General features: G+C 38.6%; 1 protein-coding gene and 1 long non-coding RNA gene across 2 annotated transcripts; both read left to right on the top strand.

Annotated features, from left to right (window-relative positions):
- The first annotated feature begins 32,614 nt into the window (after positions 1-32,614).
- LOC103190369 lies at positions 32,615-49,647 on the top strand. The gene is made up of 4 exons (XR_489150.2): positions 32,615-32,665; positions 45,638-45,778; positions 49,148-49,328; positions 49,624-49,647. It is a non-coding gene; the product is annotated as an uncharacterized LOC103190369 (long non-coding RNA).
- An 18,728-nt stretch (positions 49,648-68,375) lies between these two features.
- On the top strand, positions 68,376-69,194 carry bhlhe23 (basic helix-loop-helix family, member e23). Its single transcript, XM_042341953.1, has one exon. It carries the CDS (start codon positions 68,376-68,378, stop codon positions 69,192-69,194), a length of 819 nt encoding a protein of 272 aa, XP_042197887.1.
- Positions 69,195-72,089: the final 2,895 nt, after the last annotated feature.

Genomic DNA, 72,089 nt, shown 5'->3' with positions numbered 1-72,089 from the left:
TCACAGGATTTACCGACTGTGTATCTTGCAGGCGAAAGCACCAGCCAATATGCACCCAGCAACGTCCTGCAAACAGCTATGAAGCGAATGACCATTTTTATCGTAGTGTGGAAATAAACTACATATTGTTCTTATTGCTTTTGTACCACTCCAAGTCACAGCGTGGACATGAATAAGCATTCTGTTGCTCATTGCTCTCCTTACCACAACAATAACAAAATTACATTTGTAAAGGGCCTTTCACGTCGGGAGGACGTCCCTTAAAATTCAAACAACTTACCAGTTGCTGAATGTTGGATAGAATACGCGAGGTGATTTTTCTTATTGTACAACAATTGTGTAAAATACTGAACAAGTAAATATTGGAGGGTGTGAGATAGGCACAATCATTCTGTTTAACAGTCAGCTGATTCTCAAAAATAAAATCTGTTTTAACCACTCTTTGGCACATCAGAAACCCCATGGTTTTTAGCTGAGGTATAGAAAATGTGTATTACGAATGTAATCAGCTGTTCAGGACATCTTTGTGTTATGTGTCATAAGATTTTCTACGTTGTCCCATGAAACCAGACTTTATGTGCTTATTTATTTATGTTACGGGCACATCTGTACAGAACATAACGGTTATTACATGTTGTAAATCCCAACAGAGTCCTAGTTCCTGCAGTGTGCTTAATCGTTTACTATCCATTTCAATAGCCAGGAATCAAGTGAATTCACCAATGACTGTGAATAAACTGCACCCAGATCGTGTTCTGATGAATGCAAACGAATAATGAGGCAACGTACTAGCTATTGCTTTAATGGGGTTGGGGAGATACAATTTAGTAGAAAAGTCTGTTTAAGTTGTTACACTACACACAAGTCATTTTATTTCGATGCGCTGATTTCTAATCTTTTGTATGTTTCTCCTCACTTTCCTTTGGTTTCAAGGGCATAGTGTACATGAAACCAAAGAGTTTGCAACCCTTGGTTTGTTAGGGAGAGGGTAGGAATGGGTCCAATTCATGTGAATGGGAAGATGTGCTGCAATGTGTTTACTTGATGGTATGAAATGAAAGCTGAAAATGGGTGAAAAATGTATAATGTATAATTTATCACACCATTAAGGCATCTCAAAGCGCTTCACACAATATACTGTAAAGTGAATTGGCTGTATATTTTGTGGGCGAAACACGGCAGTCAATTGTACACAGCAGTTTTAAACGATGAACAAATCCTGCTTGTGATTGCTCATGCTGGGGTGTGTTATCTATGAGTGTTTGCTGTGTATGTCCTATAAGCCACTCAATCACTGACTACCATTTCGTTAACATGAATCTTGAATAGCGAGTCCAACACATCTTTGTTTCCATCTGTTCCTGTTACAGCATCCGATGAATTGTGTAAATCTTGTACTCACGTAAACCAGAATACAGTATCTTACCTCTCTAAAATATAGTACATAATTCCTCATTGAAGCCCTTTTTCTTGTTGACAGACTCCGATTACATACCAGTTCTACCAGCGATCAGAATATTGCAAACCAACCTTTTCCTACCACACGATCTGAGGCTGGACGGAATATCTCAGCAGCCATATTGCCACCGCTCAGTGCAAATTGTGGCAGAGACAGGTCTCAAACAGCGAGTTTTCACTGACTCCAAAAAAAGGTAAAATGAATGAAAACCCTGTGCGGATTATTGAAGAAAAATAAACGAAATTGGGTTCAAAGGTTTAACAAACTCGCAGGGTTTCGAAGACAATAACACTCTCATCCTGCGCTCTCATGTCATGTCAAGTAACTTAAACCCCATCGATTGCTTTTGCCTTTTAACATCAATGCAGCCCTAATTTATTCTCTGTCTAGTTAATCATACATATTCTATTTGACATTGCCTATGCAGACAACTGCGGGATATGAAAGTTGCTCTTTAAAGTGGGCCACATTTGTCTCTTTTTTTTCCTGGATATGAAACAAAAAGCTAGTGAGTCTGCTTCTGCACGTTTAAACCATGTGAACTCGTTTCAAATTTATAGCTGTTGTTTCTTTGTGAAGGATGAGGAGTGTGAATGCTGGGTGATGGAGTGCGTTTTACCCAGCTTCAGCAGTACACTTGCACATCAGCTGGTGTACAGTCACGTGCGGTCTTATGACCCAGTTATTTTGTGTCACTTTGATGGCTTTCAATGCTGAATTGACAATGCGTAGTGTAACTCCAGCTTCAGGAGCTAGGATCCTGATTCAAGGAAACAGTGTCGGTCAAACCACATTGGTGCATGTGTGTGTGTGTGTCTGTGTGTGTGGGGGTGGGTGGGGTTGAGGGGGGGGGGTAGTCTCTAATCTATTTGGGTAGAACTGAGTGTAATTTTACTCCAGTCTGAGTGTAACTACCATGACAACAACTTTTAAACTTAATGAAGTCTAAGATCGAAAGCTACTGCCAAATGGTCAGGCTTTTAATGTGTTAACGTCATTAAAGAGCCGGACACACTAAATGAAAACGCTAACTTAGCTGGGAATCAGCACTGGCTAACCAGGCATTGTGCTTGTGCCTAATTGTACATTTGCAAGACATTCCTTTCCTTGGATGATCAGAGCGATGTGGAGTAAGCTACTGCTTAGGTAAATACAGGAGTGTGGAGTAAGGAAACCTGCCCAAGGTTTAAGCAATGACACACTGAAACCTTGGGAATAATTTGCCAATCTTCATCTCCCAATCTTGTGAATTCAATATGTCATTTAACAAACCGTCTGTGGTCAAAACAAATAAGAATATCTTTTTCTTTTCGTTTGACATCATTAAGGGTTAAAGCACTACACTGTCAACACTCCCATCGAAGTGCTCCACATCTCTGTTTTGACAAAAACTAGTTTGCCTCCTGCAAGCGTTGATTGTTCTGTGGTCTGCACGATGTTTCGTGCTTTACACTTAGTCTGCATTTCCATGACTTGAAAAGTCACAACATTTCAAATGGTGTCGGCATCCCATACAGAATAAAACTTGCTAGTCTCAGAATATCAAAGCCAAACCCTGGAGAAAATACATTTAAAATCTAGCGTAGGTGACACAAATAATCACTGAATTGCAGATGTATGCAGTTCTGCAGTTTTAGTCCAGAGTGTGCTTTTAGCCGTTCCCCGACTGTTCATTTCGGTGTTTGATACACCGGGACTCATGCAGTACAGATTCTCTGTGTCCTTGTCAGCCTTCACAAAAATGGCTAGTGTTAAACCTGGGTAAGCTAACTCCACAGGCAAGGAGAGGACGGGTAATAACACCCCTTCGACAGCAAAATGCAATGACATAATGGACATCTGGCTTACGAGATGTAAAATTACAAGCAAGTAATCTGCATTCAAAAGCAGCAAATTACAATTATATCATTCTAAGGACACGGGGTGATAAAGAAACATGCATACATTATCTTGTTTCAGAACTGCATCACTCTCGTTAAAGATAGCAACGGACCAGTCTATTTACTCAAATTTAGGCTGAGTTGGGAGCCACTATAACTTCAATTAACGTACTGCAGCCTAATTAAATTTATTGCAATTTTCAGTACATGTTTAATGGTATGATGTTATTTCAAGGCATGTCACCATCATATGGTATCAGACTTCACACTGGTTTTATTTCATGCTTGTTTCAGCATTTTAAGTTTTGGGTCTTTGTAAACAGTAGGACACACAAAGAATGTTCCCGGGTGCTAGGACAATATTTGACCAGTCTGAAAGTGAGTGGATTCACATGCACAGACCTGGATTTTATTTAAACTCAGTTATTTCAATCAGTGAAAATAACCTTGTATTTTCTTTTAGCAATTGTTACCCTATTTTTGTGATAATGTATTGCGAGTGCCGGCATTTAAGTCTAAGAATTTTTCAGTGCATTGACATAATTTTCTGCTGTGTTCCACGCTGAACAGCACACAGCCAACATCAGACAGAAGATACACTGCCATGTTTGAAAAGTTAGAAGCACGTTTTATGATATTCGCTGCTAAAGTAGAACGTTGCAGTTACAACATTTACAACAGAACACATGGACTACCGTTTATTGAGGTAATTGCTTTTTAATAATTCTGGCTGATCAAAAAAATCATTGTGCCTGCCAGTAAAATCAAATTTACTGTAAACACGTTGCTCTCCTCATTGATCTTAACTTCTCACTGATATAGATTCGAGCTATTTTTTTCCCGGTGGTTTGAATAGGCTAACATGGTGCAGTCAAGCACTGATTGTTGCATTCAGCGTGATGGCTATGTAATTATAACTACGGCTCTCCAACCCACACTGTAAAGTAGGCCCACCACAGCTTGCCATTGTGTCTAATTATCCTCTATGATACTTGAGATGAATTGTGATGGCCTTTTTTTTTCTTTTTTTCTCCCTCGCCCTCTGTTTAAAATGAAAATGCTCCACTTACAAGTGAATATGTGTGAGCTGCAGGTTGAGACTCAGCTGGATAGCCTGGCCAGTAGCAACACACGTATTTTGATTGCATTTAAACTTATGCATGTCCTTTCCTTCAACCATTCAAAGACCATTTAAAATGGGTTGATTTTAAAGGGCTGCTGTCCTGTTTTGCACACTGATGCCATGCTGATTATTACCTTTTTTAAGAAGGCAATTTTTTAAAAATAAAATTGCTTTGAAATCATTGTTCATTTTAAATTTGTGAAACGGATGTTTTAAAAAGGCAACTATCTTCCTCTTTTCCTTTTCTGACTTGCAAGGAGCAATGTGACATTATGTTGCTTAGAGCATTTGGAGCGTGAATTTTCAGGGTGAACAATAATAATAGTAGTAATAATCCTTGCATTTGATATCAACTCTTCAAGACGTCTCAAAGCGCTTCACAAAATTTCCTTTTGGAAATGCATTTCAGAAAGTATATTCTTATTTGTGAAAGAAAATCTTCAAAAGGTTTGTTGTAACGTTGTGCGATGGCAAGACAAACAGATTCAGAGTGAATGTGTTTGTATACAAATATGTATCTTATCTTACTGTTCCTGGTTAGATTTTTCTTTTATCTTTCTTAACAACTCCCGATTTCAACCGGCAATGAAAATATTTTTTTTTGCCGAAAGGTTTCAGGTTTTACGTGCGTGAAAGCTTACATTCGTCACCATAAAACATCTCAGTTGGAAGAAATGCATGCCTTTAAAAGCCTTCAGATCAGCAAGCCGCCAAGCCCAAATGCACAAATAAGCAAACGACAGCACTTCTGTGCTTGTAGTGTTGCAATGCAGGGAGCTTAAGTCATTGCTGAAAGTGCTGCAGTAGCCTTGATATAGTGCAGTCTGTTTAAACTTGGGATGTGTCCAGTATTGACATTTTAGTTCCCAGTTACAAGCCCACATTCTTTGGAGAGTAATGCAATGTGATTGTAGCTGCTGCAGCAGGAAACAAGAAGAGGCTCCATCAGCAGAGACTTAATAATTTATTTGGAGCTTGGCTTTCTGCTGTTTTCACTCGAACATTTCTCTACTGAAATATTAAAATAGAAATGTTTTTGCACTGTGAAAACATGAGGCAGCGTAGCCGAAGAACGAGAAGGGGAAAAGAAAGTTCAAAACATTGCTATTTTGAAGCAGGGAGGTTTTATAAATTAAAAAGGACAGTATACAATGTTGTCAATTCTGTACATAAATTGGGATGGACCAATTTATGTTAAATGATGGACCTTTATTTTCTCTCATTAGGTCTATATGCTTAATAATAATCTTTGCATTCAATATAGCACCTTATTGTGCTGAAAGTGCTTCGCCAGTAGTTTCTGTAAAGTGCAGTGACTGTTTTTGTATGCGAACCACTGTTTATCGGCAAACAGCCTAATAAGCAGCGCATCTCTGATTTGGGGATTATCATACCATCAAAATGCTTTCCAGATAGACTGAATATTAGTCCTGTGTCCAGTTAGACTGCGTCAGACACAGAGCAATGACATAGCTCTAACCCCATCACTGGGGAGGACTGTTAATGCTCTCCCGCTGGAAGAAAACAGCTGGATTGGATTGTAAAATATAAAGCAATCCAATGCTGAAACTACCTGCAGAAGTGCTGTATAAATGGGATATACAACAGAGAGGCAATGAGCTTTGAAAAGCATGTTCCACTGTTGTCCACTAACACAACCTTGCTTTTTGCTTTTTGTGACTGAGTCAGTTATTGAATCCTTTTGCCATTTATTGTTATTATTTTTAATAATGCCAATAACCCTTGCATTTGATATAGCGCCTTATCATGTCTTCGAAACACGATAATTGATTTAAAAATTTTAATAAAAAATATATTTTTGAATGAAAACACCTTAGAAACTGCTTAGCAGTGAAAATGAGCATATAATGTTGACTGGTTCATTGAGAGGTGCAGCTGAGATCAGCAAAATGTAACATGAAAATACTGTTGCACTATTCTAAGTTATCGTATTTTCTCTTTTGCTCTAGTGCTGTGCCCTATTTTTGATGTTACTATGGTTCTTGGAAAAGATTGCTGGCTAAAATATTATTTATCTGGTTTCCTTCCCTAGGGCTACCAAATAATCTGTGCGCCATGAATGATATTTACTTAAAGAGGCAGAATCCCTTTGCTAGCTGATGTGACTGTATTAGTTCATGCCTATCTCCTTTAATCTACCTCAGCATTAGTTCACAAATTATTATTCTTTTAAAAAAAAATTATTTATACGGGCACAAGAACAGCAAACTGTTTAATCACACCTCCCCAAAACTTGTTCCGACAGTACAATCATTTTATCCAGTAGTAAAGCCACATCGGAAACGTGTAAAGCAGATTTTAAGAAGAACTGTATCTTTATTTGAACTAACAAACGTAAATTTCAAATGGGAGAATGCCATACTTTTTTTTAAATTGCATGTTTCATTACTTTTACTTAGAAATGTTAGATATATTTGTGGCGTTTCTTAAGTGAATTTGTTGAGAATTCTGTTAGAATGTGCAGCAAGTTCAACAGGGTTATATTGTATAACCTGCCCTTATCCTTTTCATTGGCTTTAAGGTAAGGTACCCATAGGTCCAGTTCGCCTCTTGACAATCATCCTAAAATTGTGAAGGATGCAGATCTGATAGCATTGATGAATCCATGTTTCTATTCCAGTTTCAATATTCTGCACATAAAGTGCTTGTGTAGCAGACATGGTTGGACATGTAAACACTTATTAATCACCAGTAGCAGCAAAAATCAAAGGCTACCACAACTTAGTGTCACCACGACAGATTCAGTGTATCACAATGAGCAGAGAATTAATTGTTAATGAAAGAGGATATCTTACAAACATTTAAATATTTGTGAATCGCTGGCATGCCAGTCTTTTCTGCTCATCGCTGAATAGAGCTGTGATGGCCGATATGCACACTGCAGTTTCGAGTAGATCTGAGCTGACAAAAAAAGGTCAAAGCAATCAATGTGAAGCATTTAAAGCAACATAAGTGATGTACAATGCTCATTTCCTTATGATTATACTGCCACCAAAAAAATATCAATTTTTCATAATCCCATTTACAAGTTATAGGCAGAAAATGAGAAGATTTATAATTTATCAGTCTGCATCAAAATAGTGAGGTCCCAGTAAAACACCCCACCCTTCATCCCTGGTGCTCTGGTGAAGAAATAAATCTTATCAATTGATATCAGAAAATAAGAGGTATGTGTTTGCAGAGCCCGTTTTGTGTTGAAACTTTCTCGCAGTTTAAAAAAAACGAAACTCCCATGTGTCAATAATTTGATCCTGAGCAGCAGGAATGAGCAACTATGAGATAGACCCTATTTGGAACATACTTCCTCTATTTATATTTCTACCAGTGGTGCAGTGATTTACTGCAGCAGCACATTCACAAAGAAAAACTACGATATAATGGGATTGAAAACATGAGGTTTGTAAATCATCTTCTCTTTAGTTCTGATACTGAATGATCGATGGTTGGGCAGTTTGTTGTGATCTGAGACGGCTAGGCAATGAACAACAACTGGAGCTTAATATGCTCCCCATTAAAATAATATATTCAATGATTTTCTAAATAAATGCAAAGAGTGACACTGCTATTGGATAGTAAACTGTACTCATTGATTGAGAAGGTGCCAATTGGCAATGTTCAAAGATTGAATGTATGAAGCAGCCATGGGTCCTATGGAAGAGAAAAATAAACCTAATTGTTCGTTAATTCTATAGACCTCCAAGCATAATCACAGGGCCCATTGACTGGTTTTGTTGTTTGGCACTTTCAAATGACTAATGCTAGTGATATTTCTCAGTATAAATGGCTGTAATTGACCTACACTTTCAAATCTTTTGAAGAAAAAAAATTACAGAGGCAGTTGAAAAGCATGCTGAAATCTAAAGACGGAAATTACCTTGTGATTGAAATATAATATATGCTTGGCTTTCACAGCTACAAAGCAATGCTTTGTGTCGGGGTATATTTTTAAATAAAGAGTGGTTTCAGTTCTTTTCCCTTTTTTCCGAATGTGAATGGGTATTATGCTGCACTTGACAAAATTTGGAGATCCTGTTTTATGAGCCAATCTGGTTCATCTGCTGAGAAGACAATAATCTATTATCTACTCTTGAATTGCTATCAGGGTAACAAACTCCTTTCATTTAGAGGAAAAAGGAACATCGGAAATGTTTGTGTCTCCGCAATATATTTAAAAGAATTGAAGTGTGTTTATGAGTGATGTTAATGAACTCCTTTGTGCTGCTGTCCAACTCTTTGGTTTCACAGGTTCACCAATGAAGAAGAAGTGGACCTTTAGCTTCCTTCCCTTTGTTGTCTTCCTTTGTTGTCTCTGTTAACATGCTATCTATCGATCAATCAATAAGCCCTCTAAGACGTCCTCCCAACGTGAAAGGCTCTCTATGAATGTAAATGGTATTGTTTCGCTTATTGCCTACTCCCTAAGTTTTATTTGAGTTAAAAAGTCAGCTCCCAGCTAATAGGCAATTAAAACTGTGATCTGCGAGGCAGAAGTCCAAGGTAAAGGAACAGGACCAAACAAAAAGTTGCTCCTACAGCTTGCTATTATATATATATATATATATGATTTCATGGCTGAAATTTCATCTCTGGGTTCATATGATAGTTATAAACTGCTTCTGTTGCTCTTTCACGCTTTATGATGAAACATTTGGTATGACTTCTGGCTTCCAATCTCTCCTGGGGATCTGTTGTTATGTATAAAACTGATTGAATGTAAACTCTATATAAGATTGGAAGTGACTTGAGATGCAACCAGCAGATATAGCTGAGGAGCTGCTTCCTCCAGGCACCTCTAACAGCCTTTGGTGCATTGTATTCTCACATGAAGGAAAGAATTCCTCGCTGTATTTCTAAGCTGAGATTCTATTATTATTACCGCCTGCCCTCCTATGGGTCAAAATCTAAACTTTGTGCATCTGTGTGTAAAGAATGATTCAGCTCTACCATGTCCACTTACATATTTCAACCTTATCCTAATTGAAATTCTTTTTCACATCAATGCTCAAACCTTAACTCTGCCATGTAAAATGATGTACTATTATACTAGTACAGTCTTTCTGGTCCACTAGTTGCAGGTTGCCTAGGGCACCTAGATGCTGTAGCTTTCAGCGAAAGCAAGTGAGAGTACATTAGGTGCTATATTTATCGCAGAGGCCTCAAATGGTTGATTCACAACAAAGACCAGATTTTCAACAATTCCGGTTCATTGTGGCTTTATTTATATCAGAAGATAAATGTGATTTCTTTTGCTTATATTGTGTACATCTTCATCTTTTACTTAAAACGTTTAGGTCAGGCCGGATACAAAAAAAAGTGATTGGCAATTCATTCTAACTATCGAAGAGTATATAAAAAAATTGTGTACCTTCTCCTCGCGTGTCCTCACCAATAATCCCACAGATAAAATTGGGCATTCACTCCATGACTGCTTTGCTGTGTATAAACTGGCTGCTGCATTTGCTTACAAAATACACAGTCAACTACACTTTGTAGTAAAATCCTGTGAAGTGCTTTGAAGTGACCTGTTTTATCAGTTCCATGGTTTCAATAATTTTCAAAAACTACAGTAAAATACAATACATGCAATACATCACTTAAAGGTTAAAGAAACATGAGTTCCATTAGAATCTTTTCATAAATGCAACATCCCCCAATGTCTGTTATTACTCCGGATATTTCACATAGAAATGTTAAATGTTTAGTGTAAACATGCAATGCAACTTGATGTAAATTTCTGATACATTCCAGTGAGAACTGAAAGAAAATTACTGTCTTGCAATATTTTCAATGTTTTGCCACTAAAGGTCAAAAAATCGACAATGTTCTAAAAAGAAACATTTACTCTGTAATTGAACTGCACAATTTTTCATTGATCGTACCATTAATTTCAGAGAGATAAATGCTTCCAAAACAGACGCAAACAATTTTTTTTCCAGGAAAAGATTGCCCAGTGGTGTCAGCACATTTCCCTTCAACTATTTGGCTGTCAATTTGTTCTGCTTTGGTCAAATGTGAGTGAGTGCCATTCCTTGGCATTCAAAAAGTGCATTTGATTTATTGAACTGGGTCATGGGGGAAAATAAAAAGCGTCTGGTGAACCAACATTTTACAAGCTTAAAGTGAGATGAACAAACCAAGCAGAATGCTGTTATTGTTCTCGGATTAATGAACGAGTTTGTTATACCCATTGCATTTTATTGTGTTCACTTGGCCCATCACCAAAATCTTCAGTCTCCTTTAACAGCACTCGTTCCAATCAAACAATGAACAATACGTTGGTGGAGCTTTTAATAGACAGTCCCCATTGTTTTCTTTAGGACATGATACACGTTATAAAGAGAGAATATTCTGAACTCGAAAGTGTCCCCTTTCCCAACTGAATCAACACAACTCCATGTGGGGTGGGGAGGTGCTGTAGATGGAGATTTAACCGTTTAATTGGGGGAGAAATTCCACCTCGTTTATGTAGCGTTTTAGAGCATCCAGAAATTGGCAAATTGTTGAATTCTGTCTTAATTGTGAAGTTAGCTTTCCATAGTTCTTAAAAGAAACTGACTTCAAATTTAAGGTGGTAGATAAGAATTTGTCGATTCTTTAAGTGCCGTACATTTTATGAGCAAGTGGTTTAAAACGGATAATCCAATAATTCTCTCGTTGTGTATATTCAATGCTTTGCTGATTCAGTGGGATTCAAATTGGGCTTGTGTGTTATCTGTTACTGATTGAAATTTACAAAGAGTTGAATGAAATCTTTTCCTGTCAAGAAAATGTTTACGACTGGCACGCAGCACTTGTATCAAGTGCGTCGAGCGAGTTACAAGCCAATAATTTAATCAAGTGGTTTCTGCCTCTGCCCCCGACTACACGAGCAAAGCTTTCACAGTTTATGTACAATAGGGGAAGGCTGAGATTAAATTACTGCAATAAATGTATTGCTGCCCATTGGTTATTCATTATTAAATGTAATCTACAAGCTTTATATCAAGATTAGACTTTAACTTTGTTTATTAATATGTAGTAGGTGGTAGAAGGGATGCAACGGTGATAAAAGGATGTATCCGTTCAGTAAAGTAGGTGCTGAAGGTATTTGATGTCACAGAATCAATGTGCACCTTCAATTCCTATTTCGCAATACACTATATGAAGTGAGATTGTCAGCATAATAACAAGAACTGGACCATTTCCTATACTTCAGTGAAAGGATACAGTAGACAGGGCATATAAAGCGCTATCAAATGATTTCTTTTCGGGATCAAAATGGTCACAAAGCATTTCAGATTTGGGACGTAAAGGAATAAACAAATAGTTTTTTAATCAGAGTCAACAATTTGTTAATAACAGATGAGAATAAACAGAAATCAGGTCCGGGAGGAATCCAATTAAGTCCACCTTGATTTCCAGTAATCAAACTCAGACACAGTGTGGGATTTCACAGGACTTTACAGCGTGGAACATTTTGATTAAAAAATAAATTGTGAGAGCGTCACCCGGGTTTTAGGCAAGTGGTGAAAGTCTCTGCAGGTTTGCTGCTGAGTTCGGAACAGTCTATATGGAATAGATTTTTTTTAAATGGTCTAGAAATAAAAAATGTCTGATCATTTCAACTTCGATTTTCTGACACAATAGGTTTTGAGTAGAGAAAAAGCCTGAGCTTTAAGTACTAAGAGTGATCAATTCATTTCATAATTCAGTAAAACTTAGAACAAAATGCAAGGTACTTTAAGTTGCTATTTTTTTGCAACAGGAATGTTAGTTTCATTGTTCCTTCCTTATTTGCTATGTTTTGTTTTATTTTATTTGCAGGGCACCGTCAAGAAGGGCGTATGCTTCTGTGTGTGTGTGTGTGAGGATGAGGCGTAGGTTGTATATTCTTCCCCATTATATTGAAGTTAGTGGTCATTGAGCTTCAGATGTTGTATTAGTGCAGTGCCTGAGACACTGCGATTGGGAAAGAAAACTACAAATATCTGCAACCAGCATGATGAAAACACTTCTGAGTGAAGCAAATTGTGGCTGGTGAGTAGCCTTAAATAGGCATGTTTCCAAAATAAATTCCCAGCTTGCCTGCATCTGATAGGCCCAATCTCCAAAATGACCTTGGTTTTTTTTTGCAGTGTATTTAGCCTAAAACCTATTCCTCCACCGTGGACGGTTATTGATGTAGCTGTGAGGTCATTTCCACCCTGATGTCCCTCCATACTTCAAATGCATCAGCACAAAAGCACAAGCACAGCTGATTGTTATGCGTACACTAAGATTTATTGGCAGCGGGAAACAGTGCTGTGCCTTGCTGAATCAAACAGGGTCATGTGTGTCACTAGGCCTGGAAAACTTAAAACATCAGGATAGATGCAAAACATTAATGTTTTTTTGTGTACCATATATGTGTCTCGCAAGCAATTCAGACAAAAGTTTTTTATTTATAGCTAAGGGCTAAAATTCCTATATTCTCTAGTCTTAGTGCAAAGCTAGCTGTTCATACGGAAGTGGGTATGTCAGGGGATTGTATTCTTGTCTAGAATGTAAAAATGGAGTTAATGATTTGGAGTCTAGTCAGCACGTTATCAGTTTTAAAAAGTTGTAACTTTTTGCAATTCATTTATTCAGTGATAAGCCGTGTTAGAGACTTCTTCTGTGATGAATCAGAATGGAATGAATTTAAAGCTGTTGACTCCATCATTTGCTTTCTCAGTAGAAACAAACCTTTGCCAAATAGCACTTCAGCTAATAACACATCCTAAGGTACGAAAATGTTTAATAATTTAAAACTTATTGATAACAAAGGTGAGAGTCATGACCAACAAGGGCACGTCAAAACCCAAATGAGATCATAATTGTGGACTACTTTCAGTTGACCTTGTAATTTGAGAGACTGAACAGCAATTAATTGAGAAATTATCGTTGAGTGAGAATCCTGAAAGAATGGGTAACTAAAGCAATATGTCATCCGAGTACAGATTAATTTTGCAGGCGCACTTCAGGGTATGAATACCGTTGATTTGAGAGCTTAATAACATTTGTACAGGGAGGAATATGGCAGAAATCAAAATTCATTGATGTCATGTCAGATGAATAATGGGAATGATATTGCTCGAAATGACAAAAGTGGTAAGGTTAAAATCCAATGCTACATCTTTAATGATTTGGAAAAAAAGACCAACCCATTCCAAGAAATGTATTGAATCAGAAGATTGAAGTTACTGGCTACCCTTTACCTTTTGCACCCTGAGGCATTCGAAAGGAAAATGCCGTTCAAGTGACCCAGAACTATTCAGTCAGGAAACTTTAAAAGTATTTTTTCATGGAAGTCAGCAGTTTAAGCAATTGCGGTTTTGTGTTGCAGGTATCATAGCTGTTTGCTCCTAAGATGTGTCTCCGTTGGGTGGGTTTTGTGGTCTTGATTGTTAGAATTCGAATATGCAAAGCCTCTGTGTAGAAAAATAGACATCCTCTGCTTTATACTGGCATTTCCTCTTCTCTACCACAACTTACACTCAACACGTGTTTATCTGGTTTTCCAGCAAATGTAGAAAACACAATAGAAAATCATGACATGGAATTTGTTTTAACAGTCTCCTACATTTAAGTCGCTACCCATTTAATCATGTTCAAAATGCCCAATTGATCTCCTTTTAATTTCTGTGTGTAGATTGTTCTATTCAATATATAATAATCAGGGCAATTGTCATTCTCCAGCGTGATAGAATACAGTTAAGCAGCAGGTCAATAACCCCTAGTTTCACCTTTTTAAATATGGATCTGTTAAACTGACCTGTACCACCTCATTATTCATTAACTACTGCAGCTAACAGTGAAACTGTCTTTAAGGTGTTGTAATTGATTCTATTAATAAAATTCTAACATTTATAACAAATCACCTTGTGCACTAAAGCATCCCCATGTTTTATGTGTGCAGTACTTCTGTTATGTCTGAGCCATGTACAAGTGAATAACAAGTCAGTTATATATTTAATCACTTTTACCACATTCAGCAAGCGCTATAATCACCTTTACCACATTCAGCAAGTTACATCAGTATCATTTCCAAAGATCTCTAAAGACCCAAGTCCCTATTTAGAGTCCAATCAGCAGTAGAGTTCTAAACCAATTCCTCTCAAAAGTAGTACATTCCTGTCATTTTATCAGAATAAAAGCCAATGACAAAATGTCTAGCAGCAAGCAATTGTAAAATAATAATAATTTGGTCACTCAATCCACGACTGTTTGTGGGACGCTGCTGTGTGCAATTGACTGCCCTGTTTCGCCCACAAAATATACAGTCAATTCACTTTACAATATATTCTGTGAAGCGCTTTGAGACATCTCGAAGACTTGATAAGGAGTTATATCAAATGCAAGGATTATTATGATTATAATGAAGTCAGAATTGTGCCATTGCAAAATGCAGATTAAAATGCTAATGGGTTATGGTATCTCGCCTGCGTTATAAAGAAGTGTCTTAAAAATGGCTACTGAATATACTGTAAAGTCCTAATCCCTGGCCGTTCTGCGCCTTAGAATGTTCTCCCGACGTGAAAGGCCCTTTACAAATGTAATTTTGTATTGTAAAGTGAATTGACTGTATATTTTGTGGGCAAAATGTGCACTGAATGGTGTTTTCAGTTCAAAACCTATACCGTCAAAGATATCGTACATAGTAGAGAGATAGATTTCACCCACATTGTTCCCTTTCTTTAAATTGTTCAAGCTGGGTTGAAGGTTCCACAACAGCGTCCCACAACACCTTTTAAAAATGGAGCCAAAATCATTGATCTAAAAGCGCAGGGAATAGGGATACAGTGAATATAAAGCAATGAGAAAAAAAATTTCATGTGTGCTACCATTCGAGTTGACACTTTTATGGAAATGCTAGTCCTCTTAAAATGAGAGTTTGTTTTGGTCCCCACGCTAATCTCTTGACTATGTCAATAAATGTTGAATAATGTGAACTGAAGCCAAATTGCTGAGAGCTAATTAAGTTTTTATTCCACAGCTTGAATTTACAAGTGTTCTGCAGAGAAAAGGGGGGATAAATCCCAGTGTTTAGAAAGCCTTTGGATGGTTGTGAATTAATTAAAAGAATGTTTGAAGAAGTAAGTGTACATCATGTTTACTTCTATTAAATGCACTCAATCAAGCTTTGCACTTGAACCATTTAGAATTTAGCTGGGAGCTGTCCGAAAGGTGGGTGTTGAATATATCAGTGGAGTTGTCCTAGATTTCTTTTTTTCAACTAGGACTAAAATGTGTTCCAGTAATTCTTCACAGAAGCTGTCTGGGCAGATGTGACCTGGAAAAATATGAAGCCTCTGCATCAGTCATTCACACGACAAGAGAGGAAGGAAGCACAGTGCTAACTTCCTCCCCATCTATGCTTCAGCTTTCTGGGGCATCTATCAAGGACAGAGAGCTGTGAGCCTAGCTAACAGCTGACCTGTTCTATGTAGGTCACTATTATGTTTTCAGCTAGTCTTCTATTGTGGCTCATTGCCAGTCAGTGAATTGCCATTTATGCCTGAAAATCGCTGGAATTAAAAAAATATACAATTCCCCCCCTTTCACACCTTATAATAATACGTGACATAAGCAAATCAGTGTTAAAGAGATTGATATGAGTGATTAACAAGTTATCGGTATTAAAGGAATCGGTGTACTATTCCTTTAATTCATTGATACATTTCAGTAACACTTGAGTGTTGAAATATAGGGTTATATATTTTTTAAAAGAATACTTGTGACAAAATGACCTAACAATGTGTCTGCACTTCCAGCTTGTTGTATGGTTTGAATGCTGCCAGCAAGGGTTTTATCTTTGAACAGTAGCTGATGGTAAATGATAGATGATAGAAACAAGCTGATCATGCTAACTCTTTACTTGGTGCAGAATTATGTATTTACCATTGAGCTGTTCCTGTCAACCATACATTTCTCCGATGTTTAAAAATTTGTTCAAGATTGCAGTCAGAAAACTGGGGCCTAAAGTAATTCAGTTCAGATTGACTAAATAGGGAATGTGAGAATAAAAAAACCCTATTTAAAATATCCCCATTACAATTAATGAAAAAGAACTGAATTAATAAGTAATATTTAAAACTATTTAAAAATATTCAAGCCTGTTTTGTCTTCACTTGCACATTATAAACTATAATGAATGATAAATCAAGGAGATTGTTGCATGAGTTGCCTTTTTTAACAGTGAACTAACTGATCTACCTTTTTAAGGACAGCAAAAAGGGCTTGCAAATGTATCCTGAATTTAAGATTTTTTTCCACAATTCTGAGTGATATTAAATTTCAAGGTGAAATGATCTTCCGGGCACAAGACTAGGTGGAATTTTTGGCTTTGCATTGTGAACAATCTGTTTGCTGTACTATATGACTTAGTGGTTCTGATTCTACTAGTAGCTGAAAGTCTTTCAGATGTGGATATGGAGTGTTCCTGTGGGGTGGGTTGGGGGGGGGGTGGGGTGGGCAATGCGAAATGTGGTGTACAAAGCAATTAAGAGCCCACATCCATATGAGAACAATCAGAGTGGGGATGGACGGAGGTGTGATGTCTGCAATTTTGGAAGTGTCCTGCTTGGATCTAACATGATTCTTTTTCCAGGCTGCTGCTCGGAACTGGCTGACTATGCTTTAGCTGTCCGAGCAGCAGAGATTGGCTGCCAGAGCCTGGAGAAGGTCTTGTGGGAGATCTGTGACCACAAGGTAATCAGCAGACAGAGTTATTATCATTATGCTGCTAATTAATTCCCAATTCATTACATTTCCTATGGCTAATTTGTACTGAGCACTGATTTGATTAAACTCATCTCTATGCTAATAAACACATTTTGCCTTTGTTTTATAGATTTGGGACAAAGTGTTTATATTTTTAGATGTTAATCAAAAGTAGCAACAATTGAAGAAACCGTGTTCTGCAAGAGTAGAGGTAAAGTACCTGAACTCAGAACGTAAAGTATTTGCATTTGAGGCAAGACTGCAGCAAGGATGCATTAAAGGGTTGTAGATTCTGGCTTCCTGCTTTAACTTTGCAACCTCTTTACATTGCCTGGGGCCTTTACTTTGTCAGAAGCTAATGAAAGATGACAGGAGGATCCCTAAAGGGACAGTACAAGCATTTTTAGTTCTAGCTTTTTAATTTATATTTCACCAACATTTTTCTAAGGGTACCGCAATAGATTTGGCTTTAACTTTGGAAGTACAATGATCAGCCATGACAGAGCATCAACAGACCAGAATCAAAAGGGTTGCAATTCTGGGGACTGTACTTCCTTCATGCATTTCGCCTCTTGCTACATTTATCTTCAGGGTTCCCTCTTGGGATTCTGGCGCTGCTCAACACTTTAAACCAGATGTTTTGGTGATTCTGTGGTGCAAAGGTACAGGTCCTGTGAGGTTCTTCAATATTCAGTGAGTTAGTCAAGTCACAGCTGAACCAATGCTCGAACACTGATGGGCAGGAATAGAAAACTACAGCCATCTGTGGAAATCAAACGCAAAATTGCAAATGTTTGGAGTGACACGTTTGTACAAAATTAGACTGTTCCCTCAAAACTCTACAGCCTCTTGTTTTCAGCCGCGTGAATCTTTGAAAGGCTCCTGACATCATCTTATAATTAAATCTATTTCTGTGCACGAACAGCTTGTGAGTTTAGATAAACAACAAAAAAAAACTGATGTCACCGGGTTTTTGTTTGTACGTTAGTCTGAAGAAAATTGGGCACATTGATTGCTCCACATTGTTATTACCAAAAAAAAAGAGCTGACACATGTATAGAAGCTGTAATTGTTGTGAGATTCAATCAGCTTTTAATAATTATGAAGGAAGAAGAAATAATTGTTTCAATAGCCTAGCTGGAATGGTTTAGTAAATGCTGCGTGAAGAAAGCATGTTTAATGCTATTGTTCGAGTTGTCCAAACTGTAGCATTAGTTAGAATCTATCCATCATGGTTGTTCAAAGGATGAGAGAGAGCCATTGTTATCACATTTGGACTCAAATATAGCCCAATTGAACAATGGCTAAAACTTAAAAGCAATTAATTTTATTGAAATGAAATAGTAAGCTCTGTACGGTATGATAATTCGTATTCTCTATTTTTCACTGTGTTACGTCGTGGCAAATAACCTTGACAATGTTATTTTGTAACTTGCTTTCCAGATATTTCCCGTTCTTCAAAATCTGAGCAAAACATATTTGCAATTAAACCTATAAGGAAATTCTGCACAGATAGATCTGTTTTGCACATCAAGGCCCATATAATTGTAACCATTATCCTGAAAGAATAATGTAGAACCCAGCTACACCAGAAGTGGTATTTATTTCAGACATGACATGCTACCGAAGATGCTGGTGAAATATATTTATTTCCACGGTTAACAATGATATAAACTTAATCTTTAAAACTGGATAAGTAGAATTTATACCCATTTTGCAACAGTGAATAAGTAAAATTCAAGTTCACTTAACTAGAAGTGAAGAGTTTAACGATGAAAATGACCATCTTCAGATTAAATATTAAATTCAACGAGACCATCAGCTTGTTATTAATCAGCTATTATTGATGATAGGTTGTATCATTCTGAAAAGGGTGTGCTTTCTGCTCTGTGTATAATCTCGTGCTTAAAAAGTGTTCATTTTGTCCTAACTCAGTAACTGCGCTGTGTCCTGGCCTAATTTCAAGACCCCCTTCATGTAGAGATGATGTACATCAAACAATATTCCTTGTACGCTTAGGCTGTTCTGCTCAATCGATGTATGCTGCACAAAGAATTAATGCATTGGGGAAGAATTAAAGTGATGGACGCTGCCTCGCATTATTGCGCTGCATCAACAGACATGGCGTCTGGATGAAAGAAAGGATTCTCTTAAGTCCACAAGTATCAGTACTTGGCGAATATTAATGACTTTTTCTGAGGTGAACCTTATCTATTAGACGTAAATAATGGCAGAAAGTATGCGGTAAAATTATACTTCAAGCTATTTTTTTCCGACACAATTAGAAAGGTCATTGGATGACGTGTTAAAAGTTTATTCGCAAAATGAACATTCAAACTGATGTGACCTTTTAAGGCCACAGCTGCCTTATTGCCAACAGTTCATTTTTATATTTCCAATTGAAATTATCAATCATTTTCTGAAAATGGTTCTTTGTTATACTTTGGAACATACCAGGATTTAGCTAATATTTGTGAATTGATTATTAAATACATGTTTTGTGTTTTTTTTAAATAAAACCACAAGTTCAATTTTGATGTCTTAAAAAAAATTCAATACAACTATGGCAAAAAATTCTTGTCCAAAGAGGATATGGTAGTTTTACATTTCTTAATGCTAATGTAGCAGTAATTAATTCAGGAGCACATCATGACAGCTTTTTGTGTGCCTGGTTGAAATGAGTATAAACAGTATTCCTTGGGAGCCAAGATCCCAGAAGACATCATTTCAGTTTATTGTGCACTGCTATAGGACTGGAAACATATGGGTGCACAGCCTGTATGTTCCCTGTAGGATTTTGTGTTGAAAAATACTTAATTTTAATCAGAACTGTGCGGAATCAGATCAAAAGAGTTGTAAGTATTCTTGTAAGGAAAGGGGTTCTTTGATGCTTGACTTCTCGAGAGGAAAGCCTAATGAATTTAAACTGCGGCACCCCTGACATCTTTACAACAGGGAACATGCTTGATAAAACTAGCAGCAATGTTAGTCTCCAGAAGTACCTTTTTGAGGATAATTAATAATATTCCTTACATTTGATATAGCGCCCTATCAACAACAACAACTTGCACTTATATAGTGTCCTCCACGCAGGGTAACGTCTCAGAGCACTATCACCTCTTCGAGACGTCTCCAAGCGCTTCACAGAATATACTGTAAAGTGAATTGACTGTGTATCTTGTGGGTGAAACGCAGCAGCCAATTGTGCACAGTGTATCTTGCAGATAACATTGATAGTATTTTCAAACAAGGATTTCTGCAAGGAACAATGAGATACGTTCTGCGAGGCTTGCTTTTATTCTGTGTACAATAGCGGATTGAACCTGTCATTTCCCTATTCCGAAGATCTAATAATATTCTATTATTGCTTATTCATTACAATAATAATAATCATCCTTACATTTGATATAGAGCCTAATCACGTCTTCAAGCCATCTCAAAGCGCTTCACAGAATAAACTGTAAAGTGGGTGAGATGCGGCAGCCAATTGCGCACAGTCAGTATTATTATTATTATCACCTGAGATTGCGTGCTTCTCTCCGCATACACAGCTGCCTCCCATACACTGTGGTATTTTGTGTCTCTGTTTTCTGCTGGTGGTTCAAGAATCCTCCATGACACAGTAGCTCGCCCCCTTCATTGGTTAACCATCTAGGTTGCTTTCCTTCAACCTTCCCACAAATCCTTTTCATCGAGTGCCACTATGCAGACATCCATTTTAGGCACCTGTAGCAGTTGGCGGTGTTTACTGGAAAACAAAATGAATGCTTTTGAAATCAAAAGCTGAGTTGCTTGCGCAAGTGGTTGAAGCAGCTTTGGTATGATTGAGGTAAAATCTAATCTTTTTAAAAGGGGGAAATAAACAATTCATGAATTTACAGTACACAGGGCGTCCAGTGAAATCCGTTCAGCTGTTACTCCTTACACTGTATTGTATAAGCAAATCAGTTCCGTTTGGATCTCAACATAATTCTCTTCTCCGAACCTTTGCAGCTCTGTTAAAATCATGTCTGTTAAAACCTTCTTCCACTGCGTTATTCTCGGATAAAAATGAAAGTATGCAACCGGTTTGTTTCACTGAGAAAAATTGGTGTGGTGCGTGTATGTATGTATTTGAGAGAATCGGAGAATCCTGTTGATAAGGTTAAATAACAATTTTAATTTTACCAGAAAATGACAGCTGATTGGGGTGAATGATGTCGTGTTTGGGATTGATCAATTATCCGCTTTTTACATCCTTGGGTAGAATCAAACACTCAGTTTATAGAGTCACTCATCAAGAGGGGGCAACTAGTTCTTGCATTTGATATTTTGACGTGGCATACCTTAATAAATGTGGTTGTAAGCTGTGATCATCATATATCAATTCCACAATACCTTACATATCCAGTTTGCTGTGCTCTTTTGAGAATTTGGGGGGATTGTTGACCAGGGCAACAGATACTAAAAGCAACAATAAATTGAGACGCTCTCATTTTTCACTTTTGGGAATTTTGCTAATTTTGCTAATTTGACCCAGATCTGTGGTCGATTTAGTTTGCGGAGGGCTAACAGACTCTGCCTGCATCATTCCTAGTGTTAGAATGTTTGAATTCTGAGGCTGCAAACTCATTTATCCGGAGCTGTGTTTGCTTGCGTCAAATCAGCTGGAGTTTCTCCCATTGGAATGAATCAAACACGACTGTGAAAAATGATAAATTTCCTGACGTTTGCTGCTCTCCCATTTCCCAACTACACATGTTATTTATGATGACATTTTTGATTGCGTTCTCTCTGTAGGGTGCTTTTGTAAGGTGTCCCCTAACGTGTTTTTTTTTCAGTGTAGGAATCTTTGGTGATGTTTTGCACAAGATATCCTAAACGTAAATTGTAATTTTCCTCAGCGTGTTAACTGACTTTTCACACCAAATATGGCCAATTGCATATCCTATTATTCTTGATTAACTGCAGTTGTATTTCCTTTGCAAGCCTTAATATCCGATGTGTAATAAAAGCAGACAGAGATGACCTTCTGTTTTTCACACAAAATAGAAACAAAAGAAAAAGCAGGTGTCATTACACATAGAGCAGATTTAGCCAGAAAAAAACACTAATTTTGAAATTGTTTTTGGAAAATGTTAACAAGGTTTAAAATCAATGTTAGTTATGTATTTTATATGAGGATTATGTCATTACATGACAGGTCTTCAAAATGTCTTGCATAATCTTTTAAAAATCATTACTAGGATATATTTTTCTATAGTTGTACTTAAACTTTATTACAGCTTTATGAAATTTGCTTTATACTTCTGCCCCAAGCCTCGTGAACAGAACCCATGGCTTAACCCACAAAACACACAGTCAATTCACATTACAGTGTATTCTGTGAAGCGTCTCGAAGATGTGATCAGGCGCTCTATCAAATGCAAGGATTATTAATATTATTATATCAAATATAAGGATTATTATTACAGGTGTTGATCTCTGGCAAGTCAAAATCTTGGCAGTTTTTAAAAGAACTTTAAATTGAAATAATTTTAATTGAATGGCAGAGTCATTGTAATAAATAAATCTAATGTTTTTTTATTAATCATAATAATAACTATCCTTGCATTTAATACACCTCAAAGTGCTTTACAGTGGTTTCTTCTTTAAAAATGATTAGCTTCAAGTTTGCTGTCTCGTATGTTTGTCAAACACTTACCAATTCCATGTTGCTTCTTGCTGATATAATTTATACCAAAATAAGAAAGGCATTTACTTTGCTCAGGAGTGGGAAATCAGAGGTGCAGAACATTGTCTCTCCAGTTCTTGTGCGTATCTGATGTTACAGGCCACGCAGAGAAGAAAATATGTTCTTTTACTTCAATATCTTGACCATCAGGCTGTCAGTTTTGTCACATCATGTTTAATGCTGCTAGTGCAATGGAACCAATTTGCTCTGTTGGTCCAGTGGACTACATTTGCATTAATGACCAGTAAAGTATTTATTCTGCAAATCTGCAGTAGATTTTTTAAATACCATTCATGATAAAAGCTCAAATAAGCATTTAAAGTATGACCTAAAATGCTATAAATTATACCTCGCTGTGTTTTTATGCGTGAAAAACCAAATGTCTTAATAATTCCAGCAAGACAGAAATAGTATGATTTAATTGTAAAAAAAAATTCAAGAGCACTGATGTTTTCTGCAGCAATAATTTTGCAGTGACCCACACAAGCCTGGGAAAAGCAATCTGTTTCTGTGTCCGAAAGTAAAATTGACTATTTGGATGCTGATTCGTTTAGTGAAAGATAATCCATTTGAAATCTAGTGGAAGCAGTTACAATATTTGCGTGTTTTTTAAAAAAATAAACTGTGGCCCACGTGGTTTGTGTCTGATGACTAGGCCAAGACTTGTAGGCGTTGAACATTTTAGTTTTCTTGAGTGTTAAAATGATGTGATAAATTTACCTTAAAGGCTCAGAACTCCAATTATGTTTCTGTATGGATTTGGTGGCAATCGCTCCGGTCACATCTGAGGCATTATTCTTACCTCTGTCTGTTTGTCAGCCATGCAGCAAGCAAAGACACAGGCATACATTATCGATCCGTCATTGTCACCTGCTCAGCAGCAAATGGGGCCTGAAGAGAAATTAGAAACCCTGCTACTTAAAGATAGGATTTTATTCAGTTTAAAGAATAAGCCCTAAGCCTTATGAACTGGACATTTTCCTTTCCATTTCTTTGGCTAGAACAGATTTCTGAACCCACTTTGCCGAAGCGTAGAAACTGTTTATTTCAGAAGAGCTGAAAAATATGAATTGATCTTTTTTAGGTGAAAGCTGCACTATTTTAGATTCATATCTAGCATGGTGGCAAGGGGGGGAGGATGGTGTTTGGGGGACACAAAAGAGGGTTGGGGAAGTGGGGGGTAATAAAACAACCAGATTTTCACTCTGCCCCACCAGGAGTCTTAGGACTCGGGATCCTGAAAGGCTGTTAAAAGGCACAGCTAGGGGCATTATACCTTTCTGAAATCAGTTGGAAAGGTCACTGGAAGGAGAGTAATGGAAATGTGGAAACCACTGACTGAGTCTTTGAGTTTTGTTCAGATTCAAGCACTGTCCACACACTCCTGAGTTCAAATGTACTTTTAAACAAAGACATTGAGGGGGGTGGATTTGGACGATGCCAAAATCTTCAATGGGGGCAGAATCAATGAACTGAACCTAGAGTACTTTGTCTTGAGGAAGCCTTGTGCTGTGGTGGGGTATGGAGCAATCAGGTTCAGGGTCAGTGCATGGAGTGATGATATGCACAGTCAATACATACATTGGCGATGTACAGGGTCAGTGCAGGGAATCCCAGGTACAAACCTCTAAAACCAATACAATTGAGTCTACTTTTTTGCCCACAAAATACACAGTCAATTCACTTTACAGTATATTCTGTGAAGTGCTTTGAAACGTCTCGAAGATGGGATAAGGCTCTATATCAAATGCAAGGATTATTATCATTATTATTAGGTAACATGGTTTTCAAAATCTTTAGATGAGGAATTGCCCAGTGAATCCAACTTAAGATGCATTTCTTGGCAGATCCCAAAGATTAGTTTTAAAAAGATGCTCTTAGATGACTGAACCAATCTTTCAGCCTAATCAGCACTGTTTTCATTGACTTGTTTTATACAATCAATTTAAAGTTCACCTTAGTCTTACCTTAAAAGTGCACGAAACAACCTTAAAATATACCCCTGATAAAATAACTCAAACTGTTATACACATCAGCCCAGATTGCCCCTTGGTAATACATTCCTGCTTTATTACTGACAGTAACTGATCTGAATAACTAATTGAAATATTTAAATAGACACCAGGCTGTGTTATGTCCCATGATGCAGATTTTCTAAATGTATGTTGGGGAAGCCATGTTTTACAGTAGCAAAATGTGACTTGCTTTAATTCTGAATGCTGCTCTGTACTTCCTTATGCTTCAGTACCAAAAATAACCAACTATGGTTCGTGCCTGAGGTCTTGCTACCCATCTGCCCTGATCTCCTGCAGTTGCCCACCAACATAGCCTCCCTAGACAGAGGTTCTGAATGTCAATGTCAGGCGCTGACACCATCAGCATCCAAGGCTGCACTCTCCACCTCTCAAAGCCAGTCAGGAACCTCGGCGTTTTGTTCGACCCTGAGCTGTCCTTTCTCCCTCACATCCGCACCACAACTGGCACCGCCTTCCATCACCTTCGGAACATCGCCAGACTACGGCATTACCTCACCCCTCACGCTGCTGAAACCCTGGTCCACGCCTTTGTCACCTCAAGGCTGGACTAAGGGAACTCTCTCCTCGCCGGCCTTCCCGCCACCTCCCTCCACAAGCTGCAGGTCATTCAGAACTCTGCAGCTCGTGTACTGTCCCGCACCAGGCTTCGGGACCACATCACTCCCACCCTCGCTCGCCTCCACTGGCTCCCCATCCCCCAGAGGATTGATTTCAAGATCCTCATCCTCACCTACAAGGCCATTCACGGCCTTGCTCCCTCCTACCTCTCCAACCTACTATCCCCCTACCTACCTGCCCGTACCCTCCGTTCCTCTGGCTCTGGTCTGCTCCACGTCCCCCGCCCCAACCGCCCTACCATCGGTGGTCGGGCCTTCAGCCTCTCAGCCCCCAGGCTCTGGAACTCCATCCCCCAGTGCCTTCGCCTTGCTTCCTCCCTTTCCTCCTTCAAGGCCGGTCTCAAAACCTTTCTCTTTGACCGTGCCTTCAGCTCCCCTCTCGACTCTCTTCCCCCTCCTCGCTCCCTCCCTTCCCTTCCCTCCCCTCACCCTGACCATTTCCCCCCTCCTCTCTCCCTCCCTTCCCTCCCCTCACCCTGACCATTTCCCCCCTGCTCGGGACATGACCCAACTGTGCAGCGCCTTGGGACGTCCTCCTGACGTGAAAGGCGCTTTATAAATGGAATCTTGTTGTTGTTGTTGTTGTTGTCAATATGGACAAGGTTCCTCCATCTGCTTTCTGGTCAAGCTCTAGACCCTGGGCAAGTGATCTATCGAGACAGCATGTTTTTGAGTTAAGATTTCATCACCTTTCGTAATATCTACACCAGCAATGTGATCCAGATGAGATTAAGACTAAATGCATTAAATTACATTGTTGGAGGTTTGGATGAGACATTAAAATTAGGTATCATCTGCCTTTGCAGGTGAATGTTAAAGATCTCATGGTGCTATTCAAAAAGAGAAGGGAGTTTCTCCTGGTGTCCTGGTCAATAAATTCCCCAAATAAAATTGCTTGTGGAACATTGCACTGTGCAATCTGGCTGCTGTATTTCGCCCACAAAATACACAGCTAATCCACTTTACAGTATATCTTGTGAAGTACTTTGAGATGTCTTGTTGATGTGATAAGATGCTATTTCAAATTCAAGGATTATTATTATATTATTAAAGGTGCTGTTTCCAAATGGAAGGATTATTATTATTATTAAAAATAGGGCATCGCTGTCTATAAATGTCTATAAATCCTGTGGTGACCAATGACACTGCAGATAAGGCTACAGTTTTCCATTTGAGTCAGGATGCTTTCCAGGAAAGAAAAGAATATCTGTGAGCAGTTATAAAGAGTGAACACATGTTTCTGATAAGTGGCCCACTTTCCTCTGCAGCAAGAAGCAGTGCGTTTGTGAAAGAGCCTAAAATAGGGGGAGAACGAATTAACTGGAAAATCAGAACTAATTTACAAAAGGACAAGCAATCAGTTTGACCTTTAATGTTAATGTTTACATGAATTAGGCGATGATTTCTTCACACCATTGAAAATTCACATTTTTGTCAGGAAAAAACAAAATTAATTTTTAAAAAGCAATTTTAAAAGGGTGGCCTAGAGAGTGCTGCCTGTGGGCATGCACTGAATTCACACACGTGAATTGGTCATCTGGGCTTAAATCTAGTGGGGCAGTGGGAAGATTCTGCATGAAGAGAAAGGGTTAATTTGTTATGTATAAATGCATTCAATGCAGTGCACGATTCAGCCTCCATCTTTCTAAGGCCTAAGAAGCAATTATATTATTAATATGGTGTTTCAAGGGAACATATTTTTCTACAGTAAGCTGGACAGTTAATGAAAGGTAAAGTGGAGGGGGGATTTAATTTTCAGCAGTTTCAGCTGCAAAGCATCCCGGCAAAAAAGGTAGCAGCACTGTTTTCTTACGCTGCATTGCTGTACCAGTGTGTGACAAAGTGAAGCTAGGACATAGATATGCGCAGGGCAGTTTTGCACTTGGCCTATCCCCTCATTGTATTCAAATGGAGTCATAATACCAATCTGCTGATGTGTGGATTCATGTTCCTCGATCTGGGAAATCGAATGCTTGTAAATGATGATAAATAACCGAATGGCCTCGTTCTACTCTGTAATACTCTATGATTCTTTGATTCCGTAACTTCAGGGATCCTGTCTCGCTAATGCAGAAGCTTCCATTTTCCCAAGTAAGCACGGAATTGTTGTGCGCTATTCAGTATTCATTTCAAACAATTTGCTTGTGAGATTAGCATTTGGGAGGCATGGGGGAGGAGAGAGGATGCCTCCTCTGCAGATGAATCATGAGCAAGCCTGGAATGATTAGCATCATACTAAACAATTTCTGGTGTATTTTTTTTTNGCTTTTGCCTGAAAGGCACACGCCTTCAATCTGATAAACTGCTTTTCAAAATACCGCAATTTACTATACAGTAATAATAAATAATAATGAGCAATGCATTCGATATAGGCCTGATCACGTTGTCAAGACGTTACAAAGTGCTTGACAGGATTTACTGTAAAGAGTTGTATCCGCGTATTCGAAGGCAAACAGTTTACACCCCACAATATCCTACAAACAGGCATGAAGTAAGTGATCGATTTGATCTGGAGGATTGTTTGCCTGGACACCCTTCGAGAAACTCCCTTCTCTTTTCAACTAATGTCATGAGATCTAGGTTAATATATAGAACAGGGTTATTATGATCCAGTCTGCCAAGAAAATGTTTAAGGGATATTTCTTTAAAAAAAAGAAACTATCGTGAAAGGTGAATTTATGTAAAATGTATCGAGAAGTTTCCCAGTTGCAACATGGGCTATTGAACTGAGATTTCACAAGATCACCACGAGATTGGTTTGGATGAAGAAATCCTTTTGGCCCATTTGATCATCCATACAGAACACCCACCCTATTGTCTTCCCATCACAGCATCAAGCTGTTTTCTTTATATAAAATGAGTCCAGCGTCTTAGCCTCAACCATCCTTCCTGGCAACGTATTCCAGTCGTTATTTACTCTTTGGGTAAAGAAAAACTTACTGGTGTCCGTCTGTCTGTCTTCTCCCCCCTCGACCTCCAACACAATCATTTTGACTGCAATCAGGACATCAGTGGGAGGATTGGGGTCAGCAGCTGTTCCTCAGCTTCCCTGGTTATAGATTGTTCCCTCCTGTGGGTGAACTTACCCCAGAGTATGAGTTAGGTCAGGAGGAGAATAGAATTACAACTCAATAGATCTGCTAAAACAAAGAAAGAAGCTTGCTGACACAGAGGCACCGATAATAATAATAATTAATAATAATAATCATTGCATTTGATATAGGCGCCTTATCAGGTCTTCGAGACGTCTCAACGGACTTCACGAAATATACCGTAAAGCGGAGTGAACGGTGTCACTTTTTTTTAGTGGGTGGAAGGACTGGGAAAGGACCTGCGTTAAATGATGGAAAAGGAAGGATCGAGGCCGTTCGTTCCCAATATTTTCGGACGCCCCCATTCTTTCTCTCGAAGACGTTTCGAGCGCGAGCTTCAAGTAAACCCGCTTCGATAAAGCTCTGCGCTTGGCCGGGCTGCGCGGAATGATGATGTCCGGGGAACTCACAGTGGGGCTCGATCCCTTCACCGCCATTGTTGATATTATCGAACGAGCTCGCACTGACAACAGCTTTAACACCTGGGGCGGTTTGTCATTAGGAATTCCTTCCTTGCAAGCCAAAAAAAAATGGGTCTTATTCCTGCCGGTCGGCCGGTTGGTGCTTGCGAGTCTTGCTGCCCTCTGCTGCCAAGAGTAATTCAGCGCAACCCAGCATGTGCTCCCAACACTTTGGGACAGTGTCAGCTTCACTGAACATCATTCTTTTTGGTTTCCCTGGCAACGCTAAGTTGGTAGTGCTGCTGCCTTTTGGGTGTGATATGACTGCAGTGGCTCAGATGGAGGTTATACTGCATCACTCGAAATGGCTGTAGGTTTTTCCAAGCCTTTTTAGCGTTTTACCGACCCGTCCATGCATGAACGAACCTCCCTTTGAGAACTTTTTTTTTCTCTCCCTTCCTTTTTTTTCTTTTTTAAAAAAAGACAAAGGGTACACAAAACATTGCTCTCGAGGCATGATCTCTCCTCTGAGTTTCACACTGACCGTCCTCTGTTCTGTGCTAGTCTCTGCAGTCTCATGCTGGGGCAATGCGACTAATGACTGAATTTCTGCCCTGCTGGCTCATTAGTATTCTGCTCATGCTTGGCATTGGGAGGGAGGTGCATATCCGAATATGTACTGGCAAAGATCTGCAGACCTCTGCTGCTACATTGGCCATCTGCTTTGAAAATGAAAGAAGACTCGACAAGTACACGATGCTCACAGCCATTCAGGGCTCACGTTATTACATGGTAAAAAGGAAAAGGGAGAGGACAACAGGGCCCTAACCTGATCAGGAAAGCCTAGAGGGGCTGGAGGAAAAAATAGCTCAATGATACAGTGAATGAATTCTGTTAAAGACGTTGCTTTCTTTGAGCATCTGAAGGTGGCTTTTCAAATCGAACCCATCTCCAAATAGCCCCCACAAAGCACTTTACAAACTGAGCAACACCCCTGTTTATGTTTTTAATTTGAAGAGGGCAACTACTGTATGCTTAGCAATGTCACCTCGGAGAGATAGCACCTAATAGTGCTGTCTTATTGGACAGGGTGCAATGGTGTTCTGAGGTGCTGAATGAATGTGCATGATTGTATCACGATGTATTGCTGAGTGTTCCCAGCGTCTTCTGTTTTTACATCCTCTAGATAAATTGGTCATTCACTTTATGACCGTACGTTGGAAGATTACTGTGTGTAAACTGGTTGCTACATACACGTACAAATGCACAGTCACGACACTTCACAACAACTAATGTGAAGAGCTTTCAGACACTTCAACAAAATGCTATACCAAAGGCAACGATTGCTATCATTTTAGATATTCACAGATTGGTAGCTTGCTTCTATCTCTCTTCATATATAAACAATATTGCACTGTTTTTTAGTGTCTACCTCTGGCTTAAGCTATTCCTTAAGCTATCAATATGTACATTTGACACTGTCAAAATCACTGTGAGCTCCCAATAAGAACTGATTTTAAAAAAATATTAAACTCTGATGGCCAAACTGGCTCTTTAACAAGACTGCCAAAAGCTATGGATTTGCAGAGCATCAAAATGTGCTGCGTTGGTTTACTTTGGTTGTGCTTTGATGCTATGCAGAATGGGAAGTAGAATTGAGTCTTCCTGCTCTGGATCCTCCACACATAACATTAATGAGCATCATATCTTGAGTCAGGACGAGACAAAGAGGCCCTGAAAGTCTGGATTAAAGGCAAGTTTCTTTCAGTGAGTCTATTTACGTTCCTATTTTGAAAGCTCAAAGGAATCTCTACAAACCCAGCAATTCTAATGGCAGAAGTGTTTTGTTTTATGGCTAGATTGATCCCTTACTGTACAAAGATGTGGAGTCTTGCACATCAATTAGTCAAATTGCCATCTGGCCAGCAACACAACTCCCCCAATGTGACAACTAACTACCTCAACCCAGTAAAAGCAAATAATCTTTCTACGTGCAACAAATTTCTATACAGGCCTAAAGATGGCTTGGATTTACATAGGAGTGCTTTTGCAATTATGCTTCTTGAATGCAAATGCTTTATCAGCCTATACATACAGAGTTGATAGAAATCCAATTAGTCAGACAATCTGCTATCAAATGTCTGTTATGTCCTAATTTCTCAATCCACGTGGGATGTGATGGTTCCGTTTTTAGTGAGGCTTTAAATTTCAATAACCTTCTTTCCAACCTTCCGCAGTACCTTGTACACCTGGGGCTTACTGCAAGCGAATGTATAACAGAACAGCATTGTCCTGAAAATATTTTAATTGTCGGAATTGGAAACATTCTTTTTTTAAGAAATCTTAAATAGTAATATGTTTTAAGCAACATCAGAAGTGTGTACATAAAGCTCCCTTGTTTGCATGGTTTTGAGGGGGGGAAGGAAGAACCTAGTACAATGGAAGTACTTTTATTCTGATACCCTTTTTGGAAAAAAGTTTATAATTCTGTCTCATGAGATAACATGATCAGTATGATGACCCTGTTAAGTTTCCTTCTGAATGTACCTGTTAAGTTTCATCTTAAAACCCAGTGCATACAAAACCTGATCTAATAATAATACTAAGAATCCTCGCATATGATGTTGCGGATTATCACTTCTTCAAAGCGCTTCACAGAATATGTCGTAAAGTGAATTCACTGTATAGTTTGTGGGTGAAACCCGGCAGTCAATTAGGCAACAGTGATCTAATCACAGGACAGTAACGAACAGACGCTGTTGCCTCATGCGTTTGGTTCAGTCTTGCATTCACTGAGACAGACTTCAGGATACTGACCAATGTTGGGGTGATTTGCTGGTTCAAATGCTGATGGGTCACATGGATCATGTTGGTTAATGTTCTTCCCACTGCACGTTCCACCAAGGAGCAATTTAAGATGGATTTTTTTCCTGAAATCTGCTCTGTCTGTTTTTATAACATCCCTGAGAATTTTTTTTCCCTATTAAGATAAGCTGCAACTAAGTGGGAGTTGATTAGGCTCTGACTGCAAATCACAAGGAATGGGAGGGGAAGAGTGTAAAGGAATTGACAAGACCTTGAAGGATGTCAGCTCAATCACATGATATGAAATTGTCCCTAAGAGATCTGGATTGCTTTAATATAAAACAGGGCTTCCAACCATTCTTCAACTTGTCTCTATTTTTTTGAAAAGGACAATGGACATTTATCATTGTAGGTTGGATCTCGACAATGAGAGATTATAATAATCTTGCATCCATTATAGGGCCTTGTCACATAGTTGAAACATCTCAAGATGCTTTTTTTCGGTAAAGTGTAGTAACTGTGGTGAATTTGATCCTGTTCTGTAGGGACTCGATTACCTAATGATATGTTTGATTCATGTTCCTTTTCATTGAGGAAGCATCTATGAATTTCTTCTTCTTAAAAGTGTTTCTCCTTCTCTCCTGCAGAAGAGAATGTGATCAATTACATTTTGGTCACCACAACAAGCCTGAAAATGGACCCTGGAGTCACTCAACCATCAGCTGAATTGCTGAACCTGAACACAGACTCTGACATCTATAATACAATGAGTGACCTCAGTTACAGGCCATTCAAAATGTGAGTCTTATTCTCTGATGGTGGCAATTTGTTCGAAGCTATGAATGAAATAAATCCATAGGCAACATTGTCTGAACATGCAGTCATCATCAGCAAACAAGTGAAACATTCTCATCCTTATAATTGAAGCATTTGAGAAGCGTTAGCAATTTTCATCAGATCAATAGAAACTGCATATGCTGTTAAAAAAACTCTACCTCTTTATTGAGAAGAGTCAGACTGATTTTCTTTCACACAGCTCCATCTGTCTAGAATTGTCACTTAACTCCTCTGTACGTATCAGACTATTGTTTCCAGATTTGCAGCTAACGTGATATATTTCTGTGGCTGTAATCGTGTCTGAGCCTATCAACATATCAATCACAAGGTAAAAGCTGGAAGGAGTGGTGAATGATAACTGCCCGTCTCTAACACTCAGGTTGATAAGTCTCTCCATTCATAAAAAATGCAGTGAGATCCTTCTGGGATGTGAATGAGTTGTTTACCATTGAGTTTCATTGAATAAGCTGCTCTAAAATGTACCTTGGGGATTTTATTTGTGGAACACAACGAAGGCTATAGTTGCAGTTTTATTGAGCTGTTCAATAATAATAGTAAAATATCAAGGAATTATATTTATCCGAATGTTTCAGAACTGATTTGTTTCTTCGCTGACTACAGTGCATGTACTTTTGGTTGAAGGCATACAAACTTCATTTGGGGCTCACCAACAAGCAGACACGGTCCATTAATGTCCACTTTATTGAATCCTTTCATAATTTTAAAGCCCTCTATCTGGTACCTCTCAATAGTCCGTTTTCAATTGTCTTACTTCACGTGACCATTCAATATGTTAATAAGAATTTAGTGCATAAAAAAAGGCAAACTATCCACTTATAAACAAATGGGTGATTCTAATACTATTTAGCAAAGTTAAACATATTTAATGGAAGGAACCAATGTCTGATTTAAAGAAATATATTACAGATAATTTCCCCCACCCAAATCAGATTGTTTTTTAAAGCAATATAGAGAGAATGGCAAGGGCGCACTATTTAAGCTGTCAGAGGTATTTACTTGTAGCTTAGGATTCAGAGAAAATTGGTTTGAACGTTCATAGAAGATATTTGCTTCATGACATCTATGTTTAAGACTCAGTAGTTATAATATAATGATCCATTCAGTGCTTTTTCTACTAATCTTTCAGCTGACCTCAAGTCCATTGACTTTATAAACTGTGGTGGAAGTGTTTTGATTTCCCTAGAATTATTTTTACTCCACTTCAGGTCATTTGAACTGAGCCACTAATGGATTTCCATATCACACTCCAGTGCCCACGTTCAGGTTTTCTATTTGGATCACAGCACTTACACTGCCACATGCCAAAAGGGATCTTTGCTGCCTTGGTTGCCACAGACTACAAAATAGAATATTCCTATTTCTGCCTGAAAGAACATTGTCAGGGACACAATAGGGGAAGTCATGTTCGAAAGTGAATCAGCATCGCGAATATTGGATGGTGCAAAAATTGAATAGGTTTGTCGCTGGCCTTTACAGCACAGAGAATCAAATTGCAATTTATATACATACAAACAAGTGGCTAAAGATTGTTTGAGCCAATGCTTCGCAAAACAAATCTCGGGCCTACAATGATTTCTGGATGAAGTTGCTGTTGAGATTTTTGGAAATTTCTTATCCTTGATAAGTCTGAGTGTGAAAATAATATGTAGGCAGTTTTTCTTACTGGATTGTCTTCATTCAGTTAGTCATTCATCATGCACCAATAGCGAAAGCAATTTGACAGACAAGCATAGCTTTCAGGTAGCCTTCTGCAGTTGTCTTATTACTATTTTTGTGCTCAAAACGTTAACAACTTGCAAAACTGTGTTTTGACTGTGTAGCTTCACTGCATAATTATTTATTTTAATATTACAGAAGTTTAAAAATCACCAATATCAAATAGTGTTGACTGATGTAATGAGAATAATTGGGCTTTAAGACCATTATATTTTGGCACATTGATTACCAATTTGTAATTTTTTAAATTTTTTAAGTTTGTGGGATACAAGTGTAAAGGTCTAACTCTGATTTACCTGTTGAATTATTCCAACATCCCATGTGCTGACGTACAGATGATTGCCCCATTCCCCATGTTGTTTTGCTTTGACAATAATTAACATGTTGCATATCGCAATTAGTAAGCAGATAGTGTTAGAAGCAACCCGGGCTTGTATTCATGCAACTTTTTATACTTTTAAAAAAAATTAAGAGTCGGCAAAAAATATAATTGTTTTTCCACAGTGGATGTTCTATGGCTCAAGGATATTTATTCCTAAGGTAACACAATCAAATCTATAGACCTTAGTACCCACCCTCAATGTTTCCGCTCACGTAATTGTGCTTGATTGAGAACAAAGTTATACAGTATTAATTTAGCTGGTATCAACTCCCATTATTCTTCACAGATTTATAACGTATTGTTTAATGGAGCCTTTGGATTTTATTTGTGGTTCCCGCTTTGTAAGTGTTGTTATGTTGTTTTGCTTTTGTATGCAAAACATACTTAAATACCTGGATAGGAAGCAATTAGATCCAGACACTTTAAATACTCCTGATAGGCGTTTCATAATTTAAAATAACAGTAATAATAGTACAAAGGCTTGAGAGTGCAAGATATTATAATATTGTCCCTTTGAGCCGACAACCAACTCGGACAGAACATTTCACTGTTTTATAGCGAGTTAGGATTAGGCAGTTCACTCATTTTCATTCATAGAGGGGGATTAAGTACAAAAAGCAATCTTATATCTGTCATAACACAATTCTTTTTAAGACATGTGTAAACTGTTTAATTTGTTATGCAATTTGATTTACAGGGAATTATGGGAAGTGCATTAGTATATAGAAAGCAACCAGAAGACTGAAATTCTACGTAATTTTGGACTGTTGGATCCATTTTGAGTTAAAATTTAAAGTTATAGAAAATTCTGAATTCACACTTGATTTACAATTTGATTTTCCAGAGTTCTTACAACGAACTGGTGTCCAAATTAAGGCTGAGACTTGATCGAGTTTGGGGCCTCAGCATATTTTACTTTTTGACACTCCAAAACAGTGCTGGGGGTGTACTGCATTGTCAGAGGCACTGTCCTCTGGGTGAGACATTAAACCGAGGCTTATGTTAACCTTTTCTACAACCCAGAGCAGCAGCATTGCCGAGAGGGATCAGAAAGTATTTGAAACAGATTTGTTTCTCAGTATTTGTTGATTTAGCTGCAACTTCACAGTCCGTTGAAAAGAGATTGCATTGAAATTGAGAAGTATTCCAAATTACATGTGATGATATTTAAAAGGCACATCGGTTTCCATCCAGGTTCTTGTGGGTCTAACCTGGCCTCAGATTTGTTACCACTGTCACCGAGTCTACCTCTGAGAAGCCATTATGATGGACAGTGTAAGCAATATAAGAGTGAGCACCTCTTATTAAGTTGTGATTTAAGTACATTATGTGAGTTATATAGCGCAATCTCTACAATGCACCCTGGCCCTGTTAACTCTAACCTAAGAGTACTTTATGCTGTCAACTCGTGCAAAGTGGAAAAATGCACCATTTGTGAACATTGCCATCCATTATTACCATGATGAGGACAACACACAACCGGATTACAATGTAGCCATTCAACGCTTTATTGCTGACATTCTGTCAAGGCATTTTGGAAGGGAAATACAGTTTAATCTTGCCACCTTGGTGTATAAATGTTTTAACAATGCTGCTTGCTCCATTGTACTCGGTTACCTTGGTTATCTTGAGCAGCACAAATGATTTAAAGCTGTCTCAAAGGAGGTGACTCTGCCTAAAGTCATTGCACTTAAAGGTACTAAAGTGGACACCAATACACAACCAGCAGTAAAAAATAATGTGAGATGGGAAAGCTTACGCCTCCCATTATTTCAGATATAACTTGTATTTCCCCCTAGTTGACTTTGGGGGTGGATTTTCTGAATCAGACATGGTTCTGTGTACCTTTCCCTCAGATATATTAATTAATGAGCTGCGTCATGTGCAGTTCTGACTGGAAACACACAAACACAAGAAATATTATAATTCATATTACATAAGTAACTCGATATAAAATGTGCTGCCAAATCTATACCGTCGTCAGTCTGTAATAACACTGTTAGGAGGGATACTGTCTCAGAAATGTTTGTACTAATTGCCTAAAATAATAGCCCTTTAACTGTTTAAATCAAAGAAACTTTGAAGAAAAATTGTCTCCTGATAGACCAGATTGGAAATAGAAGCAATATGTTTGGATGCATGTTTTGCCCTTCAATAGACACCTCATACTGTGCTATCCAGTAGTGCAAACACATCAAGCACTTTTCTTTGCTTGTAAGTTTTTTTTAAAAAAAATGTTGGAGCACATGTGATTAATAATAATAATACTTACATTTGATATCGTGCTTTTCACATCAAGAGGATAGCTCAAAGCACTTCCCTGTGAAGTGTATTGACTGTATTTTGTAAGCAAATATGGCAGCCACAATGTCAATAATACTATTGTATAACAATTGGATCTAAAATGCAGAACTTCTACCGAGAATCCTTCATAATAACTTACTCAAATGAGACACTCCTTAAAGTAACTGGAAATATGTCACCCTGACCTGCAGGAGCTCCACTTCGCTTGCAAACTATCTCTAGGCTGGAGTTAGACCTTACAGATCACATACACTTTTGTTCAAAAACTGACTAAAGTGTCAGGAAGGACATTTGTATAATTTTGAGTGGCCTTTGAAGAAGGATGATCATTTCTTCTGTAAGAACAGAACGCCATTAATCATTTTTGTGACCTTCACCGTCTTATTTGTTTCTCCTATAATCCAATGACGAATGACTTTTAATTTAGGATTTTGTGTGTTGCTCTTTGAAAGCGATAATTATGTCATCCCAAAACATGAGCTGAACTTCAAAATCTTACATAGCAAATATAACAGGCAAGGCGGTTATTTCGTATTGCTTTATTTTGCATAACCAGCATATCTGCCAAGCAAGTTCTGTTCACAGTTCAGAATTGTCATTAAAATCATGTAATTGTAGCTAAACTGTGAGTTATCTCAAATCCCTTTTGCAGGACATCCAGTTGAAAAGTTATGGCTTCTCTTCAGGAAGGTAGCATTTGCCGAACCAGTGAGAACAATAATCCTGCCATTTGATATGAAGCCTTATCAGAACGTCTCAAATCCTTTTACAAGATTTATTACGAATATTATTAACAATAATAATCCTTGTATTTGGGGGATACAAGCAAAGAAACTCCCTTCTCTTTTCAAATAGTGCCATTGGATCTTTAATGCCCAAATTTAAGAGCTGTTCTTCTAACATGAAAGGTACTATCTAAATGTAAAATTGTTGATTCTTGTTGAATATTTTGGATATATTTTTCCAATCCGGGTACTCAATATGTTTTGCTTGATTTCAGAAATATTTGATATAAGTTATAAATTCATCCATACTCTTTGTGCACACGTGATCTAGTTGCACGCAAATTCCAGATTCCGTTAGCCTGAACTTCATACATATTAAAAGAAATTCACATGCAGTTTTGATGCCTTTCCATGTTTAATGTCTTCAAGCCATTCCGATTCTACTGACAATTTAATGCTCAGCTGTTCTGTTTTTTTGTCTTTGTCCACACTCCACTACATAAGATATTAATGATTCTGACTCAAGCTGATTCTCCACTAAGCAGGCACTGGGTGAGAACCTTGTGCATTAACTGGGATGTTTGCCCAGGGACATAGGTCATTTTTCAACACTGTGTGAATCCTTGAGTTACCCCCCTCCCGAGTCCATCATATAACAGCTGATGGAATGCCAGTTTCAAATGCTGAAACCTGTCACCTGTAAATGCAATTAAAAAGGTTATTTGGGAGGGAAATTCTCAGCTTGGTGGAAACATAACATATATTCGAGGTCAGAGTCAACTTGGTATAATTATGAGTGGAGAATGGGGATTTTTTTTTAAACATGTGATTTAGTCACAATTTTAAGATGATAATTATGCACATCGCCACATCAGTTCATTTTCTACCAAGCGTAGAATTAAAAAAAATTTTTTTATAGTTGGCAGTATTGTTACTGCTGGAATACACTTTGTATTTAGAGTTTTTATACAGGGTTTAGTGAAGTTCCATTTTACCTACTTTACCTAGTCCTCTCTTCTGCACTATTGTCATTTATAATAATAATATAATAATAATCCTTGCATTTGATATAACGCTTTTCACGTCGGGAGGACGTCCCAAAGCGCTTCACAGAATATACTGTAAAGTGAATTGACTGTATATTTGTGGGCGAACGCGGCAGCCAATTGCGCACAGCAATGTCCCACAAACAGTCGTGGATTGAAAATGACCAATTTATTATTGTTTTGGGTTTTGGAGGGATTATTATTAGGCGTGTGGAGTAAGGAAACTTGCCCAAGGTTTCGCCCTGACCTGCCTGGAATTGAACTCAGGTCTCTCGCTTGCAAAGCGAGTGCTCTAACCACTGAGCTACAGGACTCCACATTTAGGAAACAATGTGTTTTTTCTTAGGTATAGTAAAAATAATATGTTGGGTCGTAGTATCAATGTTTTCTGTGCAGACATGTTTGATGGAACTGCTAAGATTCTCCATTGCCCCTGTTTGATAAAGGTGCTAATTTTACCTAAACTGTCAAGTAGGTGCGCTCTACTCAAGTAATTTGAATTTTTCACTGAACCATCTTTTACATGTGTTACATGTTGCCTAATATAATAATTACCAAGCTTGGAATGTTGATGAATCCTATAACACTTTATTCAGTGCTTATGTGAGACTAGAGACCTAGATTTCACCTAACCATCGTCTGTTGGACTATTTTATGTTAATATTTAACACAAAACTGTGGTCCAAGACTATATTATTATTATTGTTATTATTAAATTCACGTATTCGGTTTTAGATTGGAAGCTGGTATCCTTAAAATGAAAAGTTCCCAAATTAAAACTGAATTGAACAATTTTCCAGAATTTTTTCGGCCACAAAACACAGTCAGTTCACTTGACTGTATATCCTGTGAAGCGCTTGGAGAATTCTCAATGACGTGATTGAAAGACTGAGTGCAATAGAGACAATAATGCAGTGCGATCTGATTGAAATTTTCATTAATATTTTCACTTTGTCCTGTGCTAGGGACAACAGAAGAAATCATTTTTTGCAAGTGAAAATATGTTGTTTATCTGTCAGTATTGGACATGTATCTAATGTAAAATTCTGCAGTTTTCATATTGTTTAGTGTGCGCGAAGGTTTTTGGCAACTGATATATTTTTTCTGTCTGCACAGTCTTTATTCTTCAAAAAATTACTGTGTAAAAAGCATCTTTACTTGCAGGCTGCCTTCATAAGTGTCTCTTTAATAAAGATATTCTTCCAGTTTTTATCTTTAGCTGCCTGTATAAAATACATTTTTCTTTCGTGATGGAAAAGATTATCCTGTGGCTGAACTATTTAATCCTTAGAAACACAAACGTCTTTTCTATTCTGGGGGAATCAGCATGCGACACAGAAAAGACATGTGCATTTTTGATCAATACAAAAAGCTTAATAAGGTATAATTTTATATCAAGAAAATAGTCTAATTGCCTGTACCCTGGCTCTGACAGTGATAATTGATCTGCTGTGCTTCAGTCATTTGCTGTAAATACATTGCTTTAACTACAGCGTAATAGAATCAGATCAACTAATAATTCCTCCCAAAATTATTTTGCTGTTAACTTTCAATATGCATAAATATGCTCAGTTTTTCTCATAGAAATTTCGTGTTAGGGAAAGGGTAGGGGCTGAGCATAAACTAATCTTGGTCATAGGCATATTGAGATTGTTGTGTGGTGTCCAGTTATATAACATCACATAACGATTTAGAGACTGGAAATAATATTCAGAAGTAGTGGACTACATGACATAATTTCGAGATGTTAAAGAATAACATAGATGTGTGTCGTAAAAGTTACAAAGGGAATCCAGTCGATTGAAAGTTACAAATTAGCTTTTTTATTAAGGAAACTAGGCAAAGAGCCAAGGTTAAAAAAGAAAAGGAGGCAAAATGAGATGTGTCAGAGGGAGCAATTTGTTCTTGCTTTTTCAAAACCCCGTAGGAGGAAAGAAAGACTGACATAGTCATTTGCGTAAAATGACATAGAATGTTACAGCACAGAAACAGGCCATTCAGCCCAACTAGTCCGTGCCAGCGTTGATACTCCACATAATCCTCTACTCCTCCTAATTCCCCCATCCTATACCCCTCTATTCCCTTCTCTCTCGTGTGTGCATCAAGTTTCCTCTTAAATACATTGCTGCTTTTTGTTTGACCCACAGCAATGAGTTCAACTTGTCAATAAGTGGAATAGCCTATTAATGCCTACATTAATATCCACCTTGTTTGGTTAATGAGAGATACTTTGGGAAAGAATGAGTCAATTTCAACCCAATGAGGAAGCAAGAGAGGACAAAGGTGCTTCTAGACCATATATTTGGAGGATAATTAATTTTACCAATATCACTGAAATAGATAATATTGTGACAAAGACCTTCCGCTGACCTTTTGTGACTTGAGTTACAACTGTTCAACTGCACACACTCACTCACTGGAGAGAGACCAAATTGTGAGGCATGATCTAGTACAAAGAAACAACACATTTGACGGATCGGATACTGATTCAGGATATGCCATTGAGGAGGCTGATAACATACTAGAATCACAATTGTCACACTAACAGCAGTTGGTATTAACACTAAAATAAAAATAGTAACCAAAGGAACATATAAGAGAGGCCTATTCCCTAATGAGCGTTGTCGGAAGCCCCTGAGTTGTAAATTAGGGTCATGATTATGGTAGTTTATTTTATACTGTAATGCCCAAGCCCAGCTAACGGAAAGGACTGTGGGCAGCAAGCAGCCTTCCGATCAAGCTAATTTAGGATAATGAGCACATTAGCTCAGACTGTTCTAATTAGGCTATGTAAAGAACTGCAGTGAAATGTGTAATGATCGGGGAACTCAAAGTTCCAGGAGGGAGTTGGATTGAGGTGAAAAACTACCAAGAGATCAACAGTGCAGAGGAAAGAACAGTTTGTGCACACAGAGAAAATGGAATGTGTTTGATTCAGCCTCGGATAGCAATAGTTTATTTAATTAACTGCGCCGTTCTAGAACACCAATATATATACGCACACAAACACACACGCGCGGGCCTTATGCTTTTACATGCCTTCACCAAACCTTTCTAACTGAAATCCATTTAGAATAGCACCGATGGGGTATCCGATTTGGAAAGCAATCAGATGTGTAGTGGGACCACAGACTGGGCTTTTTATGTAATGAGGTTTTCCGTTTGATTTCTCAATGGGCGTGTGATCAGATATTTTGATTCCCTGCTGGGTATGTGATCAGGGCTTCCTATTAGACTCCCCATTGGCCTTTGCCATCTGAAATTTCCCGAAAACTTCCCACTGGAAAATCAAACTGGATTTATATGCAAATGAGACTATCCATTCGATTTCACACTATGCTTTTGATCAGAAATTCCTATAAGATTCCCCACTGGACTTCTGACAGAAAACAAAACTTAATATGAAACAACTCTTGCTTTCCACAGCTTGTAGTAATGCTCTTTTTAGTTGAATTTAAAAAAAAGGGCTAGTTATGTAACTCTCTACTTGTACTTTAAATGGTGAGACATTCTACTTGGAATTCAAGTATTGAGAACTTTAGCAAAAGTTTCCATAGTTTTCTCAGGAATGTTGTTTTCTCACAAAGCAAGCGATGGATGATTTTACAGTATTAATAATGGTAATAATAATCTTTGCATTTGATATAGCGCCTTATCACGTCTTCGAGACCTCTCAAAGCGCTTCAGAGAATATACTGTAAAGTGTAGGGACTGTATATTTTGTGGGCGAAAGTAGTCAAGAGGAAAAGAGGTAAGGTTAAATAGACTGATCAGTTGAATAGTACTGTAATTTAATAAATAACCTGCTACATAATGAATTACATATTAATAATTGTATTTAGCAATAAAATTGGTTTCTATGTGTTAATTAGACAAGGTGCCTCTGTTTGTGTTAGGATTCTGTGCACAGTAGCTGTTTACAGCAGTAAATAAGTTTACATCAGCCTGTGCTAGGATAACACTGAGTCAAATCAGTTTACTGGCCTCTGCTCATGCACTGAAGAACTCCAACATCCCTCCGTGAATATCGTAGATTTTAGATGTAAATGGGGCAGAATAAATTTATAACATGGCATCATGCAGTAGGAAGGTTCACGTGAGCCCACGGTTCCAGTGCACACATCTTCACAATGTTACATATCAAAGAACAGCTGAATTTACTTCTCTTCACCATTCAAAACAAAATTACTTCTGCTTTTTGCTGTGGGTAATGGAGCGAAGTATCATGCAGTAGTAGGTAGGGAGAATAGTTGGGGCAACATTTTCAGATTGCAGCTCAAAAAATCCTGACACTTATCTCCACAGTACTTGGTGAATGTACTTATTGTCGCACAAATGATAACATATGTCTCAAATAACCTTAATATTGCTTGGAAAATCATGTGGTTCAACTGGGTGAATTTTCAAATTAATTTGCCCTTGACCAAAAAAAAAGGTAAGGAACATGCTGTGTTTACCAGTGCTAAATAAAAACATGATTTAATTTTGCAAAGGACTTAAATAAACGAGTCTGGTATAAAATGTAATAAGAACAATAATACAGTACATATTTATGTTAATTTCCCCAATAACTCAAAAAACGTAAAGCCCCATACCTCAAGCTATGTATTATATTATTACTGCTCTAAACATATTATCAATATTGTGAATTGACAACATGGGCCACTCCGCTTAAAACAATCCAAACCATAGATAAGACCCAAGCGAGAATACAGTATGCATTCTTTGACCAAATGCTTATTATTATGTTCAAATCAAGCGTAACCATGTTATTATCATACATTGCAATCAGAAATGTTAGAATAATTGATCAATAAATAAATTGGCAGATATGCCAAACATTTGAAAGACTGAAAAACTGTAACATGGGCCCAGATCAAATCTCACTCATCCACCAATTAAATGATTTGAGTCCTTTATTTAATACTTGTGCTTGTTATTTTGTTGATTATCTGGGAAAGTACTAGTCTTTAATGGGCTGATTGTTTTTTCTTCCTTTTGTGCTTTATTGTTTTATTATCTGATGCAAGAAATAACTACATAAATAAATTATGCTTGCATTTGATACAGCGTCTTTCACGTCAAGGGGACATTTCAAAGCACTTCACATGATTAACTGTAAAGTGTAGTGACTGTATAATCATGTAGGCGAACAGCCAATCTCATTTTGCATTAATCACAGTTTTGAAACTAGGCAGTATTCAATGTACCGCTGTTTAAATTAACCGCCCAATTTCCTCTCTGTGGCCCAGACACAAATTTAGAGCACAAATTCACATCTCACACTGCTAATGAAACTATTTAAACACGCAGATTAATTCTGGGTGCAGTTTGGCCACAATTATTACCAATAATATGGATTGCAGATTTTAGCAGCAATTAGAATTCTTTTTAATCTTTCGACCGAATAATAATATTAATCCTTAAATAATAATCCTTGTGTTTGGTACAGTGCCTTTGACGTCGGGAGGATGCCTCAAAAGCTTAACAAGATTTACTGTGAAGTGGAGCGACTGTGTATTTGCGGGAGAAAAATTACATATTTTTGTTAAAGTCTGTAAAATGACCTCTATCTTTGTCAGTTTAGAACTGCACCCATTCAGGGTCAACTGTTGAAAACTGCGGACGGAGTGAAACTGCCTCAGGTGTTTGTAATGTGTGATTAGTGTATGAATACAGCATACACCATTCCAATTACTTAACCCATAATTCAGTGCCATTCTAGACTCGAGATTTGAGTATCCAAAGGCACGTTGAAGGTGTTCTGTGCGTACCTTGCTCTCAAGAGAGGAAAAAGAATTCTCGAAGACCTCTCTACAACATGTCTGATTAATTCTGCAAAAGCGCAAATCTAAGTACGAGAATGCAAGGTGCTTGATTGGACATTCCTGCAATCTTTTCCCACAAAGTATACAGTAATGTCACTTTGCAGCATACACTATAAGGTCGTGACGATGTGATAAGGCACTTTATTAAATGCGAGTATTGTTATGTTATTATCTTTCTATCTATTAAGCTTTCGTAAGTGTGGTGTAGCAGATTTCTTTCTGTAGTTTAACTAATTGCAGGCCGATTCAATTTGTAGATTGGATGCAAGTTAAAAGCAGCGTCTTTTCACACCTTGCAGAGTGACACTTCATTCACCTAATGCTGCTATTTCACAATTCTTCTCAAATCCCAGCTAATTAACATGTGCAGTATTTTAAGTGGTTTTTTTTTTGCTTTTCTTGTGGAGTCATTGTTCTTTAATTTGGATTTTAATTGCACTGTAAGTAAAAAATATAAATTAATAGTATTAAATATGTGTGGACACGTATAGATGCTCATGGATTCATATTCAATAGCGAAGTTAACTAAACTCAAATCACATGAATATAAAATATCATAACCACATTTTTAAAAAATGCAAGATTTCAACCAAAATATAATTGTTTCATGGTATTATGGATATTGTTTGTTCTATTCTTAATGATGTTGTATATATTTTTCTTGCCATGTTGCATGTTTGGTGTTCCCATTTGTATTTCAATGAAATACATCTCAAAGATTTTAAGGAATTAAATTTATGTAGATTAAAGAAAGAAAAGATTAATCTGGAAGAGCAAATAAATACATTCTTATCTGCTGCATTTAGGGTTTATCATCTGCTGCACAGTGATTAATTCATCATTTTGAATATTAAATTGACATTTTCATGTTTTTTCATCCGACTTACCAATAATTTCTCTTCATCTTTCAGATCAGGCACAGATGTACATAGCAGAAGTCATAATATGTAGCTGACCCTGTGCTTCCCTGGGGAACAGTGGAGAGCCTATCACTCTGCACATTTACTTATTCAACACACAGTGAATCGACTCCATTGGAGTAGAATACACTGGTACAGTACATTTTGTTTTACTTGTTTTACATTTCCTTATAGCGAATAAGCCTCTGTTTACCTAACAGTAAGCAGGAAGCAGGAATCCGGGTGTTAGTCGATTGGTGGATTGCTTTTCCGGAATTTAAAGTGATAATAATTTGGTCACTTCAATCCTCGACTGTTTATGGGACACTGCTGTGTGCAACTGGCTGCCGCGATTCACCCACAAAATAATAATAATAATAATAATAATCCTTGCATTTGATATAGCACTTTTCACGTCTTCTAGATGTCTCAAAGCGCTTAAAAATATACAGTCAATTCACTTATATTCTGTGAAGCGCTTTGAGAGATCACGAAGACGTGATTAGGCGCGATATCAAATGCAAGGATTATTATTATTATATATCCCATTTGTCTTGTATGGACACCAAACCCCTGCATTTACGGATAGCCCACCCTGCATTTGTGGTATGTCCCACTGTTGGAGAAAATGAAATCATTCGTTGTATCTAAATAGGTCCAATGTAAATGAGTTTTGCTGAAGGCTAATTTTGTAGTCGTGCAACATTAACAGTGGCACATCCTGTGAAAGATAGAATGAGAGAGCATTATGCATGGCAGGAGCTTAAAATGTTACTGATCAAAGTTGGGCAATATAATAATTTTCCTGAGATACATCTTTTAATGTTCAAGGTACCTTCAATCTGCATTTACTTGAAAGGTTTGTGATATTCCCCCCCTTCTCCCCCCCCTCCCGTTCTTTGTACATCAATGTCAGACAGAGAAAAACAAATTGAAAATGCTTGAAATTATATCGGTAGAATTCAAATTGGTTTGTATGCTGTCCTGATCGATTCAGCCTGTTATCACCACATGTCAATCACTGAGTGAACTTCCACTTCAAGTTCAGTTTTTTTGAGGAAGCACTGAAGTGTCCCCAACATTGAAATACAAAATTTCGATATTTTCTGCTGTCACGCTTATTTTGTTTTATCTTTTTCGTATTCCCACTTTTCTGCTTGCCACATCAGAGAAAGTACTTTTAACGAGGATAATGGATACGATAATGGTATTGTCACAGATGTTGAGCCCAGATGTAAAAATGCACACACTGGGCTGTGCGAACAGGCAATTTGCTCGTTATCCAGGACAAGTTTCTGCATCGGATGAAAGAAACTTTTTAAGTTGCGGGCAGCACAATGGTAGATTATCCTATCGTTGCTGTAAGTGGTTATGTTGCTCATTTTTGATTACTGTGTATAACTTTCATGTTGAATACCATGCCTTACAGCAGAAAACTTCAAAACCACCAAAAATAATACCATGAGCCAAATGCATCTACGAGAGCCAACTCATCATATCTTATATGTCTACTGACTCGCTTTGTACAGCTCGAGATTGATTTTAATATTCAAACTTGTATCATGATAAATTATTGTGTTAAATCCCATATATTGATTGGTTTTTGGGTTCATATGAACTGTAGTAACTTTTGTTTTGACCCAGAGGTGATTTTAAGGCCGTTTCTTACTGTCCCCACAAGACAAGTTACTTCCTTTAAGTGACTTATTATACTCAGATCTTCAGCGAAAGATACTGAGCGGAGGCTTGAATCTTCCCCACAGGAAAAAACCCAGGTAAACAGATCCTCCCCTGCTGCTCTTGTGCACTTCTTAGTAGCTCATGTTACAGCAGTAACAACAGAGACATGGGCAGGGGGTCACCTTACACAACAGTGGGACATGGTGAAAGGAGGGAGATTAACCTAAAGATTAACTTGAACAAAGTGTTCCGCTTTCAGACACCTCTATCACCTTTTTATGTGTTGGGTTTCATGTCTTTTCAAGCAAGTAAAGCAATTCCATTTGAACAATCTTGGGGCCGCTGTGATGTGATGTGTGCTCCTGTGATGTGTGCTGCTGTTGTTAATTAGCTCAGCATCCGTCTTTGGAGATAGTTGAATTGTAATTCCTTTACTCACCCAGAAATAGTGCCACAACACCTTGAAACTGTTACTTTCTGTTCATCACAGCCAGTGTCACCTAGGGAAGAACACATTATTATATATATATATATAAAAGAGAGACTGTGTTATTTTCAGAAAGCTGAAAATAAGAATTCCATTCTGATCTTTGCATTTTGTTTGTGTTTTGCCACAATTCATGCAATAAATGTTTCAGCATTTAATGGGAATTCAGATTGTAGGTTGACTTTGAAGGCACTGCTGCTTTCGATCAATTAAGCTCTTTAATGTAATGTATATTACAGTATTTTTAATAATGTTGTACATAGACAGTATGCAAAATTGGCAACAAATACTATAGGTTTCATGTTATTTCTTAGTTTTAATGGAATGCCTCATTATTATCCAAACCTAAAATCCTTTAGCTAATACCATTTTATATTATTTCTTGGGTTATGTATCAGTGGTAACCTCACTAATTATCGTGCAAAGTTTAGCTGCATTAACAAACAGCAATATATTTATAATCTTTCTAGGGTCATGGGAGCTTTATAGCTGATTACTATGCAAAATTTCAGCTGTTTGAAACCTTGAGTCTCTCCTGCTGTGTTTGCACCGGCTTCAACTACATTGCACTGAGTTTCCTAACACATTAACTCTTCTTAGTTCAATAATAATAATAATAATAATCCTTGCATTTGATATAGCGCTTTTCACGTTGGGAGGACGTCCCAAAGCGCTTCACAGAACACACTGTAAAGTGAATTGACTGTATATTTGTGGGCGAACGCGGCAGCCAATTGCGCACAGCAATGTCCCACAAACAGTCATATGGATTGAAAATGACCAATTTATTATTGTTTTTGTTTTTTTGGAGGGATTATTATTAGGCTCTGTGTGGAGTAAGGAAACTTGCCCAAGGTTTCGCCCTCTGCCTGGAATTGAACTCAGGTCTCTCACTTGCAAAGCGAGTGCTCTAACCACTGAGCCACAGGACTTCAAAAGGGAGAGGCAGATCTGTCTGTCCTATTATCCATTTGACAAAGCAGGTTGTGTATCAAAACCAACTCTCTGCAGTCTATTGGTTAGTTGGCGCCTAGGCTGGTCCTGGACAAGTTGTGTTGCAACGCTTTGGTGTAAAGCAGGCTGCACAATAATATCTCCATTTTCAGGATCTTGATTGTTTGTGGGACGCTGCTGTGCACAATTGGCTGTTGCGTTTTGCCCACAGAATACACACTCAATCCACTTTAAAGTATATTCTGTGAAGTGCTTTGGGATGTCTCAACGACCTGATTAGGCACTATATCGAATGCGAGGATTATTATTATCGATTGGTTGTGCTGCCCCTTACGTTCTTCGATCTCTGTGTGGGATGAGTGAGGTATGAAATACTGATTTGCCCCCTTCCTCTTTTTCAGCTTGCTTCTCACACATGCTCTGAATTTTCTGAGCGAGCCCTGTGGAGGTTCCTAGCACGGAGATGTCTGCCTTTTTTTATCTTGTTTGGATTCTGTTGTAGCTCAGATGTCAGCTCTTCAGAACTTTCTATTTCCATTCCCTTTCACTGGGGATATCTTAGTCACAAGATCACAAGAAAAGGTATGGATTGAAAAGGCCCTTTGGCTTATCTGATCTCATCTTTCTATTCCTTTACTTGTTGAAGTTACCATGAGGGAATCTATTCCCAAAGAGATAGATGTTGCCTGAGATGCAGATACAGTAATTCATCTGTGAAGGTTTAAACAAACTGCAACTTCGAAAGACATTTAAAAAAGTTTACATGTAATAAATGAGTATGGACATCATAAACATAAACTGATATATCTGTAGTATATCTGCAATATTGTATTAATGCCATTATTATTATTATATTTCAAACTCTACAACATGGAAGCATGAATTCAAGCTCAGAAGAAGGAAGTTAATAAATATATGGAACAGGCTGCCCAGAAAGAGAATGGAGATGGACATCATTGCCAAATTCAAGTGAAAGTTGGATGTTTTTTTGCTAAAAGAAGCAATTGAGAGACGAGTATCAAATGGCTTACTTCAAAGTTTGGAAAAAGCCAGAAGGACCACAGTTGTATTTTCCAATCCTTTATATTCCAATGTTCCTCTGTGCAATACATGATTTTGATGTCTCTATATATTGAATGTCATTCGAACGAGTTTATTAGAAATGCAAGCAGTTACAATAGGATTTCATCCAGTCTATTTTCCCTCTTAATAAAGGGGGTGTTAATATATTGTACAAGCAGATTGTTGATGTTGATATTGTTGCATTTACTATCAGCAGAAACTAAGCTAGAATTGTTCGAAAGAAATGAGTCATCTATTTATTTGTACAATTTCACCCTGGTGTTGGAGTCGATACTGGCATTATGGATCAATAATGAGTATCTGCTCTTCATGAATATTTACTGCCCAAAGTGTCTTTTCCTGTGCAGGATGATTCTCCCATTACAGTTAACAGTAATGTGTAGGAATTTGCCACTTAGATTTACTAGGCCAGTTGTATTCAACAGTTTGGTTTGATTCTATCTTGGCATCAGAGTAAACTGCAGCGTAACTTCATCATTAATTAGACAAGTGTTGCTTGGGGGAGGTTGCTTCCCTTTGAACTGACTGCGCATGGTGAGAGCAATACAGGGCTCACAGACAGTACATCTCCAGGCTGCTGGATCACATCACTTTATGCATTGAAGACGCACGTATCTGTGGTATATCCACCCCATGAGCAGCAATGGTTAAAAGGGACATTCTGTGAAGTTATTTGAAGTCCAAATTGATCTGAGAGTTCAGCAGTCACCACCAAACTGATCCAATTGATGATATTTAGGCTTATCTACATTGGCTGTTTTAGATTGATCTTGACTTCAGATGAGCACTTTGCAAAGTGTAGCTTTTAGGTTTCTGGACATAAATGATAATAGTAATAATAATAATAATGATTGCAATTGTAGGAACATAATTGACGCATCAAGATTGCATTACCACTTTATTTGATTATGGCAGATCTTTTAATCCCATTTTCCTGCTTTTTCTCCAGTCTCTTGAATTTGTACGACATGTTGACATTGTAATCTAGATTTGTTTAGATTTGGGATCTGAAAAATGGGGCTCCACATGCTAATTGGAATTTGAATATAATCATTTGAACCTGCTTACCGACCGGCATTTAATTTGCCTTCATTTTGTACTTCATCGAAGAAGAATAAAGGGTTTGACATCAATTTTACCATTAAAATAATTAGAATTGATTATGAAATTATGAGTGTGTGTTAGCTCATAAAAAGCATAGCCATGCAAAGCAATCACACATATCTATGGAGAAGAAAGGAAATATCTCAATCCCATTTAAATTGTTGATTGGTGAAATTAAACCGATTAAAAATGTTGTGGATCTGACTTTGTCCTGTTTAGTAGTTTTGGTGTAGGTACATAGCGAGACTATCAAGTGTTTTAAAAACTTCTGTTGTCGAGTAACATCATGCTGATAATTTTATGCCGCATTATAGGAATCTGGTTTGCAAAGTACTCCCAGCATGTGATTGCAGAGCCACTATATTACAGGCTATCTGGCATGTCTGATAGGCTTCAGGGATGTGCACTCCTCAGATAATTGTAACCAGATTAAATAACAGTGTGAAAATGTTTGATTAATGCAATCTATCTATATGCATCAAGATGAGCAATGAGGCAGTGGAACCTTGCATTGGTGAACTATCCATAGCCTTTGTAGTTCAACATAACATCAGAAGAAAAATACCCATCTGCTCCTGATAAGGAAAACCATTTCACTTTTTAGTAAAATGTTAACGTTCCCCCTTTTAACAGTGGTTCAGGTTTGGCAGGATGAAATGATAATTTCAATTACTCCCTTTATTCCCTCTCTAAGATAAATTTCCATTTTAATAAACTTCTAATAAACTTTCATCTAATGCTTAACCAAGGGCTGGTTCCCAGTCCATCTAAATTCATGGTCCTTGAACAGGATTATTGTACTTTATTAATTTTGTTGTTTCAATTTTGACTGAATTGTTGCAATTTATAATCGGTACAGTATTATGCTGAAAAAAATGTATAAGTAATACCCTTATCCTTTTCATCCCCGATAGTCTGAGATAGTGAAAGGCACTTTAATAAATGTGTGCAAGGTTAGGGTGTAGCTTATGCTCTCTATCGTACTGAATTCAAGCTGATTTTCAAAATATTTTGCTCATTCGAAATAATGAATGTTGTTGAGGGTTGACTTTATATTTTGCTGAAAGTGGTGATGTCATCCAATTTTCGAACAAACCAGACAAGGACCGTTTTCTGTAAACAGGAGATATTACACAAAGCTAACCTAGTTTTCACGTTGCATAAATTCATATGTAATCGTGCTTTCTACTTTTCAGTGCTACGACAACGACTGTGGCGATGACGGTTTATGGAGCGGGCAGCTAGCTGCACTCTGGAGTCGTATCCTTGGAATGGCATTCCATATTATCTGTGCACATTGGCTCAGAGTACTGAACATAAACGCCACACAGAACATATGCAGAACATACTTGTACAGTGCCCTTGTGTGCTGTGCTCTACATGGGCAGGAATGTGGGTATCTTCACATGTACATGTAAGTCGAGCAACTCCACTGGACAACAGTTGCTACAAGAGTTCAAACAAGAGGTTCAGATCACAAGACAGATGTGGATGAAGCTGTGCTCTTCACCAAGATCAGTTAATTTACCGACTTTGCAGAGCTTGTTTTAAGATGAGCATAACAACACACACATCACTAAAGTCTGTCTACAAGAAACAGTCACTACATTTGAAAGTTATTGCTTTTGGAGAGCTTCAAGATGTTTCGACATGATAAGACACTACATATATGCGGATGATGTTTCTTTCTTTATGTGAAAGATAGATTGACATGAAACTCCCAGTGCACAAACACAATGGAAAAACATCATACACAATTGCTGGTCTTCAAAGGTTATTATGTATATTTATGTCCTTATTGTTTTGCATAGCACAGAATAAACCATGGCGTGATGTGCATGGGAAGCTAGCCAAATATTCCATTATAGTAAGTGTACAGTGTAAATATGGGCCCATTCTTCTTATTTGTCATCAGTTGGCACAGTTTGGATCCACGGTTTATAAACTATTTTCGTTTTATTATTAAAATATATCAGTTGCCTCAACCTTATTTCATATTTATTTCATTTTTATCTGAGGTGTTTCTTGATAAATATATATATATTTTAAACTAATAATAATACTTGCATTTGATATAGCGCCTTTCAAGCCAAGAGGACATCACAAAGTGCTTCACAGGATTCAATGTAAGGTGTAGTTACTCTGTATTTTGTAGGTTAGCAACAACAACAACTTGCACTTATTTAGAGCCCTCCATGCAGGGTAGTGTCTCAGAGCTCTTGTAGCCAACATAGTAGTCAATTTCTGCACAGCAATGTCCCACAAGCGGCCATGAAGTGAATGACCAATTTTACAAGTACTGAGAATAGAGGCCAAATTTTCTTCTCTTCATCACTTTCAATAGCAGTCAACGATTACATGAAAACTGCAGTACTAGGAGCGAGGACATACTTGGGACAAAACCTCCAGTAGAAAAAAAACTACAGTCCAAAGTCTTCAGTGGCTGAGAAACTTATTTCAGCTCACAACAGCCTATCCCGATTCTCAAGGGCAACCAGTTCGTTCGTAACTTTTTCAAGCAGTGTATGCACTTTTACTATCGGTATTATCGAGATATTAAAGGTAGCTTTAAATGCCTTTTCTTGATGCAGTTTAATCACTCTTTTACCCACATCTGAGGAAGAAAGTTTTCAAATGCCTCATTAGCAGGTCTTCAAGTATACCCAACAGCAACTTATGAATGATGAATGCCACTTTACAATCCTTTCTAGAAAGTTATTTTGTGCATTTTTAGGTGTTATACTGTGATTATTGTTTCTAAACTCTAATTGGGTGGCTTATCTTCCCTGCCACCCTGCAGTTATGCCACTGATTGAACAGTGGGCAGCAGTTGAATGGCTTGTGTGAAGCTGAACTGGGTGAATAGTCTTTAATGACCAGCGGGTACCTACGTGTCTACAATGATTAAAGTGTGAGCGTTTGACAAATGAATTAATAAAAACACAAAGAAAGAAAAGGGAATAAATTGGAGCTAGAACCCTGAAAAAGGCAATCATGTGTTGTAAAATAGCCATTAGTAAACGGAAAAAAATGTTAAGTCTTCAATACTTCAGGGTATTATGTTGAATGGTTAGCTACCACATGAGGAAGTCAAGGATGCTGTGAATTTGAAATGGGATTGCCCAGTGCTTGCTTGGGGCAGCTTTTTTTCTGCCTTTTTAAAGACCTGAGGTTTAATAGCAGAAGTGAAAAACATTTTCTGATGGATCTCAGGGGTTTTAAGTAAATTGAATAGTGCGGTTTTAGCCCAGCTGTAGTAGGGTTCAGTGCCCAACTGAATAACAGATCTGAAATTGTGCTTGTGGAGTTCAATTCTCCGGGAAACAAAAACTTGACCCTACTTAGATATTTCTAAATTTGAAAATACACATCCTTTTATGAAAATGATTCCTTCTAAGTACATAATGGCAAATATTACTCTTGTTAGTTGCTCCACCATTTTATGTACCTTGACAAATATATTATATTATCATGCTTATGGTGGTTATTTGAATGATATTGTTTGATTATATATATATACATCTTTTATTAGAGTTTTCCATGCTAAGGAACGTGAGTAAAATATGCTACTATTCTGACCTGCAGAAAACAGCCTTTTCAGGATTTAAATGTTATATGTGTCTGAAGATCATTATTACTTGAAATGAATGCAACTCTGGAATTGTTTTAAATTAATGACTAATGCCACATAATTTGGTATTAATATCTGAGAAATCTCATGTGTGCAAATGGAAATTTCCTGTTAATGCATTGTGTGTGGGGTGAGAATTATAATCCCTTTATTTCCTTTGCTAATGCACCTATCACATCCGGAGGACATCTCAAAGCAGGATACACTGTAAAGTGTAGTAACTGGGGATTTTGTAGGCAAACACAGCAGCCACAATTAAACACAATGTCTCAAAAACGACCATGAGGTAGGTAAATGACCAATTTTATTTCAGCAATTATAGCATATTGCTTAGGTTAACATTGACAGAGTTCATAACTACATCTAAACTATGCTGTACCTGTCCAGGGAATGCTTTATGCTGTTGCAAGGTGCAAGGGAGAAAAACAAAGTTGATTTCTCAGCACAGTCATCCATCACCTTGACAACTGCAAAATTCATCACCCCAAAAAATCAATAACTTAATAAATAAAAATAAAATTACCCTTACTAAAAAAAGCATTTGCTGAAGGCACATTTATTACTTGAAGATATCCAAGTTTTGTCCATGGAAAAGTGATAGATGCCTCTTCAGACTGATAGCTTCTGATTGATAATAAGTGAAATGTACCTGGCAACTGAGTCTAGTGAACAATTGACGGATTTGCAGAACCAGTTTCCCTCAATTCAGCAGGTTAAAATGTGCTGAACATTGAGCACTAGTAAAAAAGATACGCAAAGATTTGGAGGAATTTTGCTTTAATAATAATAATCCTTGCATTTGATATAGTACTTTATCACGTCTTTGAGACTTCGCAAAGCACTTCAGAGAATATACTGGTTCCATGGAGCCACATCCAAATCTTTAATAACAGAACGGTTAGATTAGTCACTTTCATTATAACAGAGTCCGATAGATTTCTGATGTATGAGGTTAATGGAGAAGAAGTAACATACTATGATTAACTATGCACCTTTTTTACATGTGGCTTCAGAGAGCAGTTACAGAACTGATCTAACGTACTGTGGTATAATCTGTAAAGCCAGCTTTTTATGATTGTAGTTAATTTAATGTGTATCTTAGTCATCTCTATCATCAACGAGAAGGGAATGCTGTGTGGATCTGATTCTGCTTATGCACAGATGTACTATGTAAATGCTACAACAAAATCTGGTAACGCTAAAGGCGTACACTGCACCCTTATGTTAAAGCTAGCAGTTGTACTATTATTTCTGATGTAAGGTTATCTTTGTTCTTTTTTAAGCTTTGTCATTGGATATTGTTATACAGCATAGCCTCAAAGAGATAAGACTTTTGTGAGGCACATTCTCACCAACCTCTGTATAAGGACGTTCTTCCTAAACTCTCTCTCTCTCATCTGAGTTTTGACCTGTCCTGTTTGAACTCCAATAAAAAGACATGTGTCTATCGATATTTTGGACTCAATTTGGAGCAGAACTATCATCATTGGAAAGAGGATTTCTTACACTGATGTAATAATAATAATCCTTGCATTTGATACAGCGCCTTATCGCAAAAAAAATTTTTGAAGGAATTTGCGGTTGCTTTTTGACTGCGTTGTCTTAAGAGGTGGAGGAAGGAATAGCAGGTTTCTACAAATGTGCGATGCACTGCCAGAAATAGTCTGGCCTGTGGATTTATTTACCTATATAGTTGGTCTGGACAAATGAAGTGCCAGTCAGTAGATTTGTTACGCCTGTCACTAGACTGGGACAGTTTGGTTTGTACGACCTGGTCATATTGATATGTGGCTTTCAATATCTGCAATGCTAGGCAGTCTATTTACATTGCATATTAAATACATAGAGGAGACATTATCGATTCCCACGGGATGTGATTTATATCCCACAAGTGGGCTGACCTGGTAACTCACAATTGACAAAGTCGTAAGTGAGTTATGGTCAGTGCCACGAGTAAGCTATAAATTGTATCCCGTGGGTCTTTGTAATGTATTCTGTTTAGACCATATGCTAAAAATAATTAGGTAAAGTTAATTAGGTAAAGAGGTAAAAAGGATGGGTTTAATGGTGCACTGCGTTCCTCTGTGGGTTGGTTCCAGTGCAGCTGCAAGGAATTGCGAGCGCTAATTAGTCTATTGTTTTGGGACGTCGGGTTAGAATATTTATCCTTTGAACATTCTCTCCGAGTGAATTTTCAAAGGAAAAAAATAGTTCAGCAACTAGAATAAGCAGAGACGTCTCCATGAAGTATGAAAGTTATTTCATGGCAATATCATCAACACAAATGGTCTAATTAATGTTTACAATCACTAGGAGCTCTTAGTCTTGTAATTTTCTTCTCTATTTCTCCTCTCCGCATCCTTTTCCCTTCCCTCCCAACCAACCCATCCCCCCCCACCTCCCACCCCTCCCTTTGTCAGGAGGACAGAACAGTGCTCTCTCTCTCTCTCTGGCTGGCCTATCAGTTTTGTCGATAAATTATACAGTTAATTCACTTGACAGTATATTCTGCGAAGCGCTTCGAGATGTCTCAAAGACATGATAATGTGCTATATCAAATGCAAGGATTATTTCTTCTTGTCATTTTATGGAAAACTAAAGGAACAATTCCCTTTCCACCATCTTCCAGTGATCGCTGGCTCTGCAGATAGACTGATAGAATGGCAATGTTTAACCTCCAGGAAAAGTGGGAGTGAGTTCATGCTCTACCCTGTTGATGGGAAGAAATGGGAGTCAAATCTGTGGAAAATGTGACACTCGTTTACTTCTATGACTAAAATTATCAATTCCTGAATCGCTTCCAGATCAATGATAACCCACTGGGGAAGCTGGCCTGAGTCCCAGTGCGCTATGGAAACATATGGAGTTCACCCACTAAATATGTGAGCCAGACTCTATTGTCAGATCTGGCTTCTCTCTTACCTGGGTTTCCGTTCCATTTACATCCTTGCCATTTTAAATTTAAGATCGAGGATTAATTAAAATAATGGGAAACTCACTCACTTGAAATAATGTTGTGAGATCTTTAACACTCACTTCAACCTCAGTTTAGCATCTCATCCCAAGAACAGCACCGACAAAAAACATGGCACTGCATTGGAGTGTCATCCTAGATGAGTTCAAAGTCGCATCATGGGGCTTCAACCCGCAAACTTCCAATTCACCTGTGAGAGTGCCCCCAGTCCAACTGAGCCAGGCTGACACCTACATTGTGTTAAAATTCAGACCGTTGCCAGCAGATGATTAAGGAGCTTCTGAAAAACTGCTAGCATCATTTAAGGTCACAATTCTGAGCGAGCCTCAAGTTTTCTGGAAGTGCAAATGTCAAAGTTACCGAAAGGATTCCAGCACTCGTTCCTGGCAACCTGTTTTTTTTTTTTGAAAGATGTTTTAAGTTGCATACCCTACGATAATAGGATTAAAAATGAATATGGAGTAAAGTTACTTTGGGCATCAATTATGTAAGAATTGGTCCAAACTGCAGAGGTAGGAAGGGTTTGAATTCTACTGAGTGCTGCCTTTAGGATCAACCTTCCTGCAGCCACCCACACTGGATACAATGATGGCAAACTCACGTTAAGTAACAGAGTGAGTGCATTTGGCCTTGTGGACTTACAATAGCAATAGTTTTAACATTGTCTATAAAATTTTAAACATGTAAAGTACTACCTCCTGGAATACTCCCCTCTCTTGCCCTCGACAATCTCTCTGTCTTTCAATCCCACCTAAAAAGCTAGCTCTTTAATAATAATCCTTGCATTCAATAAAGCACTTTAGCATGTCATTGAGACGTCTCAAAGCACTTCACAGAATATATTGTAAAGTTGGATTGACTGTGTATTTTGTGGGCGAAACGGGTCAGCCAATTGCGCACAAACACCCATGGATTGAGTGACCAATTTCTTATTGGAGAGATTATTACACCTGGAAAGCTATGAAATTCAACCGTGCCTACTGTCACTCTTCCCCTCTCCCTCCTCATCCTCCACCTCCCTTGCTCAGCATCTGACTGGGGCTACTCAGATTTGGTTAATAAAAAAAAGTACTATTCCATTCTTTAAGCTTATTATAAGGCAGAAAGCTTTACCCTGCGAGGTGCTTTGTCACATTGGCTTCTTGGTGAGTCATGTGATGCATTTAGAAAATGCATAGGAGATGGTGCAGAGGTGGAAATAATAACAGGATGGGATTAAAAAATGGGGGGGGGTTTCATGGAGAAGCACAACCTGCATTCGATATTGTCGGCATTTCCCACCTCTCCCTCCTCTGCATCATCACCAATCTGTGAAACAAAATAGATTAAAAATGATGAAGCTAAACAGCAGCGCTCATATTTCCAAAGGATGAATTGAAACAGGTGAACAATGCAGGCCACTGAACACAAAGCAACAACGGTTTAAGAACAAGACAACCAAGGCACTAGCGTCTCCAAGTGGAAAGTGGATGTCTCTGCAACCAGTCAGCCAAATTAATATGATAACAGCTACACTACACTGAATTACTAATCGTGTAAACTGGTCGCTCTGATACGGCCTAACAAGAGGGAGGGAGTGCTACCCAGAGCTGGGTTCGGATGACTCTACATTTCTTTTTCTCGTGTAGTATCTGACACTCTGCTGACGCATCCCGATGCTTCCTCGTTCTGTTGTGTTTTGTCATTTGTAGCCAATGTTCATTTCGTGGAACAAGCTCAAAAGGTGAAAAACGGCTCATGAAACAAGTTAGAGGGCTTTCATCGAAAGCCATGCCTGAAAAGGTCTCAGAGTCAAAGGTCTCTCAAAAGAAAGGCTTCGCAGTGATACAGCACTTGCTCTTTAACGTGTTGTAGTTCTGGGGTGTGCGTCAGTGCCTGCAGTCTCTGTGGGTAAAGTTCCTGATCTAAGCTGGGCTGACAAATAACTGAGTGAAGGTGTGAGGAAATGTGAGAGAGTCAGTCAATGCTGGTCATTGCATGAACCTCTTAGCAATCGATTCAAGGTCACTGTTGGGCCTGGAAGCAAGTTCACCAGTTCACCGTCCAATTCTGTCCAGCACAGGGAAGCCTAAAACTGGTAGAGGAAAATAAAGTACATTAAGTAAACTGCATTGGGGGGAAAGGCCAGGAAAATCAACAGGCTGAGACAATCCATTCTGGGAATTTGCATCTCAATTAGGAAAAGCTGGTCGGAAGACGCACACCTCTCTGCTCCTGGTCAGGCTTCTTCTTGTTGAGTTGCAGTTCCATTGTCGCTGGATGCCCTCCAGTATCCTGCTTAAGTGGGTATCAGATACATGTGAGTGTTGGCAGGCCACTAGACTACTATTAGCCTGACATCTGGCCACCCGGCTGCTATATATGCATTCAGCCAATAGAGGGTGCTTCATAGGGACCAAGAACAGGAACCTTGGCTGGTTTCCCATCCCTTATCATGGGAAGGCTGGGGCCAATTTGGGGTCCCCATGAAGCCTTAGCTTAGTCAAACAAACTCAGCATGGACCGCTAGGGATCAGAAGTTGTAATGTGATCTTTGTCCTCAGCAAAGCAAGGGAGATCCATGGTAGAGGATTGTATGTTTTCTACCCTTCTTTCTATCCTTCCCCCATCCCCAGTGAAGTTATTACGATGTAAAAACCTGATTAAAACTTTCTGCTCCCCCTTCCTATAACCGGTCCCTTTCTCCACTCTTGGATTTCCCCCCTTCACCTTTCGCCTAAGTGCCTTCTGTTACTGAGGCAATGCAAACAAAAATAAAGAAAAACTCTGGTTGGTTAAGGGTGGTTTGCACTGCCAAACAAGGAGTTAATAGGGTGCAACTTGTTGCATTGTCCCAGAGGGCAGGTGAAATGATTCATCAATAACTTTGTGAGATCCTTGATCAATTCCCCTGGTAACAGCTTAAAATGACTCATTTTGAAAGTGTGACTCTGGGGCTATGGAGGCAGTTTCAATGAATCACTGGAGTCCAGTATTTCAAGGTGGGTAAAGTTTATTTGGAAGGAAACATTTGGAAATGGTCTGGAAATCACAAATCCAGCTGTAAATGTGTTGTTGTAGATCTGTATTACCAGTCAGGGATTTGGACCCGAGCAGGGGGTGGGTTGGGTTCAGGAAAGGTGGAGGACAGGGAGCGTAGGGATAGGTGGGTGGTTTATAATCTCCAACTCTTGATCTAATTTCTATTAAATAAAGCCATCGCTAGATCTTCATTTACTTGTTCATGGCAGACCCTTTGATGAGAGTGGCTTCTGCAGCTAAAGGCCCTTTATGCACTCCTCTCATCTCTTACATTCTTGTTAATCACATACTGAATGAGCATTAGCTCCTCTAGGTTCTCTCTGGTTTCCATAGCAAACTCCTCCTGCCCCCAGATGAGCTGAAGGTTCTTGAACAGCAAGTCAATTGAAAGCTGTGCTTTGTTGTACAGTATGTATTAACCTGCTATTCTGGATGTTCATGCCAAAATAGGGATAACATGGTTCAGAATGGCCAAGGAAAGTAGCATTTAGCTTTTAATAGCACAGATCTTTCAGAAATACCTGGTTTAAATATGGTCTATCAAGACTTCCACACACAACTGAAGCATTCATTAACTCATGATCTTAAAGAGGTTTCTTGAGTCTCATTGATTTTAAGATGCACAGATATTTTGGCAGTATTAAACATAAATCTTATTTCCTCGCTTTGGGACGTCCTCCCGACGTGAAAGGCACTCTATAAATGGAATCTTGTTGTTGTTGTTGTTTTTCACATTGCTCCTTTTGCATCATGTGTCACCAGTAAACACCTGAAATATTTAATCCCACTCACAGTTGGTTCTTGGGAATTTTAACTGAAATGAACAATATTGGAAATGGGACTTTTTTTCTGTCTGGCTGCCTCCACGATACATTGTCACTTTTAGGAATAAGGTTGAGAGAAAATGCTTTAAAATAAAAGTAATTATGAACAAGGGAAAACAATGAGATACTTTAATCAAATACTCTGGAGCAGGCGGTAGTCAAAGATAGTGATGTCACTGTTTGAAGAAAGAAATGGAAAGATTATTACAATGGACTTTGAGAAACGTATTATAAAATGGTTTATCCTTCCTAGATATTGGCTCAGTTGTAGGATGAGCTCCTGTATGATGCTCCTGTTGAGAGATTTGGAGCAGGCAACCGTAGTTCTACACCTGCTCTCACCCCAGGCTGAATTCAAGGAAAGCAAAGTCTGTGCTTGCAATTAAACCATTTCGCTAACTGCTGAGAGCAGGAGGTTTTGTAATGACATGAAAATCCTTCGGGGCGGTTATACAGATAACCCAGAGACCATCACATTTTGGTGTGGGATGGTTTGTGGGGGTGGGAGGAGGCGATTTCGTGGGGAGAAAATGCCTTCAGATTTTTTTTAAAGCTAGTTGCAGTAAAACCAGAATTGGACTGGATCCACACACAGTGACTTAATTCCAAAAACACCTCTTGCAAGTGCCATTTAATCACCGATATTCCAAACCAATTATGTTCCCCTTTGTATCAATCAAATTGCCGCTGAAAATCCTTTGGATCAATGCAAACTGGGTAGGATAACTAGAACGCAGCCTCATCCGAGCTTGTTTTCACTGATGTGAAGGTGCTGGAGGTTGTGGATAATAGAGAAGTTGGTTACTTAACATGGGCTCAGAGAGCAGAACTGGGAGCTGTATGTAAACCTAACACGCTTCCAGCAAAATCTGAAGGCATTTTCTCCCCACGAAATCGCCTTCTCAACCAATTAACATTGTTTGCAAACTAACTTGATGATTATTCCGGTTTGAAATGGCATTAAGAGTTTTACAGGGAAGCGCAGGTCAAGATAAGGCTTGAGATAGATTTGCAAATACTTATCACTGAATGAGGTCAATTGACTATCGTGTGTGTATGCGGTGTATGTACGCCTGGACTATCCAATCCAATTTTCCTGAGGGTGGGGGAAGGATGATCGAAAGCTTGGTCAAAGAGGATTGTCTAGAGGTGGCTTTCAACATGGGGAGGGAAGGAAGGAGATATTTAAGAGCATTGCGTATGTTTGAAGGGTCATTTTATGTATAAAAATCCCTCAATCCCTTCGCCTTGCCCCCTCCCTCCCCCCTCCCCATTCCCCCTGGCGCGTTGTCAGACTCTGCCACTGTGAAGCTTTCTGGGACGCTACCCCGCATGAAGGGCGTTTTAAATGCAAGTTGTTGTTGTCGTTGGTATAATCTGGACCCAGATGTATGGTTCATTGAAAGTCACAAGTTTCTCTACTAAGCTAACCTGCGACACTATCATTGGGATGGTTGTAATTAATGTGGTGTTGATTGCCTGACAGCATATGCAGGAACTTCACGCTTGTAAGTATAAGAATGTTCAAACAATTTAACCAAACACCCCTGTGAGAGTAATGACATCTTTCACTAAGATGTATTTAAACCCATCTCTGAGTCAATGTCGCAGTATATCTAAACAGGATTTCTTAATTAAGCATTCTCAAAATGCTCCCCACCTAGATTCCAAAATGATTTTGTCCAAATAATTATCTGTACTAATTATTAACTTTTCGATGCAGTCTTGTGAAAATTATGATGGATCTGTTTGGTGGGTTAATTTTGTGATCCTTATCAAAGTAGTCAAACAATATGCTTGTTTGTTCTTTGTGGCCGCCAACGCCAGTATCAAGCATTCCAATATCAGATAAAATATGGGTCGATCGGAAGTAAAACTCTAATCTACTCGGCCTCAGTAGAGAATCCTCACTGTATCAGTGATATTTTCCTTTATCACACGCACTAACCTCCTGGCCTTCTTGACTGAGATTACCAATTTACAGTTGAATTATGGACAGTCATGTGTTGTAGACTTACACCCACTAGGTTAACATTGCCCATGCTAATATTACTTTGTGCCTTTTGATCCCCAAAAAGGAGACCAGACTTGCATTCCGTAAGCCAGACTACATTCAAAGCGGGTTCTCCAAGTCACGGCCTCACACAATTCCTGAAAAATATGAATATTTCTCCTGGTGACAGAATTAGTCTCATCAGATTGATAGCTTGTTCCTTGATAATGAATATGAATGAAATAGTCAGAACTATCATTAATATTTTAGCTGTTAATGAGATCACCACTCTCCTCTCCCTCTGCAACTTAGCCAACTGCAATGGTCATTTCAAGCTGTGACTGGAATTGTTGTAAATGTAATTGAAATCCCACAGCTCAATCCATATCTGCATATTATTTCTGTTCAGATAAAATAGAGATTTTCCAAAAAGAAAAGGATTAACAAAGCAAAGAAAATAGACACGGATGCCCCCAAATTATTTTAATTTGGAGGAAAAGTCTTGCTAAAATAGTAAGAATGATAGCAATTTTTTTTGGGGTGGTGGGGGAGAGGATAACTTAATTGTAAACTGATGGCTCAAATGAGATGAAACCTTACTAGATTGCAAAATCGCAACTCTGTTTTAATGATGTGTATTACTGCATCAGCACACACAATATGCGTTAGATCTAATACACTGATCTTGAGCTCTCTTGTGTTTTCAATGTGAATTAAGACATTATGCAAATGCGCTTACTATCAGGAAGCAGCAATCACTGCAAGCTCACTGCTATTCCCTTACTTGGCACTTGGTGGCTCTTGGAAGAATTTGTACCAGTCATAGTACCAGGACTTACCTAGTAATAATAGTTTTCTTTTCTCTTGGTTTCCACCATGTGGATTAACAGTGAAATTATAAAACCTTTTCTTTCAAAATAAACTTCTGCTAGATCTGCGATATATCTTTGTATAGTGCTGTCAGAAGCAACTAATTAAATGTATAATATTTGTAGACTTGTATGATGGTAGTGATGAGTCTACTTGCTCTACAGCCACTCAAATCGGGGCTGATATGATGAACGAGAGGAAGAGCATCTTTTGCCTTTTCTTCACCAGCTCATCGATCAGGATGGTCTGCATTTCGCTGTTGCAGTTTGCAATAACTCAGAGGCAATTGGGTCTTCATTTAGCTGGATGTGAGAAGAATGAGTAATAATTATTAATAATCCTTGCATTTGATATATCCTTACCTTATCCTTGCCTTATCACGTCTTCGAGGCGTCTCAAAGCGCTTCACAGAATATACTGTAAAGTGAATTGACTGTATATTTTGTGGACTAGATTGAGCTGTTAACAACTGGATGAGGATGGAAAAAGGCTAAAGTTGAACAACCTGCGTGGGAGAGTGTGGATTAAAAAGATGTTTAATTAAAGTGCTGACAAAGATTGATGAACTGTAACAAGACCTTTTTTTTGGGGGGGATGGTTGAGTGGGTCTTCTCATGTCCCAAGAACGTGCACATTTAAATGCAGTATTGGAATAATGCGTATAATTGCACTGCTTTCCGGAGTGGTTTTCGATCATTGTAGTTTTCGACCTCACCACAACGGGGAGGCATTGAGTGAAAGGTTGTTCTGAACCAAATTACATGGACATTTTTTTTACTTGAAAAAGATTGACAAGTACTTTATTTTTTAAAAAAATAATTCAATACTTATTCTTCACTGAAGATGAATCAAAATTGTGGTTCAACTTGAAGGAATCGAACATTGGTTTAGTATAGGGAAATTGTTTCATGTCGATGAGTTACAAAGAAGTGATTCAATCTGCCTTGTGATTCGGTTTGGTATAAAGGTATCTGGAGCCTTTTATTGGGTTACACTGGGTTCTAATTGCCCTCGTAATCCAAATTTACCCCCAGTTTCAATTAATTAGCTTTTGGTCTAATAAATGTTTAAGGGATGTTGCTGGCACAATTTCACATCTAATTAACTATATTTTGTAAAGTGCTTCAGACGTGTAAATACATTTCATTACATGTGAATTGAGCTACATAAACACACGTTTATCAAATTCCAACTTATCCAGAAAGTGTGTTTTGATAATCATCACCTTTGGGAGCTGTTTAATTCCTCCAGCAAAATGGTGTGAAACGTGCTGCGATATTTTGACATATTCCTACCTTTTCGAAGGGATGTTTTGGTGTTCTCTCTGAAAGGTTGTGAAATAATGTGCTACAGTCACAGCTTTTTAGAGAGCAGGGTTATTTACATAAAAATTGATGCCTGATGCATCTATCAACAATACTCATTTCACCCACACGGTGGCAAGGTCCAGCACTCTGGTCTTTTAAACGTGGAGTTTGAATGTGTTCTATGAATCAAATAATGTAATGATTTTGCTCCTCCTTACCGGACTTTGGAGACGTATGCCACTTTATTCATCAGTTTCATTTTTTTGGGGGGGGGGGCAAAATAACCCACCTTTTGATTTTATTATAATACAGCATGCGGATTACTTTATCCCACAAAACATATAGTCAATTAACTTTACGGTATATTCTCTGAAGCGCTTGAAGACGTCTCGAAGACGTGATAAGGCGCTGTATCAAGTGCAAGTATTATTATTATTTTGCTTTCACACATACAAAATTGAGGGTGGGGGGAAGAAGTCAATCCTTATATTTTTAAACATCTCATTCTTGAAGTCTGAATAAAATACTTCTAATGTATTTAATCAGGGAGTACAGCAGTTTATCAGAAACGAACACTGCATTGGTATGCGTTGGCTCTCAAAAGAAAGCTAGATTTAAAAAAGAAAAAATCTATTTAATAGTCCTTCAAATTAGGTATTTTTAGACTAGTTTGTAATACTTAATAATAATAATCCTTGTATTTGACATAGTGCTGCATCGAGTCATTGAGTGCATCACAGAATATATTGTAAAGTGTAGTGACTGTATTTTGTGGGAGACACGGCAGCCAATTGCGCACAGCAGTGTCCCACAAACAATCTATCCCGCAATCCCTCCGCCTCACCCCCTCTCTTGCCTGCTTCAAGTCCTGTCTGAAGACTTTCCTCTTCGATCGTGTCTTTGGTCACCCTCCCACCCCCACCCTCCTCCCCTTCTGACCCCAACTCCCAGCTCAGGACCAAAACCCCTGGATTGTCCAGCGCCCTGGGACATCTTTCCGACGTGAAGGGGCGCTATACAAGTATAATTTGTTGTTGTTGGATTGAGTGACCAATTTATTTATTCATTTTGAATATATTTATGATTATTTTCACATATATATATATGTTTTTACTTGCATTTAGTATAACATTTACATTAGAAGATAATCACATCTAACAATGTTATGGCATTATCGGGTGTTTTGCCGTGTCCTTTGTCACCGATATTGCTGGCCTTTAAGGTCATCAGGCCATTCAATTAGTGCTGCTTCCTAACATTATTAACCCTTGCTTGCCTTGACTTCTGCCACATTCGTCAACGCTGGATGAGTTATGCTGTTCACTTGACCAAGTGATTCCAGGCTGGAAATCAGCCGCATGCTTAAAACTGTTTTATTTGCCTGCTATTATTGTCTGAAAGCGGATTTGTTTCTGTCACAACAATTACGATCAGAGCATTTCCTAACCTGAAGGCTAATCTTAACCTTAAGGAGGGAAGAAACATTTGGAATATGTCCCTAACCACAATTTACCATCACTGCTGTAAGCTGGAATGATGTGATGCTCATCAACAGCAACCAGGAGCACAAATGTTGACCCTTTTTGGTGAAAGGACAGTTTTTTTTTGGGGGGGTGGACGCTGGGGAGTTAACAACCTTGCTATTAAAACGTTTCCATAATGGTTATGCCTGCACCCTATTGATTCCTCTCCTTAACATGAAAGTAACTGTGAATGCCAGGAAGAGTATTTGCTGCTCAACAGTACACCGAATCACTTCTGTCGATGGCAATCACATTTACTAGGAAACCAAGTGCGTGCTGTGTGTCTGTCTGTCTCAGCGACTTTTAAACAAGTTGCTTATGTAAGGCACTGTGTAAAGAAAACAAATAAGTAAATAAATAAAAATAAAACGACCACACTGTACAGATAAATTACTTCGAATTTTTTTTTAACGCTTCTTTTTATTGCTCCTGCTTTTTTCCCCACAGCGTTACATATATATATATATATATTTCACGGTGGTGAAATTGTCCATAAAGTGTTACACGTGTGTGTGTGTGTGGGGGGGGGGGGGGGGGGGGGGGTTGGAAGGTGGTTTGTGTTGGAGTTGCAGAGAACCAGTCTGCGATGCCCTTTACATAGAGCTTCTGCTCAGACAATAGTTTCTGTACCACTGTTTTTTAGATTAAAACCCCAACTGACTGAGTGACTGGCTGTATTGACAGCTGCCTCCCTCCCCTCCCATCCCCCCCCCCACCCCCCACCTATTTTTCCCTTCCAAAAACCTTTTAATCCTATTAATTAAAGCAACCTCCTGATTGGGTAGACAGCATGTCCCAACAGGCGAGTGTCTGTAATAGCCTGAAAGTGGGATAGAAAGTGAGTCACATCCCTTCCCAGTGCCAGGACACACCAGAGAGAGACACACACACACATATATATATAATATATATACACATACACAAGAGAGGAACTGTGTGCACACTTTTGTGGGTGTGTGTGGGTGTGGGTGTGTGTGTGTGGTGTGTTATGGTGTGTGTGTGGTACCCAAGTCGTTGCAGCTTTCTTGACCAACAGCATCTAAGAGCGAGGGAGCAGACAGGAGGAGGAGAAGAAGAAAAAGAAAAAGAAGAAAAAGAAAAAGAAGAGGAGGAGGAGGAGAGGAAAAGGAGGAGGAGGAGGAAATCCTCGTGATTAAAAGTGACCGATTCTCCTTCTTTTTGTTTTAAAACCATTTATCTATATTTTTTTTTGGGGGGGGTGGGGTGGGGGGGGGGGGTACTCTTTTACATCTATATATATATATATACACACACATATATATATATATATATTAAAAAATGATGAACGTGGCAGAAGGAGACCTATTCCGCAGCGCCGCCAACATCATCTCCGCCAAAGGGAGGGATGAGTTGGGTTCTCTGGTCAACGACACCTACATGGATCTGCCCCAACGCTATGGCCAGTCCGCCTTCTCCTACAGCGGAGCTGGTGGCCGAGCTGCTGAGGCCAGAGAGGGGTGGACCTCCCCCCGGGGCTGCTGCCCTCCTTACCCGAACCCCAAAGTGGCGGAGAGCAGCGGGGAGCAGACCGGGGAGGAGGAGGAGGAGGACGAGGAGGAAGAAGAAGAAGATGGGGAGGAGGAGGAGGAAGAAGAAGAAGAGGGAGACAGCGACGGTCGGGCCGCCGAGGGGACCAGGAACCCGGGCAGCGACCAGGAAGGCAGGTCCAGAAGTTCGAGTGGAAAGAGAGCCAAAGAGACCCGGTCCCTGAGGCTCAGCATCAACGCCCGGGAGAGGAGGCGGATGCACGACTTAAACGACGCCCTGGACGGCCTGAGGTCGGTGATCCCTTACGCCCACAGCCCCTCGGTCAGGAAACTGTCCAAAATCGCCACCCTACTGCTGGCCAAGAACTACATCCTGATGCAAGCCCAGGCTCTGGACGAGATGAGGAGGCTGGTGGCTTACCTGAACCAGGGCCAGGCGCTGTCCGGACCCCTCCCGGCCGCGGCCGCCTTGACCACCAGCCTCGGCTCCTTCGGCCAGTCCACCGTCTACCCCTTCACCGGCACCACCCTGGGCTCGTGCCCCGACAAGTGCGCCGTCTACCCGGGGACACCGTCCAGTCTGTGCAAACACTGCAACGAGAAGCCTTAACCGGACCACCGACACCCCCCCACACCCCCCCCCCCCACCACCACACACCACACACCACACACCCCAACACACACACACCACACACCCCAACACACACACACTTTTTTTTCTTCTTCTGTCGGTCCATTTCACAACCAATATCTGCATATCCATCCATCCATTTATCTCTCTATCTATGTCTCTATCTCTCTTTTTCTATCTTTATCTCTATGTGTGTCTCTATCTCTCTCTATCTCTATGTGTGTCTCTATCTCTCTCTATCTCTATGTGTGTCTCTATCTCTCTCTATCTCTATGTATGTCTCTATCTCTCTCTCTGTATATATCTCTCTCTCTATCTCTATGTATCTCTCTCTATCTCTATGTATATCTCTCTCTCTATCTCTATGTATATCTCTCTCTCTATCTCTATCTCAATGTATGTCTCGATCTCTCTCTTTTACTCTATCTCTATGTATGTCTCTATCTATGTCTCTCTCACTCTATCTCTCCATCTATGTCCCTATCTCTCTCTCTCTCTATGTCTCTATCCATGTCTCTCTCTCTATCTATCCATTTGAGTAGTTGTTTGTTTGTTTGTTTATTTATTTTGTTTATTTATTGACACCCGCATTTTTTTGGGGGGTGTGGGGGGGGTTTCTCACTTTCCGTCTGTCTGTTTGTGTGTTTGTGTCCAAAATCGACACATGTACTGAGCTCCTGTTTCGGTTCCCTCGAGTAGTTTTCCTTTTTCTCCCCCAGTTTTCCTGTCCCACGCCATCAACTTTCAGCTCACTCACCTGATACACATCCCCACACCTGTCCCTGGCACCCGATCGATCAATACGAATCGATTGATGGATAGGGAAAAAAAAGAAATGGGTCCATTTATCTATTTTTTAAAAAAACACACCCACCAGAACTGGAGTGATGGAATTCATCAAAGTTATGGTTTTTTTTGGGTGTTGGTCGCCTCGTTTGGAGAGTTTCACGATTACTAACTATGCAACACGTCCTTTAAACCATCGCCACATGTAAATACAAGAGGCAAATATCTGGTTCGAAACGAACACCTTATCACTGACATCGCTGTTGAGAAAACCGAGGCATTTATATTTGTGTTTTCCCCCCCAAAAGGACTTCAGTTTTGTGTCGGACTTGACTTTTTAAGGCGCACTTGACGTTGTGGAATACAATCAGGACACCAATAAGTCATGAATGTGCGAAATCCGCCTTTTTAGGGAGAATGATTGTATATTAAATTGCATTCCATGTTACTTAACCAGACACTAAATCCACCCACACCGACACGACGTGTTGGTGGTGGAACAAAAAAAAAACAGTGTTTGTCTGCGCTGTTGTTGTTAACTGAGTCGTTGAGAAGTTTGGTTTCATTGTAAAGGAAACAAAAAAAAAAGGTACATTTTGCAAAGTCACATGGATTTGTTCTGCTGAGTGTGAATTGCTTATTTCATCCACGATGTATTTAATTGAATAAAATTAACGGTAAAGACGGATGGCGTGGGTGATGTTATTTTCTAACTCGTTTAGTGTTGATTTCTCGAGGGGGAAAAAAAAAGCGAGTCTTTTTGGGGGGATGGGGTGGGGTGGGGGGGGGGGAGAATGTTAGCACATCCACTCAAGCAATGAGCAGAGGATGAATTCTTATACGACTTATCGTAATAATACATCGAACGACATGGACAGTGGTTATTTCACAACATGTTTTGATGTGTGTGTGTGTGTAAAAAAAAAATGCACCTTATTATTACCTTCAAAAGCCCAAACAGGTTTGCTTCGTCGAACAGACCTGGGTCAATCAAAGTCGATCTGGACTACTATTTTATTATACTTGCGATGCAATTTTTTTTTTAAATGAACCCCAGAGGTTTGCTGCCAATAAGGCGTTTGAAAGCATTTGCTCAAATATTTTTTTTTAAACTTTTAACGATTGCTGATGATTTTTTTTTTGCATGAACTTCCACCAACGTCTGCAAGCAGATATTTTTTTTTTTTAAAAAAACGCCAGTTTTTATTCCTGTTCCTGCTGGGGAGCACAGACCAGTTTCTGTTGTCAAACCGGTTGAAGCATTTGATGGCGTTGTTACCTGAAACACGTTTAAGCAGATTTGTGTATGGGTTTGTGTGTGTGTTTGTAATCTGCATGTAGAAGTTTTGGTTTGGTATTCATCGAAGTTCCAGCCTTTTTTTTAAAGTTGCATTGTTATGCAAATGTAAAGGGTTAAACGGTTATATTAGGATTAAAAAAAAAGTGCCTGTGCCATTAGTCCCATTCCTTTTTTTAAAAAAAACAAGTTCCCAAACTTTTTCACAGCAATGTGCTTCCTTAGAATTGTGCCCTGTCGATCTTTAATGTGCTCTTAATACATTAACTTTGAAGCGCTTTGAGATGTCTAGAAGACGTGAAAAGCACTATATCAAATGCAAGGATTATTATTAATACACACGTATTTACTGGAGCTTTTACCACCCCACCCCCCCTAGTGAAATTACCCCTTTCCTGACTGCATACCAGTGTTTTGTACAAGGTGGTCTTTAAAGATTTAAATGATGATTTAGAAATATTAGCCAATACTTCAGAGAGGGGATCCTTTTCCTGTGTATTTAACAGATACTATTTATTTGTTGGTTAGTTTGTTTGTTTGTTTGTTTATTGACTGCCATTTTATTATTACTTAACAGTTTTCATATCCTGGGAGATTCTGGGATACTAAAGTTATATTGTTAGATTATGCATCCCGTTTTTAAGCGGAAATAGAAAGGTAAGTAAGAGCTATATTAAAGTAAATTAAACTTCTTTGAACCATTCACTTTGCATGCATAGCAGAGTCAGTTACAAGTGTGTTATGTGTTGCATGGTCACAAGGTTTATTAATTATGTTTCCTTTCCTCGCCT

This window comes from Callorhinchus milii, unplaced genomic scaffold (assembly GCF_018977255.1).
Source record: "Callorhinchus milii isolate IMCB2004 unplaced genomic scaffold, IMCB_Cmil_1.0 Scaffold18, whole genome shotgun sequence".
NCBI lineage: Eukaryota > Metazoa > Chordata > Chondrichthyes > Chimaeriformes > Callorhinchidae > Callorhinchus > Callorhinchus milii.
Note: the sequence above shows the minus strand (reverse complement) of the source record. Positions and strands in the feature narration are given on the sequence as shown.

Excerpts from the sequence above, each read along its gene's own strand:
- bhlhe23 (XM_042341953.1), top strand. The coding sequence starts at position 68,376 with ATGATGAACGTGGCAGAAGGAGACCTATTCCGCAGCGCCGCCAACATC.